Source organism: Borostomias antarcticus (genome assembly GCF_949987555.1).
Source record: "Borostomias antarcticus genome assembly, chromosome: 20".
Classification (NCBI taxonomy): Eukaryota; Metazoa; Chordata; class Actinopteri; order Stomiiformes; family Stomiidae; genus Borostomias; species Borostomias antarcticus.
The window spans coordinates 2,575,007-2,639,507 of NC_140253.1; the positions used below are offsets into that span (position 1 = coordinate 2,575,007).

At 47.0% G+C, this 64,501-nt stretch overlaps 2 protein-coding genes across 2 annotated transcripts in view; both read left to right on the forward strand.

Moving 5' to 3' along the window:
• The window catches only part of papss1 (3'-phosphoadenosine 5'-phosphosulfate synthase 1), a 22,056-nt gene extending 20,914 nt beyond the window's left edge, over window positions 1-1,142 (forward strand). Inside the window, exon 12 of the mRNA XM_084454295.1 lies at window positions 1-1,142. This exon is cut by the window's left edge and continues 362 nt beyond it. The gene's annotated coding sequence lies outside the window, so the exon portion shown is untranslated.
• Window positions 1,143-30,784: 29,642 nt separating this feature from the next.
• Window positions 30,785-47,476, forward strand: dkk2 (dickkopf WNT signaling pathway inhibitor 2; the record flags this gene model as incomplete). The annotated part of the gene is made up of 4 exons (XM_084454441.1): window positions 30,785-30,979; window positions 44,374-44,524; window positions 45,518-45,649; window positions 47,226-47,476. 4 exons carry the CDS (start codon window positions 30,785-30,787, stop codon window positions 47,474-47,476), a joined length of 729 nt encoding a protein of 242 aa, XP_084310567.1.
• Between the last annotated feature and the right edge of the window lie 17,025 nt (window positions 47,477-64,501).

Consider the following 64,501-nt stretch of genomic DNA (forward strand, 5'->3'; position numbering starts at 1 on the left):
AAACGCACACTTGTCTCTCCTACTGTAAGGCTACACACACTTGTTTTTTGTTTTGTTTTGTGACACTTAATTTGTGTCTTTTTACTGTGTCCTCTTTACCTCATTATGATAGATTGGATTGGATCAGATTAGATCAGATTATCTACTGTGAATGTGCAATTTGTGTCGTGTTTTAAAATGGAGATGGGGATGGAATTATGGTCGATGATGAGGTTGTTGGGGGCTTTTTTGGAAGGAAATGACATAAAAGGTTCCCTCTTGTAACAAGATAGAGTTTAAATCATGATCAAATTGTTAAGTCAGTGACTTTTGTATTGATATTTGAAAGAACCGCCCCTGTGTAAGGCTGTCATTTTCAAAGGCGAAAAGAAACCATGATTTTATGGATTTAGGGCAAATCAAATGTACTGTTGATCAGTACTGACAAGGGAACGACGTGTCTGACCTCTCCCTCTGTCACATACTGAGGAGAGAAAAAACAGAGAAAGGTCAATGAATTTATTGATCCCCAAACAAGCCATTACTGTGTAAACGTGTGGGGTAAACTGGCATTCTGCAGTATGCCCTCCTTGTTGTGGTTCAATATTTGAGGTTGAGTGCCTTGGTCTTTGTCATTCATTATATTCAGAGACTTTGCGTTCTTTTGTCCTCTTGCAGTCCTTTTATTTCAAGATATGTAACAGCTCTCTGTTACATGTAAACAGTACTATGGTTCGGATGATAAGATATACAATATACTGATGGTTGTTATGAGAAGAACTAATTAATTTTCTTGTTGTTTTTTACAGGGACATGCAACATTGACCATCCTAGGCTAAAATTTTAGGAATACCTTCTCACTGTTTTTAACATTACCTTCATTTTCTCCCCATTGATGTACACTGTACTGTTACACATTTCAAATCTATTTTATCTCTATTTTTAGCATCTCATGAACAGTGACTGTTTCTAGACGGTTTGTGTTTAATCGGTTTTAAGTTGGTGTCTGTGTTATATAGGATTTTAGCTTTGTTTGCAGTTGTTTGACTTTGTACTAAGTTAAGTTTACATTATTTTTGACTTGGTTATTCCTTTCATAATTGCTGGGTAAATATTGGTCTGTACTGTCAGTACGGTTGTCAGCAAGGATATTGACTGTAACATTATCATCCTTGTCCAATAAATCATTTTTAGCAAATGGATCCGTTTCAGATGCTTTTAGTCAGTTTTGTTTTACTAACAATTGACAGGTTTGCTGAACAGCTACACGTGAATGACTTGGTTCCAGATTCTCATATACATTATCAAAGAATTTTTGATTTTAACTCGAAATGACACAGCGGCAAATTCGATTAACTTTCAAAAGTGGCTTCAGAGGGCTAACGTTGATGAGCTTTCTGTGACTATAACCAGAGTTGTGGTGACCTCACTCCCATTCAGATATCCTGACACTCCTCATAAACCTCAACCACGTTGACGTCTGTGTACAGAACCGTAATGTGTTTCAACTGGGCCCGTCGTGCGTCTGAACGCTTCATATCCACATAGTTCTGCGTTTCCACGCGCTTTCATTCATTTATATCCGGCGCAGTGGAATTCTACTGTGACCGTCTGGTGTGTGGGGAGGTCAGCTGTATATTGGTTGGGACTGACCCCTTCCTGCCCCCGACCACATCACACCACACACACACACTCATACACACACAAACACACACACACCAATAATATACGCACTCACATCTCTCAAACACACACTCTCTCAAACATACACACACACCAACACTCTCACATAAACCAACCACACTCTCTCTCACACACACACACACATACACACACCTCCAGCTGGCTCCCAGATGCAGTGGCCTGGTGAAAGTGGGGGGAACACAGGGTTAAACCCGGGGGGCCCCTAACATGTCGCCCTCTCAGGGCGGAGTAACCCCGCCACGTTTCGTCTCACCCTGGCCAGAGACCTTTACCAAAAGCGGCCATCTCTCCCGACCTGTCGTCAGATATCGGTAACATCATGTCATTTTTGTGGTAATCAAGCTCGGACCTTGATATCCCTTCAAAAAGAGAGTTGGGAGGGGAGGGGGGGGGGGGGGGGGGGGGGTGAAGGAATGCTTTGGGGAAGGTTGTGTTACATATTTTTTGCATGTCTCGTTCCCTCCTCCACCACCACCACCACTCACTCTCTCTTTCTTCCCTTCTTTCTCCTCTCCTAAAGGGGTGATTCAGGTGTGCTTAGTTACGCTGCTTCCCAGAACCCCTTGCAGCCATCTTATCACACACAGATCACGCACACGCATTGTATTTGCGCCGACTTTCGCTATTGGCCTTTTCATCTGTGTGAAGTCGAGAGTTTTCTTTTCTGACGACTCACACCGTCGTCACACGCCACTTTGAACTCTTCATATCTCGTTTCGTTTATAAAGGTCGTCAAGGAGTATTGCGTTACCATGCGGCAGCCGGCCAGGAGAAAGGAGCATACCTTTTTTTTTATTCTTTTTTTTTTTACTATTGACTACTGTTCAAAGTACTTGTGTCTACTCAGCTCTATTGTCCTACTTATGTTAAATTACTAGAATTACTGTCTGATATTATTAAGATGATTCCCCGAGTCATTTTGTCGTTCACTTTTAAAGTGAGGGATAGTTTTGCTGATGCAGTATTTTAAGAAGTATATTACATTACAGTCATTTAGCAGACGCTTTTATCCAAAGCGACTTAAAATAATTGCATTCAAAAGTAGCCGTCTGTGTTTGTAATTGCTAGAGACTCATTGTATATGGGGTTAGCTGTTTTCTACTGTAGCACATCAAATGAGGGTGATCTGGACAGTACGACCACTTATGTGGTACTGTAGTTAGTCATGTGTGTCTGCTTCAGCAGAAGTGAATACAGGTGGAAACGATGCATAGGACGCATAGCGAATGCATTAATAGGTAAAGAAAATACACACACACACACACACACACACACACACACACACACACACACAAGCTATTAGAGAGAGATTCTCCATGCACATGCACTGTGACCCACGCATAGCACATACATTGATGACATCATCCGAGCCGTCCTGGACAGAGAGGTTGGGGCTCTTACATGGACTCCAGCTGCAGTTATCTCCAATTTCCCTCCATCTGGATCCTGTTCAATTCAAAGCCAGCCATGATAAAAACAGGCTTCTTCTTCTTCCCTCTCTCTCTCTCCCTCTTTCTCTCTCTCCCTCTCTTTCAACGTCTGTAGCTCCCCTCTCTCTCTCTCTCTAACTCTCTGTCTCTATCTCCTCTCTCTCAATGTCTCTCTCTGTCTCTATCTCCTCTCTCAATGTCTCTCTCTCTGTCTCTATCTCCTTTCTCTCAATCTCTCTCTCTCTCTCTCTCTCTCTCTCTCAAAACAGCCGTATCCACCAGAATGTCTGGACAGGCCGGGAACTCAGAGCAGAGGGGCAACACTGTGGCCCTAAAATAGTACTGAGTGGATTGTCATCCTCCTCCTCCTGTCCCTAAATAAAGTCCATATCGCCTCCCTGACTGGCTCACGAGTCACATGGGTCTGTCTGGAGAGTAGTTTATTAGCTTCAGGAGCCATGAGCACAGTAAGCATTTAAAATGGCAGACAGTGAAGCTGTGGCAGGCTGCTATAAAGCCCGCCAATGGCCATATGTCTTCATTCTTTAGCATATTATGCGGAACATTTTAGATGAAGTTTTTATAGTATATTCTTTACGTTTATCCTTTGTCAATAAGACAGCCTTGTCAGCAGGAGCCTACCTGTCTACCTGTCTGGTAAACAGACAGGTGAACAAATGCCAAGTCAGTAACCTAGGTGTTATGTTTGATTCTGATCTTAATTTTGAGGCCCATATTAAGAATGTGACATGGACATCTTTTTATCTATAGAGAAACATTTGCTAAGGTGAAACCCTTTCTCTCCCAGGCTGACACTGAAAGACTAATGCATACTTTTGTCAGTAGCAGGTTGGATAACTGTAACGCTCTCCTATCTGGTCTACCAAAGAAAGCTATTCGTCAACTTCAAGTGATACAAAATTCTGCAGCACGTGTTCTCACTAAGACCAGAAGGCGGGCACACATCACGCCAGTCTTACAATCGCTACACTGGTTACCTGTTTGTTTTAGAATAGATTTTACGATTCTTTTATTAGTTTACAAAGCACTCCATAGCCATGCACATGAATATATGTCAGGCATGCTTTTACGATATACTACAAGTAGGTCCCTGAGGTCATCTGGCACTGACTTTTTCCTGGAGTCAGGACCAAGAGACATGGGGAGGCAGCCTTAAGTTTTTATGCCCCCATCCTCTGGAATATCCTGTCAGAAAACCTAAGAATAACTGAAAATGTGGGAACTTTTAAGTGAGATCTCAATACATACCTTTTTAATCTTGCTTTTATCATGTAGTTTTACCTAAATTGAAGAGGGAAAAAAAAAGTTTTTTTGTGTGTGTTATTTTTACTGTTTCTTAGTTTCTATTCTCTTTGATCATTTTTGTTCCGTCCTGTTTTATTTTCGTATTTTTTTAATACCACCTCTTAATAAACTATGTTTTTCTTTATTCCATAAAGCACTGTGTGCTACATTTGCTTGCATGAATGAAATTGACTTTGACTTTGATTTTGAATTTGCACAGAACACTTTATCTGTGGTGGTCGCTATAGGGCGAATTGATGATGTCATTCGAAGGATGGCATGAATCTCCCATCTCTGGCCAGAGAGCAGCCGCCACCCCCTTTGGTCGTTGGGTGGTTAGCAACGGCAAATGATATTGCCCACCATCATGCCGACATACATCTTCACATAGACCCACCCAACCCCACCCACCTTCCTATATCCCTCCTTCTCTATTTGATATACGATACAGAAAACAGGCATTACTTCACGATGTCTACCTGGATCTTATCAGTGTGGGTTTTATTGTCCTCGAGCCTTCAACGTAGCGTAGCAGAATTAGACAGGACAGCCTGGGTAGTATTCCCTGAGCAGTGTGTGTGGGGGGGGGGGGGGCTCGATATGAAGAGATCACAGGGTGGGAGGGATATCATACATCAAATGGTGCGCTGCCCTGCCCCGCGCACATCAAACAGGGGTGTTGGTAGGCATCTGTTTCATGATAGACATGTGGAGGAGGTGCAGGACCCAGGGCACGTTTCCACAGATGATTTAGGCTACCCAGGGGCGCCCTAAGCTGGAAGGGAGGGTTGGGGGGGGGGGGGGGTTAGGACGATTCCAACATAAACCACCACTTAGCCTATTGTTATTAAATATTATTATCAAAAGGTCTAGGTTTTTTTTTGGGGGGGGGGGCAATATTATATTATTTCATAGGGCCCAACATTTCTTGAGGCGCCCATGAGGCTGCCACACAGCGAGTGAACCAGTAACTCACACAGGCGCTGAGGTGGGCCCTGTCTACCTATCACAATACACTACCCCACCCAGTCTGTGTGAATGTGTGTGTGAGAGTGTTTGTGAGAGAGAGAGAGTGTGTGTGTGTGTGTGTGTGAGAGAGAGAGAGAGTGAGTGTGTGGTGTGTGTGTGTGTGAGAGAGAGAGAGAGAGAGAGAGAGAGAGAGAGAGTATGTGTGTGTATGTGAGAGAGAGAGAGAGTGTGTGTGCGTGTGTGTATAAGAGAGTCCCACCTCCCAGAACAGTAGGCTAGGTAGGTTTGTCTGCCTACCTGACTGCCACCTGGAAGTCGAGACAAGGGAGCGTTGTAACATCAGCGACAGGTGCTCCCACAAGTTGTGAACCTTGGAAAACGTTCATTCATTATTTGTCATGGTTTATGGCATGGTGTTGAGAATTTGGATAAAATGACAAACATTTACTCAACACCTCACATCCTGGAATGGGCAAATGTTACACTACGAGCATAGCTAAGGACAGGGCTTAAAATAACGAGTCAAGAAGTTGTAGCTTTGCCTACCTCGTCTCGTTTGTTAGTTCGGACCAGTTGTTTTGTTAATGAACAATAATAATAATAAAAAATAATAAAATAATTACGGTTAGCAATTCATAACATTAAATGGATGTGTAGAAAGCATAGGCTAGTCTAGTTTAGTGGTAGCTAATTAATTATACTATGAATAGGCGGCCTAGTTAGAAAGTAGCTCCTATATCTTCACGTGAACGCGCGCTCGTGCGCTAGAGCTCCCGCGCATGCGTGCGCGCGCAGAGAAATGAAACCGAATGAACCCCAGAGGTCACTAACTGATTAAACTGTCATTTCGGTTTTGTAAGCTACAACAGGCTACAACGGTGAGCAGCTTAGTTAGCAAACTATCATATTTATATTTAACCAAATAGGCTATATCTATTTTCAGGATGAGAGGGTTAATGTAGTAGGGCCTAGGCTAAAATGGAAACAGGATTGTGATGGGTTAGGATGGGTAGCCTAGCTAGCCTTTCTGTCATTTCATTGGAATCTTTTAAACTGTTTCCCATTATCGTGGGGTGAAAAAAAAAACTCTCTCTTAAACTACACACGCCTCAGTCTTGGTGAAATAAAACAGCTAACCTTAGCACTTTTCTCATTTAACTTGCTAATATCAGTGTGTGTGTTCTCATGACAGGTGCATTTGAGTGGACAGCACCTATAGGCAGCTATAGGACACACGGTTTCCCTGCTGAGGAGGTCTACCTCTGCTGCATAGCCTCTGCTGTCACACCCCTTGCCAGGTAAAGTGAGCTAAAGAAATTGAACAGACAGGTGCGTGTGTGTGTGTGTGTGTGTGTGTGTGTGTGTGTGCGCGCCGCGTGCTCAGCATGCTCAGCTGGATGAGAGATTGAACAGACATACAGTATAGGCTATCATGCCTTTTATTTGCTAAGCCATTGCCAAAAAGAGGCCTCTGCTCTGCAAGAACGGATGCAGTGCAGAGAGAGTATGTCTGGCTATCCATCCCGTCTGCTGTGTCTCAAGTTGATGGAAGTTCAGGGGACACGTCTCGAGTGGATCGTTGTCACGAGTAGAACCCAGGGGGGAAAGACTGTTGAAATTGGTCACAGTCTAGCTCTGCATTTGCTTGCCACTATCACGTCAATCCAATTGCTTATAGTCGACTTGGGAGTAGAGCGGACAGACAGCCGTGCGTATTCAGCATGTCATGATATAGGCTAAACATTTGGCTTTGGATAATCCCCGCGATCTCCTCGCCCTGTGCAGTAAATCAACCCAAACAGCAGAGTGGCTCCTCGGGCTGTACAGTAATTCACGGGCACTTGCCAGTAGTCGGCAGACCAATGTGCTGTAGAACATGTGCGTGTTGAACCTTCATCATATTCAGCTCATCGTACATCACAGTTCACCGCAAGTTCACAAGGTATTGTTTACCCACACTGTAGAGATATAATGAGTACCTTGGTGTGTGTGTCCGTGTGTTTGTGTGTGTGCGTGTGTGTGCGTGTGTGACTTCAAACCAAGTTGTTGATCCTAATAAAGTGTGTGTGATGTGGCTTGCAGTCTCTCTCCTTGGCAGAGAAACCGCTGGCAATCTCATGTTCCTGAGGAATCATCAAATGTGATGCTATCTGATGCCTCGGTTCTGTTTGTCTTGGACATTGTTCTAGCTTTGATCCTAAATCGCGGTAATTATTCCAGGGGCCTATATTCTTTCTCTTAGGAAACAGTACCTGGAACAGGAGATGCCGGCGTGCATACTGCGAGCGTTTAATGGGAGGATATGGGGCTATACACTCCTGAGTGGATAAATGGCTCAATTAAAGGCAGCTTGTATGTTTTTTTTGTCAACAATGCACGGTACACCTCCGGCTTCTGCCATTGTGCAAAGTTTGAGTCGGCCGGGTCTCAGAGAGTCCGGATGTGTAACGAAGACGGGATGAAATCGAACCAGGTCTTTTTTTTCTTTTTTTTACCTCTTCCTCCAACTCCGAAGCTCCTTTCCCCCTTCCCCTTTCATCCTGACGTTTCTAAACACAAATAAATAAATGAGAGTAGCCTGAGAAGTGAATAGGGGGGTGGGATTGTTCATTTATGGATTCCGGGAAGGCAGGAGCAGCAATCAGGAGCTGTGTTTGTGTGTGTGTGTGTGTGTATGTGTGTGTGTGTGTGTGTGTGACTTATTTGGTTTCTAAATACAGAGAGAGGGCCCTGCAGTGTCCACCTCGTGGACTCATTACTGGTCATGGTGGTGGTCTTTTATAGTTTTCTTTTTGCACTCGCCAACAATCTTTTTCTGCCTCCTCGAGTCGAAGAAAATGGAAAACAAATATGTTAAAAGTTCACAACACGCAACATTTTAATTACTCAAACATTTTTGGTAAACACTTTCCCATTTATAATGCCTGTCAGAAAAAAAGAGGAAAAAACATGTTTAACCATTCAGTGCAGCCACATTAACTGGCATATTCCTGTCATCGTTTGCGGACAGTTACAGTGCTCAGCCTTAGTGTGGTTGTCCAAAAGTATTAGGAGAGAAATTCAAACGATTCTTACCGGCTTTTTTGTTATTGTTTTATTGCTGTGAGAATTCATATTTCACTGGTCCTCAGAGATATAGTCAAACCCACCAGGACAATGTAGCTTGCTGTGTAGGTTGAGTGAGCTTGATGGAGCATAACCTTCCCCTGAGGCCCTTTCTGGCTCAGCTCACTGCTGATCATCAACAGTCACGTCTGAATCCTATTCCCTCCTTGTAGCTGGTGTCACTTGTTCTCATACAACGCTTTACTAACAATGACTGGAATATCATCAGTACTGACAATGACTGTTCTGACTTGATTTGGTTAAAAACATCTGCTAAATTACTGACAATGTAAACGTCAACTACTCTTTAACGACACACAGGCCGATATACACATCATTAATCAATGCCAAGACATTCCTCCAAGAAGAAGAAACTTAATACGATGTCCCGCTCCAATACAGGCCTCTCCTGTGCGTTCCAATAGGTTGTGCATGTTTTCATCCCTATTGTCCAGAAATTCCCTCATCAGCGGATCACTTGTAATCACTCCCTGGCCCCTGGCGAGGCCTGGAACCTGGGATCCTGCAGTTCGACCCAGCCGATGTTTCGGAAACCCAATCATCGCAATGCCCTCCGTCAAACGTAAGCCAATTTTCAGGGTTAAGTGTAAAAGCAAATTCAATTTTTGTCGGCGGGGTTTTCACAGGCGATGACTATCTGAGAACTGCTAGACGTGCAAGGCCATGAGAAATAATCACAGTCTGGAAACTACCGTCACGGTGCCCTGCGCAGCAAGAGAACAGACTGGAAACTACCGTCACGGTGCCCTGCGCAGCAAGAGAACATTCTGGAAACTACCGTCACGGTGCCCTGCGCAGCAAGAGAATACAATTTAGTTCCAACTTTTTTTTTCTTTCCCTTTTTCAATCACAGAGGAGTGCTTACCATAAAGCCAATATGAGACAAGCTGGCTGATCTAGTCCTGAAAATATGACCGGGACTGAGCCCACAATTTCCTCTGAAATGGAAATTATTTTAGCCCAACAATAGAACGTGGTCATCTGGGGAAGAACCGTAGGCCCTCAAAAAGGCTGTTGCTGTTGTTTGAATGACATCACCTGATGCTTTTGTGGACAAACACACACAACTACTAAAAGATGCTGGAGGCCGAGAGGAAAGCCAAGGGAGTTTCCTCGACATTTATTTCACTGAGAATACCTCTATTCCTCTGTTGACTGTCAGCAGATGTAGTGTATGGAGAGTCTCCACTGCCTTACCATGAAGTCATTAGCAGATTAGGATGATCACTCATCATAAGCACCAACAGAAGGCAAGGCTCCGAGAAGATGGATTTTGGTAGCAGTCAGCCAGGGGGGAAAACTCTTAAAGTACTTCCAAGCTGAGCTGACTAATAAGAAAACGAGACTCTTGTCCTTTCAACAAAGGAGGGGTCCTCCCAACCCTCTCAGCCTAGAGTACTCGTGATAGGCTACAGCTGTGGCTCCTGGAGAGAGATTTCCCAGCCTTCGAATGATGATGCTCTGTTGTTTTGCATATTGCTAAATAATAACATGGTTCCAGTTTAGATTAGTGTGACATTTCATTTTTCGGAGGGGGAACGTCCTCGCGTGGGGAGCCGACAGCAGTATCGGATGCACATCCTCAGGGAGGTCATTAGTGTATGGTGTGGTGTGTCTTCGCATGCCAGCGTGGGATGATCATTCCCTGCCTGTCTTGGGCGTCTTTTCATGTCACTGACTGTACTGAACTCCCTTTACCATCTGCCCAAATCAAGTCCTTTGGTTCTTGATTTGATATTTTTGCAAAACATGTCAAGAGAATATTATGATTTATTGTATGGTTCCTGTTGAATCCATTTCAGCTTTTTTTTTTGCTTTAACTTAATATATGTTGGTGACTGAGGTATACTATACAGTGCTTGTCATGTTTGATTATCTGTACCATACAGGACAAGATCTCTTATGCCACTGGGGTCAGCATGAAGCCACAACGAATTCTCAGGCAGGTGAGTAGGCTAATAGCCAGCTTGCACCCAGGAGCGAAATGCCATGTCACACCACTGCACTCTTACGTAAGTACTCCGCGCACGAAGCAGGGGTTGTTTTTAAGACAGATTTTCATTAGATGTTCATCTTGATTTTCCTCTTAAAACTCGTGACCAAAACTTCAACTTCTCCAAATGTCCTAAAATATGCATTCTAGATATTACACCAAACTGCTGCTATGTATACTATACTTACTACATATACAACAATATACTGTGACCAGTCGTCTACCGTAGCCACTGGGCATGCCTGCATTATGGCATCATTTTTTGCTAACATACAGTACATTACTGTGGTGTGAATCCATTTTTTTCCCCACTGTGACAAATTGCAGTGTTGAGAGCACCAGAGTGAGAAATGCAAGTGCAAACAGCTTTTCTCTCACTGCTGAAGTACACCAGACTAACTGCCAAGGGGCTGGGTATAATTCAGGCCACAGCTCCCTGTACTATTAAACTGTCAAATATAAAATCCTGTTTAATAGAACTACTGTTGTTCTGCCTTAATGTGAAAACTTTGAAGCAATTCATAAAGTATAAAGAATCTCGTATTTGTAAACTGTAATCATTTTGGAATTACATTTTTGGTATTAGAGTAGCAAAACAAGATGAAAACTGCACAATTTTTTAATTCCTCATGAGAACAGTTGGCATCGTAACATTTTAATTCACAACACAGATGCAAATATTTAAAGCACAAAATATATACGGCAAGGATCCATCATAGAGTTCATATTTTAAAGAAATATGCACTGGAGCTGAAATCTAATTTTTTGAATGGTCTCTGAAAATATAACTACATTTAATTTTTCAAAAGCCTGTTTGGCAATTGAAGAAACACTAGGCCTATACTCAGAGTCCATAAGAAAGGGGTATTTAAACCTGAAGGTTTATTTTAATGACTACAAAACATATATTTAAAGTTTTTTTTCCCATCTCTGACGTATTTATTAAGACCTGAATATTTTGTCGGTACAGTGTAAGCTTGTTTATCAAGTTAAGTGTATTCTAGCTAGCTCTCCTGGCTGACTGATCCGGTTTCCCCTCATCATAACTGTTTATTTGTTAGTTTGATGGTCTAGCTGAGCTCTTGTGGCATGTTTTTCTCTACCGTACTTTAATGGCCCAGCAGACTGACAGACTGACTGAACCTCTGTCTGGCCACTCAAACCCAGTGACTCCGAGAGACATTCACGAAGGATTTTTACACTTCAATTACTGTAGGCCCTGGATCAAATAGGTGACATCCATCAAATACTTGGTGAAGTATTTAGATTATCCCCACAGCACATAGTATAATTGTACCATGCTGTGAGCTCTGAAGCTTCTCAGAATACCCCTCCAAAGATCCTCAAGACACACTGACATAACAGGCTGTCATCTGAGGTCCTCTCCAGGTAATTTTCCCATTGGCATCATAAAACGGATGATGTTTCCCTGTGAAGCCCTCGAATCCTGTGCCACTGGTGAGCACTGGTGAGCTCAGGTAACATAGAGCTCGGTTTTTACAAGTTTCCCAGACCACACCAGATAACGCCAGTGGAACAGGGTTCACCCCCCAAATTACAGGTTTCAGTCTGAACCTCCGTGTTATCTGCAGGTTTGATCGGACATGGTAGGTTGAAGTTGGTATCAAGTGATTTCCGTCATCTCGTTAAGGGCGTCCTTTAAACTTAATACGCCCTCAGTGTACTCACTGACTGCGTACTGCATGTTCTGTTCAGTGGCTTTTTGTGTGTGTGGTTATTTTGGTATGATTCAACTCATACTAGGTCATACTAGGTATCCAGATTCTATTTCAACATGGCTTCCGGTCCATTATGTCCATAAAGAACCGTAAATCTGGGAAGTATATTGAGTGGGAGCTTCCATGCGAAGGAGGGGAGGGTGTGTTTGTTCCTCCAGCGTCGCCTGGGGATTCGCCCCCCACACCCACCCTCTCTCTTTGTGGCACTTGCCACTGCTGCCCCCCCCCCCCACCCCCAGTTCACCACACACACTTTGTTCACTTTCTCCAGGGAGGAATTCCAGTCCGTAGCCAAAGCCTCCGCTTCGCACAGTGACGGAGCTCCAATGTGCTTCACATCTGCCCCCAACTATTCTCCTGGGAAAGCTTGCGGAGGTGGGCGGGGTGAGGGGGGGGTGGGTTGACATTCAGACGCTCTCAAGACCCTGCCCCCCCCTCACCCGTTGCACCATGTGAGTGTAGCCGAAACCGCCATAACAAATGCGGTTCCGTACCACAATTAGGCCCCAAAACTGCACCACCACCACCCCCCTCCCACCACTTAACATGGCGGACAAGCAGAGACACTTGAGAAGCACGTTTTGGAAACAAGGGGGAAGGTAATGAGCGTGACACACTCTGACTAATGAGAATTTAAATTTCCGCCGATGCGGTCTCTGCTGCAGCATCTCTAAATGATTCCTGTCCAGTTTTTGCCACTCTTATTTGGTTCAACCTACCGGCTCTGTAAGCCTTCCTGTGTTTTTGAGGAGGGAGTGTGGTGGTGGTGGTGGTGCTGGAGGGGGGGGGGCACTCGGCTCAATTAAATGGTCTTTTCCAGCCACAGACCTCCGTGAAGTGGAGCATCTGTTATGCAAATACAATTGTCCCGGGGAGACCCACTTTTTTCATCACACATCATTCAACTGTGCCATCCTATCCAGCGATATAAACCGATCTCTCCGCACTCAATGAAGCCAGCACGGTGCCGTGAGAGACTATATACACTCTAATTTGTAGATCTGTCCATCTTTCACCACCAAGTCAATCTGCATTGGGAAATTGCCCAGGGGGAAGCTGGCACACTGGTGAAACTGCATCTCCGCGTGCAGTACACACATGTATTGTACCATGTAGTACTGTATACACATATATGTGTATACAATATATATGTGTATACTGTTTATATGCATGTGCTGTACACACTCACACACACAAACATGCATACACGTACAGATAGCCATGCATGTGAATGGGCATTTATGTGGACACACACACACACACACACACACACACACACACACACACACACACACACACACGCTGTGTCTGTGTGGTTAAACAATCCTGTCAGATTGACAGTGGGTTGCCTGCTTGCATATGGATCATATTTGTAAAGCTGCAGTCAGCAGCCATCTCTCTCCCCTTTCATCCGCTTTTTTTTTCCATTTTTAATTTTTCCGTTCCGTTCTTGTTGTCAGTTGACGCATCATTCTAAAACCAGTGGCGCACTCCGAGGCGCTAAACGCTTTGTCCGTGTCTCTCATGGCAAGTGAAAACAGACACATCACTGTGTGAGCATGCAGGGATTCACTGTAGGCCTAGTCTCGCATGGCAGACCTTTCTCCACACTTCGTTTACGCTGTGCCAGCGCTGGAGAAAGGTCTGGCTGCACTCATTACCTTTCGGAGTTGTGGGCAGGCGGGGGGGGGGGGGGGGAGGGAGTTACTGTATTTCTTTAACCAATCAAAATAATAGTCTTGGGCGGAGTGGAGGCCATGCTTGGAATATGAAACTTTTTCCATCACCGGTGGGCAAACATGCAAGGACGTCACTATTAGACAGCAAATGTTGCAAACGTATTCTTTGTATATCTTTACAATCATCCACCAAAAGAACCATGCAGGCCTGGCTTATTGCAAGATCCAAATCTTCGTCAAAACTTGCCATTTTCAGCGTGTAGGTTGCATGCCCGGAAACTTGTCATTTCACATAGTGAAGGGGACTTTGAAAAGAAACACAGTAACACGAGAGAGGGCAGATAGGGGAGGAGTCTGGATTGAATCTGACTGGCCAGCAATAAATTAATGACAAGGCTTATCCCCAAAACGTACATCTGGTGAGTCAGGCTACTGTAGGCTCAGTTCTAGTTCATTGTGAATGATGGGAAGCCGCTGTGCTGGGGACTGGGGTCAGATACATTTCTGAGGTATTACCTAATACTCCACCGTAGGTGAGCTTGATTTTGTTTACCCTCAACAGTGAAACCAAACGGAAAATCTTCCAAAACTTGAAACCTCTGAGGTTCTGCCTTGGAGCGTTTGACCCAGGTCTTGAGTGCGTGTCTTCCCTACTCTCGGGTCTGTCGATGACGGGAGCCATCTGGGGACAATAGCAGAGAAAACGAAAAGGAGAACTAAAATAAACAAACAAAGCGGAGCATAAAACCAATACAAGATAAACATCAACAAAATATGTGCACATAATTGATGAACTTGATTGGCCTTTTACTTCACCTACGGCAAGGTGGGTTCATCGAGATGCGTCAAAGTTAGGGGTGGGAATCTCTAGGCTCCTCACGATTCGATTACGATTCAGAGAGCAATTATGCAATTATAAAACGATTATTGATTATAAAACGATTATCGATGCATCTTGATGCGTCAACATTTGTTATTCGTGTCTCATGTTGGTTCTGTTCCCAACGTATTTAATTTTAGTTCGACACAACTTGCGTACTGTGTGGCTCTTGTCCAGGTATTTTTCCCTTCAACTTCACAGAAGCCAAAGTGCTTCCATACTGTCCATTCGCTTTTAAAGCAGCGGGTGCCGGTCCGATTTCTTTCTCATGCTTAGCCATCTTCACCAAAACTCAAATGTAAACACGATGCACATGACTGTTTTATGTCCGTTACGTAACTTACGATTCACAAAGCTTTCTTACGTATCACCATCAAGCCACAAGGAATTTACACTTACACTTTTTTTTTTCTTTTTTTAAATTTCCAATTATGAGTTTTCCGCATTGAGCGATGCATCGTTCAAGAGAGAATCGCAATGCATCTAAGCATCAATTTTTCCCCCACTCTTAGTTGAAATCAATCACTTCTTGATATTGACAAACGACAGTCCCTAGTGTTGTCGGGTATCTCGACAATTTTCACCTCCAAGGCGTTCAAAACCCAGCTTGTTTTCATAGGTTTCATCTGAATCTTAATCCTCTTTGAAGAGTCATAATTTCTGGAGCTTCGTCCGACAGCCAAGACCTTCTTCACTGTGTCTGTTAACATCTCCTGACTGCATCTCGTCTCCTCCCTGGATGTCATGGCGGAATGGCGAGTGGTGGTTTGGTCTGGTGGTCAAATGACTCTCAAAGCGGAGGTGATGTTTGCCATCGAAACGGCCTGGTTGGTCAACGGAGCCACAAAGGAGCCAGTTATTGGATTGTGTGTGTGTGTGTGTGTGTTTGTGTGAGAGAGCGGCGAATGGACATGGATACCTCGCCATACCATTGTAAAGATCCACATTTCTGCGCCATGAGATCATTTGAGGCTGTGGTCATTCAGCTAATTGAATGGATGGCTCAGGAATGAAAGACTGCTGGTTCCTTAAGCCTCCCCCCCCCCCCCACACACACACACACACCCCCGCCTCAGCCCGTTTGTTCCGGAATCTTCTTTGAGCTCTACAGTATCTCTCTCTCTTTGTACAGTCATCGACCGACCAGAGAGAAAAAAGGGACACATGAAAGGAGGTCTCCCTTGAAGGATGGACCCTCAAAGACATTCGCTCAGCCCTGCGTTATCCACCGTTATCACTGTTGGGGTATACAAATTGCTTTGGGTTTCAGACTTCGGCTGCGTTCAAATTGGAAACATGCTCTGCACAGCATGCCCCCCCTCACACTCGCTCACCTCCGTCTTCCTTTTTAAGTTCCTTTTTTGAGTGCGGGCTTCTGAGGGAGGGGGGGGGGTGGATGGATGGGGGGGGGGGGGCACAGAATAGGCTTTCCAGGTCAAAGTTAACACCTAGAACCATCTGGGCCAATCAGAACCGACCAAAGGGACTTCAAGGCGCCTTGCCCTGGATGGATGAGCGTAATAAGGAACACACTTCTCTTTTCATCTGTTCTCTTTTTTTATATTTCATCTTTTTTTTCTTTCCAACACTCCTCACGAGTACATCCATTCTCCTCAGGTCTCTGGATTCTTTCACGTTTTCAATGTCACACGCTCATCCTCAATTCTTTTCAAAATGAGTTTCATTTAAAAAGTGAGGAGCCCCAGCATCAATCTGTTATCAACGTTGAACTTGGAAAATCCCTCCTCATAGCATTATGGTAGCTTGTTTTTGTGGCACGCACACACACACACACACACACACGCACACACACACACGCACGCACGCACACACACACACACACACACACACACACACACACACACACACACACACACACACACACACACACACACACACTGTAGCTGTATCATGCTGTACACTGTTCATGTTGTTTAGTCACAGGTGGCTGTAAGATGTTGTTAACCGCTACTGCTGGCGACTGTATGACCCCTTACGTTGGTGACACCGATGACCCCTTACGTTGGTGACACCGATGACCCCTTACGTTGGTGACACCGATGACCCCTTACGTTGGTGACACCGATGACCCCTTACGTTGGTGACACCGATGACCCCTTACGTTGGTGACACCGATGACCCCTTACGTTGGTGACACCGATGACCCCTTACGTTGGTGACACTGAGGGAGTCAATCCTAGCCCATGGCCTGTATGACTTCCCGCATCCCAGTGTGTGTGTGTGTGTGTGTGTGTGTGTGTGACCTCAGATTGTAACGGTTAGCAGTGTCTGGTCAATATCTGGTCTGACCATAGCGTGCATGGCACCAGTGTGCGTGTCCCAAGATCATAGCAGGACCTCAACACACACATACACACACATACACACACTGTGGACACAAAGCCTTTTAAATGGGCATGAAATACCGTACTTCTGCACTTACACAGTAATGGCGGTCGTGTTGATTGCACGCTTGCTTATGGTGGCCACACCCTTTAGCAGCATCAGCCTTGTGTGTTGTCCAACGCATGAGTGATGACCCCGGGATAAGATGGTTTCTGGATGTTTTTTTTTTTTTTGAAACAGAACGCCGGAATGTCTCACATCACACTTGTCCAAAACCCGAAAATATTCATAAATTCCTGAATCTGCATTCTCGTGTGACCCGTGAATGAACTGAACACAAGTGAGATGGATCAGTGGGTTATTCACAGATGCTTGTGGTGCTGTTGTGAGCTGTGGGGGACTATTGATTCGATATGCTGTCTGCATTTCTTCTTCCAAACAGCCCTGAAGGTACCTCTGGAATCGATTGTCGCCTCAGCCGACTGTCAGCACCCTCTGGGAAGAGACTGTCACACACAGACACCTCTCCTCCCAAACACACTCTTGCTTCTGCCTGCTGAACCGCCCTGGTCGGAGATGAGAAGCGCCGGGGCGTTCATGTAATAACGACGCTACATTTTTACTTCAGCGTCTTTTTGATCAGCGTCTTTTACAAAAAAGACCCCCCGGTTACCCTTCATGGCAGATGGATGAAATGAAGGATAAAAAAAGGATGAAAAGATGCAGAGAAAGACATGTCACATGTGAATACAGGGCTCAATTACAGTTAATTGAGGTACACTACGATTTAGTCTACCCAGTACAATGAAACCGATGGGAACGGCACCAGAAGGGGCGAACTCTTGAGTTAAACCAAGTGCACCGAGGACACTTTGAAGGCTTGGAGCCATGTACTGTATTTTCAAGTGTGCAAAGGACCCTCTATACCACACTTTGTGATTAAAGTTCCTAAAGTGGGGCTGCCATAAGATACTCAAACATGGGCTAATCCCTCTTTAAGCCTACCTTTTTTGAACGCCAGTCATAGAACACCGTGGATTCCGTACACACACACACAACCCTAAATAGAACGTTAAGTGGTCACAAATGTGTAAGGATCAAAGGATCTAAAGTAGAGACGGAATTACACTGATCGAAACCGACACTTGAAATCAGAAGAGGGCTTCTCGGTACTGTGTGACTTCCCTGTCTGCCAACATCACAGGTTTGGGGACAATGGCTCATTGTGTGGCAGTCATTCAATCCCCCGGAGCCCGAGCGGTAACGTTGACAGTGAGTGATCACGTTTAAAAATGATGTCACCGAGGGGGCCTGTCGCTTGTTGCCGGGTAGAACAAAGGCCCCCCTACCTAAAGACCTAAAGATGGTCCGATCGGGGGGTCAGATTTAAAGGCAGGGATCACTGGGAATGACAAGGGCTCAGATTAATAACACACACAGCAGACTCATTGATTACTTGGCATTAAGGGACTTCTCCTTTCAGAGTGACGAAGTGGCGAAGATATGTCTCTGTCTGGTCTTGATTGACCCTTTGGGTTCTCCTCTCTCTCGCTCTCTCCCTCTCCCTCTCCCTCTCTCTCTCTCTCTCTCTCTCTCCATCTTTACACTGTATCTAGGCTTTGATATTCATGTGATTGTGGAAAGATGTCTGTTTGCATCGATGATGGCTGTTACATGGGACTGACATTTTCACCCTAACAATTGAGTTCTTTGTTTAATCCTTTCAATATGACCGTCTCGCCGGCAAAATTTAAAAACTATAGAAAAAATCTCAAAAATCTTTTAAATATAGAAAAAAAAAATCCAACATTCCAACACTTCCTAAAAGCTGAGAAACTGCGCTTTCTAGTAATATACTGTAGGAAAAATCCAATTAATATTCGGAATGTAGGCACTGAACTCACTGTACTAAAAGGGTTAAGGCTCTAAATTGCACATACTAGCAGAATCCTGTGATTAAAAAAACACTTCGTTTTCTCAACTCTTCACAAAAAAAGAGTGGGTTTTAAGCACAAGGACTATGCAGGCTACTCCAGGGGTAATTGTTGTGGACAGTTTAAAGCAGCACTTTAGCAGTATAGTGTGGCGAGGGCGTGTTGGGTCTGACACAGAATCTTATATCACTGGTCCTATAACACACCATGTGCCTGGCTCCAATTAAAATGCCATTACTGTCAAACATAATCAACACTCCGTATTGGGTAGCACCGCAACGATAATTAACACTGCGTTCATCTGCCCTTGTCAACACACCGCCGGGCCCTAAGTACGTCACGCCGTTTAAAAAATCCCACAGGAGCGTATTATCTCATTTAAAAATTTCATACCGTATTTGATTCGGTGGGTGGCATTTTTTTGGGGGGGGGGATCACAGTTTTTATCACGAGAACGACGGTATTCACAGGCTAGATCTGTCAGGCTCGTCGTTAAATCTTGGTCGATTTTGGTCGGGCGTGACCCGCAAAGCCTGCCAGCGCTCAGGCCCCAAAAACCAAATGCATGCTAGGGTCTCTTGGAATGTGGCACGCTCACTACCTGACTCCCTTTGCTCCTTCTTCACGAGAGGCCAAAAGCACGGAGAGCAATAAATCCTCCTCTCAGAAATGCCGGCTGTGGACTTGGCTAGACGTCCACATTCGACTCCCTCCTTTCTCACACTCTTAACAATGCACTGGCTTTGGCTGTCGGGGCCAACAAAAGACCACTATCTCTCTCTCTCTCTCTCTCTCTCTCTCTCTGTTTCACTGGAAAGTTATGCCCACCATTGTTCTCTCTCTCTCTCTCTCTCTCTTTTCTCCCTTCCACCTGTAGACGGTGTCGGTGTTGAGGTGCGTGTCCTTGTAAGGCTTTACATTCAGCCGCGAGGCACGCTAAAAGAATGCTGCGCTACCGTGGCTGTGTCTGTTCTCCGTGGATCGATCGCCCCCCTCCGGAGTGACACGTCAGAAACGGGAGACCGGTTACCTATTAAAAGAGCTGCGAATTAAGAAGCGACACGGGCAGTGACACGGGCAGTGACACGGGCAGTGACACGGGCAGTGACACGGGCAGTGACACGGGCAGTGACACGGGCAGTGACACGGGCAGTGACACAACGGTTGATGGCAGGTCGTCCCACGTGGCCGAGTGATTTCCCATCAATCAGTTGCCTACCCATTGTGCCCTTGAGCAAGGCACTTAACTTCAATACTAGCTCATAATTGTACTGTAAGTAGCTTGGGATAAACCGCACCTCTCTCTTTCTCTCTCTCTCCGTCTCTCTCTCTTCTTTTTTTCCATCTCTCCATGTCTCTCTCTTTTTTTCTATCTCTCTTTTGAAATAACTTTGAAAGTCAAGTTAAGTCAAGCGTCTTATTTATGTCCATAATCAATGGTGGAGAACCATCTGACCCTCTGGCTCCTCTCCAGACACGATAGTGTTCTGCGTCAGGGAAAACATTGCACACAGATATACAGATGTCTGTGTGGCCACACCCTAGAGGCTGAGAGAGAGAGAGATCGGGAGAGAGAGATGGAGAGTGGGGGAGAGAGAGAGATAGAGGGCGATCGGGGGAGAGAAAGAGGGAGAGAGAGGAAGAGAGAGGGATCTATAGAGTGAAAGAAGAGAGAAATAAAGAGACGGAGAGTGAGAGAGGAGAAGAGCAAGAGAGAAACAGAGAAAGACGGAGGAGAGAGAGAGAGAGAGAGAGAGAGAGAGAGACAGAGGAGAGGAGGGCATCGGGGTGGGGTGATATAGAGAACCAGAGAAGGATGGCCCTCCGGGCCCCTCCCCCTTGACTGGCGAAACCCCTGTGCTCCCAGGCTTTCATGTGGCCAGCGCTGGGCTGTGGAGGGGTCACTGCTATCGATTAAATAATCGGAGCCATTTGGAGCGGGGTAAACAGGGGCCATTCATGTCCCAGAGCTGATGGGCCTGGCCCAGAGGAAACCGGGTAATCCATCTTCAGAGGGAGTCGGAGGGATGAGAGGAGGATAGCGGCAATTATCCCATATAGGCAGCAGTAGGCAGCATCTCCTCTTTAAGCAGAGCAGCAGAGCAGACCCCCGTCCTCCTCCTCCTCCTCCTCTTCCTCCTCCTCTTCCTTTCTCCCAATTCCTTTTTACTGTAGAAACGCCTCCGGCTGACCTTCCCGGAATGCGCCGATGTCGTAAGAAGTCGGAACTTGTCTTGCGAAAGCGGCGGCAGAGGTTCTGATTAAAGCGCCGTTGCTAACGAGGCAGATCAGAGTACAGAGGGAGTGTGTGTGTGTGTGTGTGTGTGTGTGTGTCTGTCAGTATTCTGGCCATAGCCATGTAGAGACGCACCAGAACAATGGACCGTTTGATTTAGTCAGAGGGAATTCAATGAATGTAGAATCCAGTTACATTCAGTTAAAGTGTGGCTTCAGCCAAATCCATGCTACTGTAAGCAAGTAACAGACCTGGGTCCAAATCCTATTTGAAATAATTAATGTTTCCGTGGATGATTGCTCTTGCCTGGCGCAATGGAACCCAAGAAAAACACCACACACATCTGAGGCTCCATTTTAATTAGTATTTATATCCAGGTCTAAATCACGCCTGAACATTATATCAGAATATGCATTTTCGTGAAACATTTAACCGCTCTCGAGTTTGCAAGAGTATACAAGCTCCGCTCCGTTTACCGTTCAGCAATCAGTTGCTTTGGTTTCTTTGGAGATTCACTGAGAAGCCATGCTACCCATCACACAGCAGGCAGGCAGGTGTCTCTTGAACTGAGAAAGACCTGAAGAGCGCGGAAGAGAGCAGCGGTCGAAAAGGCATGGGCCCGGCCCCAACAGGCCGAAGCCAATTGGGAGAGATAGATGGCAGACGCTGAAGGAAGTGATGTTGTAGTTCTCACATACACAATGTACCGCTGTGTCTTATCCTGCGTGATGAGAGTCAAGTTCTGACAAGAGGCTTTGATCCTCTATCTCGTCTTGTCTTCCTCTGGCTGCCTCTGCCCACTCCCTGTCTCCCGCCTGCCAGAACCTGGAGCCCGTCTCCCTTCCCCTCTCACCAACTTGCCAATATTATTGTTATTTGAATACTTCTGTTGTGTGGAGATTGAATATTCACACTTCTTAGTGTTTCCCATTTGGCAGGGGTTGGGACAAAACCGCCAAAAAATCATATCCCCACCCGTTTCTGGCGAGGCGTTTCTTATCGGCGTTTCTGGGTGAAAAGGGAGCTGCTGAATGAAACCACAAGGCTGTTTTTTAAGTCACTCGTAAAGGAAATGCAACTATGCTTTCAGACAGGTCATCAACATCACAACAACAACAACAACAGTATTATTCCAGTCGCAGAAACAAGAAAAACAAGCATCACATCATCTGTGATTTGAACTAATTCTCTACCCGGTGCTTTTTGGTGGGGAGGGGGTGGGGGGGGATCTCCGATGTGGTGCGTTTTCGGGAACTCTCCTCTGATCTTGGCCTGCCCAAATGGTTAGCCACCTGCTGAAAAACACACGTCATCAGAAACTGACTTGTGCGTGTGTGTGTATGCGTGTGTGTGTGTGTGTGTGTGTGTGTGTGTGTGTGTGTGTGTGCATGCGTGCGTCTTTCTGTCTGTGTAATGTTTCTGGCCATCTATCTTTGTGTATATGTGTGTGTGTGTGTGTGTGTGCGTATGCGTATGTGTGTGTGTGTGTGTGTGTGTGTGTGTGTGTGTGTGTGTGTGTGTGTATGTATGAGAGAGACAGAAACCACAAGCTCCCAGCTGCTTGGCCCGGCCACAGGGGTTCAAGTTCATGTTCAAAGTTTTATAGGAGTGGTGGATGGACTCTACAGGAGAGAGAGACAGAGCGCTGTTGGATCATTTGTTTATCATCTACGACGTGGGTGTAGTCCATCTGCATACTCCATATGACTCACATCAAAGCAGCAGGGAGAGAGAGAGAGAGAGAAGGAGGGAGAGAGAGAGAGAAAGAATTCCAATGCCAATAGCCCTTTGAATTGAACTGAATTGAATGAAGAATGAGAGCGAGAAGGAGAAAGCAGCAGGCTATGGCTATAAAGCTAAAACTGTGACGCTTTCACTGCTCAGGAGATAAATGATTTAGAGACCTGATTGACAGAATGTTGGTCTGTGCGAGGAGACCTCGCCCGCACATACAGTACACACAAGCACACATGCACACACACACACACACACACACACACAGACACACACACACACACACACACACACACACATCCCATCAAATGCAAACACATAACCCCTCGATTGCCCCTCTGGTTCCAGGCAACCCTCCCCACCGCCGCCCCCGGAATCAAAGCACCAGAGAACCAGGGTGGGCTCCCAGTGAGGCCCAGACGGCCAGGCCCACTGATGTGAGGGGGTTTTTGGGATCGCTGGGTGATGTGTGATGGGGTGTTCAGTCTCGGGGGGGGTTCAACTCAAACCCAGGGCGGGCTGAGTGATCCATTAATAAGAACCAGTTTTCCGATAGTCCCCGGAGGGTGAGAAGGTTTACAGCAACATGGGTTACATCAAAGACCCAAACCACAGTCACTTGACCCGGTTCTCTGCGTTTGAATCAAGTCAGCCGTCGTTGAAACGTGCACTCTTTATGCCTCCGTCCGTACGACCGTCCGTCCGTCCATCCGATGTTCCTTAATGCAATATCTCGGGAACGCATTGACAGAATTTCTTCCCCTTTGGTACAAATGTTCACTGGCAGTCAAGGATGAACTGCTTAGATCGTGGGGGTCAAAGGCCAAAGTTCAAGGTCACTGTGACCTCACAAAATGTGTTTTTGGCCTGATGAACACAATATCTGAAAGGCTTAACGGAATTTGTTCATATTTGGGTAAAATGTCCAGTTGGACTCAAGGATGAACTGATTACATTGTGGGGGTCAAAGGTCAATGGTCACTGACCTCACAAAAGGTGTTTTTGGCTGCTGAACACAAGATCTCAAGAATGGCTTGACAGAATTTGTACATATTTGGCCAAATGTCCAGTTGAATTTAATTAGATTAATTGGATTCGATTTTGGTAGTCAAATGTCAAAGGTCAAGGTCACTGTGACATCACAAAAGGCACTTTTGAACACTAATGCTAGCTAGCTAACGCTAATCCTAATGATAATGCAAGCTAGCTAACGCTAATTCTAACATTCTAAGCTAGCATTAGAGTAAGCATTAGCGCTAGCTAGCATTAGCGTTAGGGTTAAGTTAGCAGTTAGTCAGGGTTAGGGTTAGGGTTAGTTCGGTTAACTGCAACTAGCATTGTTGGGCGGAGGCATTTAGCCGCTACGCGGTTTTTCTATTTTATAAAAGTGCACGTTATAAAAGCGTTCATGTTTGTTCTCCCTCCCTCACAATTGCACTAAAATCCACTCATACACACACACACACGCTCACACACACACATACAGTACATACACGCACACACACACACCCATACTGTATGTTATAACTGCTCTTTGGATGTGCTAGTGATAATATTAGTCTGAGATTCATTGTTTGCGTAGACCCACAGTTTCACCACCAACACACTGTGAAACAGAGGGAGAGAGCCTGCAATAAATTCTGTGTCAACATCAGCATGTGGCAGCTTTGGATTCCCTACCCCCATGTTGGCATATTGGCATATGGATATTTTATTGTGAAGTGTGTGTGTGTGCGTGCGCGTGTGTGTTCAGCAGACATACCAAGTCATGTGGATATGAAGAGTATGCCGTGTACCAACTTTATTTTTGACAGCCTTCGCAGGGAATTTGGCATGCGCCTGGGGGTTTGCAGGTACGGCTACCCCAGGTCACGTCGTTGGCAGCGGTGCGCGTATCTCACGTTGCCCCAACAGCTCCGACTAGGCTTGGAGCTCTTCCAGGTCGTGACTCACAGACATATGTTGCTGCCGGCCAAGGTTATCCAAGAAGGCTTGAAGAGAGCCTACCAGCTATTCCATACAGCTTTAATCTCTAATCTCTTTTAACATCCAAGAACTGAATCTCTTTCTCTTTTTCTCTCACTGTTTTTATATTCCGCTCTCTCTCTCTCTCTCTCTCTCTCCCTCCCTCTCTCTCCCTCTCCCTCTCTCTCTCTCTCTCTCTCTGTTGTCAATGTGTGCTCAGAGATCGCCTTACAGATGGTTTGGATAGATAAATCTCTCAAAACAATTGTGTTTGCCGGCCCATAAACATGGCCGGATGCTGGGTAAAACTCAATTACGTTATGAGATGCTGGGGTGATGATAGAATCACGGAGTGCCACCATTGTTCCGAAACTTCCAAATGTTCCAAGCTTTCAATTGTTCCAGAACCTCTCTCAGTCTCTGGGTAGACAAAGCACAGGGCCAAGAAAACAATCACACGCTTTATAGAGCTGAGGTCAAGCTGCCTCACGCTCTACTCTACTGTCTGTACCCATTCCAGGACGAGCAATGCTGTAATCACATGGCTGCTAATCACATTCTCCGGGGCCCTCTGGTTCTCGATGGCGCGGTCCAAAGCAACTTCCACTTAAACTTCACCTTTTCGGGATCCCACCGGATCATCTGCTAACTGAAACTGTCACCCCTCATCAGACCTAGTGGCTTTTGACGTCTCTCCAGCCGTCATCTTCTTAGAGAAATGTCACGCTGGATTGTGCCCGCCAGTGAGAGCCCTAATCCCACGCTTGTAATTCGAACCCTTCTTTGCTCTCCTCTTCATCTGCCCAGTAAGTGTCACGGATATGTTTGTGATTGAGCCAGACCCGCCCCTTCCTGTCTGCTCCTCTCCTGCCCTCTTCCTCTCCTGCCCCTCCTTCTCTCTCCTCTTCCTCTCTCCCCCCCCCCCCCTCCTCTCCTCCACCTCCGTCTCTTCTCTCGTACCCCTCCCTCTCTCCACTCTTCTGCTCTCCTCTTTTCCTCCTCTCCTCTCTGCCCCTCCTTTCCTCTCCTCCCTGCCCTCTCCCTGCTCCTCTCTTCCCCCTCCTCTTCTCTGCCTCTCCCTGCTCCTCTCCTCTGCGCTCCCCTCCTCTCTGCCCCTCCCTGCTCCTCCCTCCTCTCTGCCTCTCCCTGCTCCTCTCCTCCTCCTCCTCCTCCTCCTCCTCTCCTCTCCCGGCTCCTCTCTCCCCCTCCTCCTCTCCTCATCTCTTATCTCCAGTGTGCTGTTGGACACTTGCTTTTTTATCACTGAAAGCCTGTGTGAAATATTGAGATCTATAACATTGCCCACATTTAACCAAAAACAGAGATCTCAGAAACGGACAAATTCCATCTGGTCAGTGTCTGGATTGTGGATCTTCTAACTGGGTGTGTGTTGTGCGATATAAATGGGTTTGTGTTGTGTGTTATAACTGGGTTTGTGTTGTGTGTTGGACTGTTGCGTGTTTTCTCACACACTGCCTTTCATCTAAACTGAAAAAAGAAAATGAGATGCAAGGGTAGTGTTACCCCAGTAATAAAGTACTGTTTTCTCTTTTCATTTCTCTGTACTTTCTCCCTTTCCTAAATCCTAAAAAACGATGATATTGATGATTGTCAGAAGCCTTTTTTTATTTTTTTTATTTTATATTTTTTACAAACACTTGCAGTGATTTTAGCCAGTGTTGTTATTATTAGTAACAAAACAATGCTCAACAAGTACAAAACACATTTTCAACAATTTCCCCTTGGAGATAAATAAAATGTCTGTCTGTCTATCTATCGATCTATCTAAAATGAAAAACCACCTCAATGTCACCTTTATAATATGTACTGTAGAGTGCACTCAATTGGTTCATGCGGTCTTATGAGTCTGCAAAAAAAAGAAAAAAAAGTCACTTCACAGTATATCTTCACAGTAAAGAAACTGCCGTAACTCCAGACAGGTTCGATACAACAACCCAAGACTTCCTCTCACTCCGCCTCTGCTTTAAGCTGGGGTTGCTGTGCCATTGTCTCCGACAAAAGAACTTGACTCCCCGGCTTTGTGGACAGTGATGCATAGCCTTTGAGGTCAAAAGCCCTTGCGTTGGTTTCCTCACGGCCCTGCCCATCCTCCATTAAGGATGAATGAGGCATTACAAACACTGGGAGTCATAGAGCCTTTGTGGGAAAGGAAGCGCTGGTCTCGTGGCTGGCTGACTGGGTGACTGACTGGGTTCTAGGGAAGCGCTGGTCTCAGCTGGCTGACTGGGTGACTGACTGGGTTCTAGGGAGGCGCTGGTCTCAGCTGGCTGACTGAGTGACTGACTGGGTTCTAGGGAAGCGCTGGTCTCAGCTGGCTGACTGAGTGACTGACTGGGTTCTAGGGAGGCGCTGGTCTCAGCTGGCCGACTGAGTGACTGACTGGGTTCTAGGGAAGCGCTGGTCTCAGCTGGCTGACTGGGTGACTGACTGGGTTCTAGGGAAGCGCTGGTCTCAGCTGGCCGACTGGGTGACTGACTGGGTTCTAGGGAAGCGCTGGTCTCAGCTGGCCGACTGAGTGACTGACTGGGTTCTAGGGAAGCGCTGGTCTCAGCTGGCTGACTGGGTGACTGACTGGGTTCTAGGGAAGCGCTGGTCTCGGTGGCCGACTGGGTGACTGACTGGGTTCTAGGGAGGCGCTGGTCTCAGCTGGCTGACTGGGTGACTGACTGGGTTCTAGGGAGGCGCTGGTCTCGGTGGCTGACTGGGTGACTGACTGGGTTCTAGGGAAGCGCTGGTCTCGGTGGCTGACTGAGTGACTGACTGGGTTCTAGGGAAGCGCTGGTCTCAGCTGGCTGACTGGGTGACTGACTGGGTTCTAGGGAAGCGCTGGTCTCAGCTGGCTGACTGGGTGACTGACTGGGTTCTAGGGAGGCGCTGGTCTCGGTGGCTGACTGGGTGACTGACTGGGTTCTAGGGAAGCGCTGGTCTCAGCTGGCTGACTGGGTGACTGACTGGGTTCTAGGGAGGCGCTGGTCTCGGTGGCTGACTGAGTGACTGACTGGGTTCTAGGGCTGCTGCTCTGGTGATAACGAGGCTTTGGCTCATAGTTGTCGCGCACTGTGGTTTCGGTCTGGTCTGGCCCATCATATTTTTTGTGTTACAGTATCGCGACGTAGAAAGTCTGTCTCGCTCACTCACACACTTGTCACACACGCACGCATGCGCACGCACACAGACACACACACACACACTGTCTCTGTCTCTATCTCTCTCTGTCACACACACACACACTGTCTCTCTCTGTCTCCATCCCTGTCTTTCTCTCTCTCTCTGTCACACGCACACGCTGTGGAACACAACCACCTCACTGTACTTGATGTCTTGATGGAGAGGAAGAAGATGATAGGTTGCGATCAATACCCATTTCCTTATTCAGGAACAGGAAGTAATTTTCATAAATCCATACCCCGTTTTAGCTATAGGCCTAATCATCATATCATTTTTGTGCATATTGCATGTTTATGTTCTCACACTCCCAAGATATCACATAGACTACATTTAAAGGAGTAGTAAAGGGAAAATGCATGTTTAGCCCTGTTTTAAGGTTACTTATGATCATATACAATGGTTCAGATCAAAACGTTGACAAAACTAGCACTTTTGAGAAAGTCTGATAATTGCTCTACCACTGTTTTGGTCATACAATGGATGTGGGTGGGCACCGTGAAAAATCATTCAGAAGTTGGGGTGGATTGATGTTTAACACTCAATTTCAAAGACAAGAAACTCACGAGGTGTTAGTTGGCGTTCTGACATATAATTCGCCATAAAGTAAGATTCTAGTTCACCGGGAAAGGCTTTTTTAAATATTTAGCATAAAACTATTTAGTCGCAGCACATACGTGTGTAAACTTCCGCAAACTAGGTAGCCTAGCAACATAAACAATAACAATAGCTACCGTAAGTAGTTCCGCTTCCTGAATCCCCTCTGCGGATTGATCTACACATCTACAACGGTCGCTTCAATACAAGTCAATGGATTTCATAAAATGATCGATAAAACCCTACAGGATTCATACTTTGCGCAAATTTGATGTCAGAACACCAACGGACACCAATTACCCCCTCAGTGAGCTTCTTGTCTTTGAAATCGAGAGTTTAACATGTTTTTGAATGATTTTTCAAGGTGCCCACCCACATCCATTGTATGACCAAAATGGTGGTAGAGCAATTATCAGACTTTCTCAAAAGTGCTAGTTTTGTCAACTTTTTGATCTGAACCATTGTATATGATCATAAGTAACCTTAAAACAGGGCTAAACATGCATTTTCCCTTTACTACTCCTTTAAGAAAATAGTGATATATATAGAACCATTTGTAACAGAAGAACCCTCTGAGAACCTTTCAGGTCAGGGGGTTCCTTTGCTGTTACAAGTTGTTCTAGCATCTTTATTTTTCATGTACACAGACCTGGTACTGAAAGAGGGCATTGTGTTCTTTAGATGTGTTATCTAACCAACATGACCATAGAGGAAGAGCCATAATATGAAGGGAGGCCCAGGTATCAAACAATGGTCTCTCTAATTCTAATTCTTATATCGCTAACGTTATCACATGGTCCTTAATCCCCCTATCATGTGGGGATTATTTCCCAGGAAGGTACATCAATGGTTATCTGATTGTGCTTTGTATTTTTAAGTTGTTTAAAAAAAAAAAAACTGTCCAAATGTGGCACCCCAGATGTTTGATGGTTGTTTGTATCAACCCTTATCATTGAGATCAATAGAGATACCATCTCTATGGTAGCCTGAACCACATTAGAGTAGAAATCACAACAGGGTCTGTCTCTCACAGTGGTCAGTCATAGGCTATATATTTAAAGTGAAAATTAGATCTCATTCATTGGAACATAAATCTAAAATTAAACAACCCGAAAATTAAGCAGTAAACCACGATGATGATGATGGCAAACTTTCTGAAACTGCCCCCCGATTTATTCCTTTAATTTCCTTTGCGCCTGACCGTCTCCTAGTAAAAAGGGTCAAGCAGCACAGTTAAAGTATACAGTGTATAATTTTATAGGTTTTTCCCAACGGGGCTTCTGGTGCCGGTGTCTGGACTGACTGGCGGGGGCGGAGGGGGGGGGCTGGGGGGGGGGGGGGGGGGGGGGGGGTCGAGGCGAGACGACAGTGCGCACGCCGCGCTGGCCGGCTGGCTGACTGCGCGTCTCCGCGCCGCTGCGCTGTCGCCGCCGCCGCCTTGCCGCACACACATATCGGTTTCATTCCCTGTCAGTTCGGGATGGGGGCGGAGGAAGCCAAGCCATTAGAATCCTATAAAAAGGAAGTATCCGAGATCATAAAATAGCCAAGCTGCAGCAATAAGCACTCACTCACAGCCAGGGACAGACAGCCTGGAAGTCTCTTGTCAAGTTTCACTCTCCGACCTTGAGCTGGAGAGCATCAGCAATTTGTCATCCCTCTTCTGCTCATCATTCATTCTCATTCATCCAAGAACATTGAGCTGTTGGTGGGTTTTGTTTCTTTTTCATCAGAAAAGTGTCATTTTGTCGATGGCATTTTCTCATCCATATCTCTGATAAGGGTAGAACTGTGCGCGCTCTCTCGTGCTTTCATCCGTAAGGGGCCAAACTTCACGCATGGACTGAGTTGCAGAGAACCCGTGTCTTCGAGAACCCTTTTACGCGTAATTGGCTTCGGGTTTTCTGCTCTATTAATTAATTCTAGAACTCCCAGGCGGTTTCCTTTTTTTGAGGAGCATTTCAGCAAACTGTTTTCCGAGGATGCTCATCTTTCCTGGGATTGTCGCGCTTCTCGTCACCGCGGTGAGGATGGGTGCGTCCCAGCGGGTGGAGGCAGCGCGGTCCAAGGCCAACTCTATCAAGGCGACTCTTATGGGAGAGGCACCGACACCGGCAACGAACCGGACAGCCACGCTCCAAACCGGGATCCCCAAGAAACACAACCTGCTCGCACAGGTAGGCTACCGTTTTAATCTTTCTGTTTTCATTTTACTATAGCCTGTGGAATTGCACACCACATCTCAGAATTACGCACACTTAAAAGTTGTATTTTAGCAAGAAGAAGTTGAACAGTTAGTATAGAGGTATCCGAATAATAGTTGGCTAATAATAGTTTTGACGTCATAACATTTTTGCCACAGTTTATAATCCCATACAGTATGATATATGTTGCGTGTTTGTTGCGTAGGCTATATTTCCCACCATTGCGCACGGTGAATGGTTGATAATATAATACCATTCTTAATTCCAGCTCTAAAACAACGGTATACTTCCTTAAGAAAAAAAAACTCTCACGTGTGAATCGTTATTGGAAATTACAGGGATCGGACCCGCTCATAAACGTTAATTGCGTTTCAGACCTTGACGCCACTAGTCGCTCCGGCTAACAGCGGCACCGCGCAGACTTCCACCGCGGACCATTAACGCCGGGCAGAAATGTGAGAGAAAGTTAACACTCGCGGATCATTTTCTGTCTGGGTCTGGATGTAGCCTAATTAAAGCGGTCCAGACGCTCGCTGGGATTATTAGACGCTTGCTGCGGGGCCACGGAGGGATACTCTTACCAACTACTTAATACCTACTCAAAGTCTTATCAACTCCTGCTGTTTCAACACGGAGGGGAAGTAGCTTGCCTTGGGCGAGTACATTAGGCTCCGACGTGGACGACGGTGTTTAAAGAAGGATCTATTTGATTTTGATGGTGTTTATGTAAAGTCAAATGTCAAGCAATTGTGAATGACTATACCAGTGCCAAATGTCGATAGCATTAGATCTCTATGCTATTTCTAGATGTGCAAATACAGTATAGGCTAGATTAATCATCCATCTCGCAAGACGGTCATTGAAAACCGATAAAGAATGCAGGTACAGCCTAATAAAAGTCCAACCCCGAGAGTGTGTCTGAAGACAGGTTGTGTAAACCATTAGGTGGGCTGCTGCAGTATATATTGTACAGTAGACTGACTGAATATTTTTCTCGCTGATCTCTGATCAGTAGATGGCACCACATTGCTGTTTTTATCCCTTTAAAAAATTTCCCCAGGAGCAGAAAACAGCTGATTTCCTTTCCTCTTCGATAATCAAGTGTGGTTGGATCCGTGTAACTCCTAGTTGAATTCAGATCAGCTCTGGCTCTGACTGCTGTCTGTCGGGAGCTTATGCGGCTGTCTAGAGGTAGCGCTTGTCACCAGTGATGCCGCTGGGAGATATCTCTCTCTGGTGGGGAGAGATGAGAACGCTGCTCAGATCACAGCTACACCCTGACAGGGGAGATTAGGGAAAAGTATCTCTTTCTCTCTCTCTCTCTCTCTCTCTCTCTCTCTCTCTCTCTCTCTCTCTCTCTCTCTTTCTCTCTTTCCATTTCTCTTGGTATGTTTGTCATACACACACATACACACAGACACACACACACTTTCTCTGTTAGATACACACACACACCCATACGTTATCTTCCTCCCCATTCTTTTCTGTCTCCCATCTCTCCCTCTCCCATCTCTCTCTCGTTCTCTCTCTCCCATCACTCTCTCTCTCTCTCTCTTCCCCCTTCTGTGGGCATGAGAAAACCAGTCAAGCCGTGCCAGACCTCGCTTTAAATGTCAGCTGACAGCCGCGCCGTTCCAATAAAACTAGAGTGGTCTGGACGACCGAGACCACAGCCGCGTGTGAGTGTGGAGCCGGCGGAGACCACCGTCGTATGAGCAAAATATCATGGCACATTTACCAGCACATACACATGAGGATGGCTACAGCGGCTCAGACGGGAGTGGGTGTGTGTGTGTGTGTGTGTGTGTGTGTGTGTGTGTGTGTGTGCGTGGCCTGCGTCTCCATCTGCCTATCCCCGAGTGCCAGAATGGTTCCCAGCCTCGTAGCCAGACAGAACACAATCTGGGGCCAGATATGCGTTGTTGTGTTTTTTTTTTTACCATCGACCCCTCTCTCCGCATCTCCTCTAAAGTGTCTGTTTATGGGTTGAATAAATCAAAAGGTATAACAACGAGCCCTGGGTCTCCTTGTGGACAGTTGATTGGCAGAGTGTGGCGGCCATCAGCGAAAGCTCTGAGGCTCTGCTTTAACTGTATGGGAGAATAATGAGCCATCAATCAATCACACAAGGGATGTGTGGTTGTGATGGCTTTAAGATGTGTGGTGGTAGAGCCGTGTTGTCTGATTGAGAAGGATGTCAGTCTCTGTGTGTCGGAAGAAGCAACCCTGGTCTGCATGTAGCGTAGCGAGGCTCTGCGAACGGGGAATTAACTACTGTCTACGCTTTAATAAACATAAACGTAGGCCTTTTTTTCATTTCAGAAATAAACTTTTGCACTTGAAAAACAGCACCGCACGGAGCTGAAAAGGGTTCTGTTTGGAGCCGTAGGTTTTATTTAGAGTGCAGCGTTTGACCCGCATCAGTTTAACTGTAGTGTTAACATACTTGGAGTAACAGTGTGGATCAGACTCGTGATGAAGAACAGACACTCAGAACGCTGGTGTGAAAATGAGGTGCGTTTGATTTACACTCGGGGGTTGGCACTTTCTGGGACGGCTCCTATTGCCCCCCACTGCAGTTTAAATCAAGTGCACCTCCAGTATTTGACAGTATATAGGCCTGTAGATGTAGGCCGGATTAGCAATAAAGCACTTTTGGTGGAGAAGACGTGGGTCATACATCACCTCAGGCACACACAGTCTCCTCCGTCTGAGCGGAGCGCTGGCTATCTCTCACAGGTACTCCAGATTTATGGGGTGTGTGTTTTATTGAAGTTGCCACCCTGTTGAGTTTGTTACAGTTGGTGATGTATGGCTGGCAGCGCATCACACCTGATAGGGCATGCCCTCTGCCAGCCCGGGTGATTTAATACCTCTAACCCCTTTTTTGTGTGCGTTGTCTCAAGTATCTCTATGTTGTGTGTGTGTGTGTGTGTGTGTGTGTCGAGTATCTCGATGGTTCACCATTACACCCGTTTAGTGGGTCGATCATTTTTTCCGACACTCGTGGATCGCACACACACACACACACACACACACACACACACACACACACACACACACACACACACACACACGCACACACATTCTCTCTCTGATACACACATACACATTCTCTCTCTCTGACTCACATACACACACACACACACACACACACACACACACACACACACACACACACACATACATTCTCTCTCTGATACACACATACACATTCTCTCTCTCTGACTCACATACACACACACACACACACACACACACACACACACACATTCTACGGTGTACATATTTTATATGTCATTAGGCAGCTGTTGAAATGTATCCCTTCAGGGCCATAACGTCCCTGACATTAAAAGATATATGAAAGATTACAACATAAGCCCCCACGGGCTCCCTTTCAAATATAGAAAATTCAAGCGGGCGGCTAGCTGTGTGTGTGTGTGTGTGTGCGTGTGTGTGTGTGTGTGTGTGCGCGCCCGCGCTCGTAGGCCACCCAGAGACATCACTACAGCAGGAAACGGAGGATGTAATTTGCTGTTTAAACTGTCAGATCATAAAAGCATAGGGGACCGTATCCTGCGTGTCAAAAGCCGTTGGGTATAACTAGGAAGTGATGCGACGGCCTCACGTGTTTGTGCTTTTCCGCGTCATGTTGTGTCGATAAAGTTCACGTGACGGCGACTCTTCGCCTCTCGTCGCAGCCGCTTCCCGCTAATGTTAGAAGTCACATTAATCACAGCTTCAAACCCAGGGTCAGGTTATGACTGTCCCGAGTGATTCAATCATCACAATTAAGTCAAGCTGCTTTTGGGTGTGTGTGTGTGTGACTCTCTCTCCATCCTCCCTCCGCTGACTCAAATCACATTGACTTGAGGGAAACCAAATGTATCCTGAGGCTTTGGGAGCCAGTGCTCGTGGGTGGGCCACTGGTTCCCAATACGCGAACCAGTACAGGCGTTTTGAGGGTAACGGGCGGCATGGGAGTGAGTGAGGGTGGGAGTGAAGCGCCAACCGCCGCCCGCGACCTCCAACCCCACTAGAGGCGGACGCCGCCGCGGCGTTGCGTGCCGTTCGGATCCTGCCGACCGACCAACGGGAGCTGTTTCGCATCAGCGAGTGGCAGTGGCAGCACTTCTTAAACCGGGCCGCTTGATTTATGAATTTTTCCGGCACCTTCCAACAATGTAGAGAGAGAGGTCTGTTTTTACGAGCAGGAAACCCAGTCGCTTTAGACTCCCCTCGTTAAAACGTAGAGCCACGTCCTTTCTCTTTATTCCCCCCAGGTTCCTACCCCTACCAACCCCCCCCCCCTCCCCCCCAGCCCATCCCTCTCAGCCCCTTACCTGCTACCCAGCACCCCCCAACCCCCCTCCCAGACTCCTACTTCAACTCCCCCCCAATATCGCCCATCAACTCTTTCCAACCTCCCTCCCAGCCTCTCACCCATTCCACCTCCCCCAGCCTCACACACACCCCCTCCTCCCTCCCTCTCAACCCCCCCTCTGGGGGTCAGTAAAGTGTTTAGTGATCCTAATGAGCTGAGAGGGAGAGAGAGGAGGCAGGCGGAGGTGCGACCGCTCGTTAGCGCCATCCACGCTAGCCGACCAGGCTAGCTCCGGTCCACACCACCAGGCCCAGACCCCAGACAAAGCCAGGCCAGACTCCCGTCTCCTCCAGGCTGCACAGCCCGGGGGTCTTCCGGTCTCGCAGCCCCGCCACCAGTCAGCCGGTCCCCAGGGTGCCGTGAGGCGAGTCCCCAAGTGGGACGCATTAAGGGGGGCCTGAGGAGCAGCGTCCCCCGGGGAACACATTCCCAGTGTTATGGGATTGTTAATGGGAAGAAGAGGACCTCCATGGACCCCCCTCTCCCTTCCCAACTACCAAGACCCCTCAGAACCCCCTGTTCCCCTCTGGTTCCCATCCTCAAACCAGTTAACACCTCGCATGACCACCATACAGGCTCTCGACTGAGGAGGAGGAGGAGGAGGGGTTCTATCTCTCGATCTCACTCTCTCTCACCCCTTCACTCCCTCGCTCACATGCTGTTGCTTTAGTCGCCAGTGCAGGTCAGACAAGGCCTCTCTCTCCGCGTGGCAATGTGTTTTTTTTTTACGATTCAGACTTCATCAGAATCACAATCAGAAACAGCTTTATTGCCAAGTAGCTTTTCACATAGAAGGAATTTTCTTTGGTCTGATGGTGCATAACAATAAACAGTGTGAGGACAATACAGGCCAGTGCAAAATACAATAACCTAAGTGACAAATACAATATAATCTTCAATAATGTAGAAAATAATCCTGTGTCAGTGGAGCTTGTTGATGAGGCCAGCTACAGTCGGAAAGAAACTGTTTTGGTTGCCACAAGTCTTTGGTCCTCATGGACCACAGTCTCCTGCCAGAGGGGAGTGGTTCAAAGAGTTGGTGTCCACGGCGGGATGCGTCGACCACGATCTTTCCTGCCTGCTTCAGGGCCCTGGAGGCGTGCAGATGCTGGAGGGATGGCAGGTTGCAGCCAATCACCCTCTCAGCAGAGCAGATGACACGCTCTGGACTTGTCCTCAGCAGTGGCATCAGCGTACCGGATTATGATGGAGGAGGTGAGGATGGACTTGATAATGGCGGTGTAGAAGTGTCGGTTGAACCTCTTCAGTTTCCTCAGGAAGTACCTCCTCTGCTGTGCCTTCCTTGACATCCTGGGAGATGATCGTGCCTCCGACTCAACTGGGGAGTCACCCAGGGGGTGGGGGGTGTGGCTGGGTTCTTTCTGAAGTCCACAGCCATCTCCACTGTCTTTAGAGCATTGGGCTCCAGGTTGCTTTGGCCACACCAAGACACCAGATGGTCAATCTCCCACCTGCAAGCGGACTCATCCCCACAAGAGATGAGCCCAATGAGGGTGGTGTTGCAGGCAAAACTTGACAGACATCACTGACTGATGACGGGAGGTGCAGCTGAAGACAAAACAATGCGCACCAACACACTGAGGCGGCCATCTTGGATTGACAAGTGGCCTGTAGGGTCAGACATGGCTCTGTCATTGGCTAAAGGCTCCTCCACCACTGGCATGGACGAGAAAGGCTTAGTGAATGAGGAGGCCTGGAGTCACTGAGCTAAGTCCTCAGAGGGACTTACCTCCAAGTTACACATAACGTTTTATTAGCTATTAGGGTCACATGGAAATGCTATTGCAACACCATTCGCAACACTGGGCATGCGCGTACCTGTTATAAACAGACCCTGACCGTTATCTATGAAAATAATTTCTTTCAAATGCATTTATTTAGGGCTGCCTGTCTTCAACCAAAGGAAATCATGGTCAGCATCTCCAAATAAGTAGTATTGTTGTTGTTTCTTTTGATGTAGGCCTGCTTTTTCTCTTGAATCAAACATGTTTAATATTTTCTGAAGTTTTTAGTCTCAATGCAAATGATCTGCTTTGCAAAATCGTAAAGTCTGTGACTAAACACTCCACGTCTAGATATATGAGTGTCAGACTTTAAATCTTTTAATCTAAAATCTTTTCGAAGTCTGGACATTGCGATTTGACTATTATAATGCATAAACGAATGACATAGATAGAACAGCAGAGCATAATCTAATTGATAGGCCTACATTTCCCAGTGCTGCGCAGCCATGCATTTTAGAGAAAGTCCATTTAGACCCTTCCTCGGCATCCTGCTCAAAATACACTCCCGCGGCTATGTACGTAAGCAAATGAGTCATAAATGATATAATTAGGAAACTTGTAGTGTATTATATTATAGCCTATAGCCTTTTTTTGTCTAACAAACTTAATTGCTCGGCAAATAGAATCTTGGTCGGACAAAAGTAGAGCATTAAATCCTACAATCACATCTGATGTAGACAATAGCCAAACTTGCTTCATCATTATCAAGATGATATCGCATTTGCCTGTATACATGAGTAGGGAATCCAGGAAAATGATGACGAAGAACACCCCTCGTGGCATTCTCAAAACTTCATAGGTTTTCACAACGCCTGACGGCCTGTTACTGTAACCGCGAGGTGCAAACGGGAACCGAAAGTCTCGTAAACGGGGGTGAAACAACGCCGTGTAACCCAGGCCTCATACTTACACATAAACACGGTGTTTCCAGTGATGAAAGCAACCAAGGTTGTCTGCCTAGATCTGTGTGTATGTGTGTGTGTGTGTATGTGTGTGTGTGTGTGTGTGTGTGTGGGTCCTATGTCATCCGATACCAGGAAGCTTTGTGTGTGTGTGTGTGTGTGTGTGCGCATGTGTGCTTGTGTGTGTGCCTGTGTGTTTGCGGGTTTGTACTGTGTGTGTGTGTGTGTGCGTGTGTGTGCGTGTTCAGTGAGGTGTGTTTACTCAGTGACATAGTTTATTTGGCTCTCTGGGGCCACAGGCGTTCATTAACACCATTCACAGTCTCAGGTTTCCTGCTCCATCACCCAAGGTCAAGTTCAGTCACCCCGCCTGCTCTCAAAGCAGTGTGTGTGTGTGTGTGTGTGTGTGTGTGTGTGTGTGTGTGTGTGTGTGTGTGTGTGTGATGAAACGCCTGTATCCTTTAACTTCACCTCAGACAAAGCTTTTAGATGTCGGTGGGAATATAATATATCATGACATTAAGTTATATATATTACATGACACAGACTGCCTGGTCTAAATTGTTAGACCAAAACTAACTCAACTTTGAGGCCCTGCAAACCCACATGCCGTACCTCCTGTTATGCGCTGCTCCACTATCACATAGTGATATCAGACAGTAGTCAGTCCTTAGGAACGCCTGAGCCAGGTAAATATGGGATAAATACAGTCTCACGCCCAAGGTTCAAAGCCTTGCGTATCCCTGTCCCATAGTAAAGCACTCTGGAAGATTACCACTCCCGCACACACTAGACTCACCCTTCAAAGCCAGCGCCAGTTCCCCGGCACGAGAGTCACACGAGGCAGGACTGGGCTGAGCCCGGGGGGGTGGGGGGGGCTCCATCCTCCCCCCCCCCCCCCTCCTACTCTTCATCTGTTATGGCCTTTATCTTCTCACCCAGCCAGAGCCAGCATGCGTAGCGAGGCTGGCCCCAGACTGGTACAGCACAGCCAGCATACCCACAGAGGCACCACAGGGCTGTGCACCACCCCCTCTTCCCAGACACACACACCCGTACAGAGAGAGGGGGAACAGGGCCTTTTATGTGCCAGAGATCGTCCAGGGAGACAAACACAGGGGAGCAGCGACAGACAGGGTTTTTTTTTGGGGGGGGGGGCATTCTCCAAAAAGATTCTCCAAAAGATCACATCAGAACAAAACCGCATATTATATACTCTCAGAAGTTGCGAACGTGGCGTTAAAAAAACACAAAAAAAACACTGACAGATACAGAGAGATTATTGACCGAGATTATCAAGAGTTTTTAAAGGGGCTTTGCCCCTGGAGGAACGAGTGGAGCAGCGATGGAGGAAGTGGAGGAGGGAGGGAGGAAGTGGAGGAGGGAGGGAGGAAGGCCGGCTGTCTGGCTGGCTGTCTGGCCAGGTAGACCCCTCTCCTCTACCTCATACTGTCATCAATCCTGGGCTGTTATCCTGCTGAGTCCAGACATAAATGAATCAGTCGGCGGGAGACGGCATGGAGCACCACGGGGAACAGATGAGGAGCTGGTGAAGAGTGCTGTGGGAACCGGAGGAAGAGGAATGATCTGTGGTATTTACAGCGCACCACGGGAGGAAGAAGTAGCCTATCTCGCGTTAGATAACAGGCTATTTTTCACATCGGAAATTGGCCATCGGCTGACCGACTGTCTCTCCTTTGCTCCGTTTTGGCTCCTCTTCAGAGCGTTTGGGCTAGTTGATGGAGCCTCTTCTTCTGAAGTCCTTTTATCGTCATGTTTTACATGGACAATAATGTGTTTTTAGTGCTAGGCACGTTGCCAACGCTGGCCTCAAATGAGCCTAAACTGGCACGGTGACAGAAACCTGTGAATTGTAATGATTAGTGAGGACGTCTTGCTGGACACGATGTATGTAACCTTACTCATGTATCACACATCTACTTTCAAAGGAGGCTACTAGGAAACAGAGGCAACACAATGCACTTTACAGAGAGCAAAGACGGGAGGGTCATAGATCCTACCTCGGCATTTTCCGGAGGGAAGTGAAACAGTTCACCAGATCAGCAAGTCTAATCTAATCGAATCACAATAGCAATCCAGAAGTTCCTCAATTTCAATATTATTATATTGTAATACTGTGTTGTCATCAGGGGACATAATCCAGATTGTCTTCTTTCTCGTTCTGGCGGAGTCACTGCAACGCTGTATCTCTCCATGTGTTTCCAATATGACTAAGTCAGTGCGGCTCACACTGGAGCCAGAAGACATCTAATGTCTTTCAGCCTCTTGTAAACACAAAGATATTAAATAACGTATTTTTGAACTTCCAAAGAGTCATCGAGATACCGTCTGTTTTGGAGAGAGCATGTGGCGTATATTTGATTTCTGTGATGGTTTCTGTTTGTGGGGTGATATGATTTAACTATCCGCTGAACCCCAAACCTTATAAGGAGCTTCACTGCAGAGCGGAGAACTGGAATGATTTTAGACTGGCACTGCTCCGTCGTTTATCACTCATCGTACAGCGCGTGTGCACTGCCCCGGCCAATCAAACAATCACTCAGTCAACCAGTGACGGTCAGTTCCGTTGCAGATTTATCAGAGCATAATTATCCCAACGATAGCCTAACAACATGGCCCAGTGTGAAGGTACATACATATACAAGAGTTCCCGCAGCCGTTTAGCTCTGCGGACATCATGCGAGCTGTCATCGATTTGATTTGTATATTTGGGGTTCGTTCTCCCCACTGGCTGTGGTTAAATATCGTACTGAATGACACCAGAGCAGGTCGCTGATTGTAACGTACAATATGGCCAAACCATGGAGGATGACACCCAGCCGTAAGGTTGGGTTGAGAGCTGAGGAAAGACACAGACACCGCTATGACATTACAGTCATTTAGCAGACGCTATGGACTCATGCGCGGGAGACTGGGCTCCAGGCTTGCTGGAGAGCCTTGACCCCACTGTGTGTGGAGCTTCTCCCAGACGCTGCAGCTTGATAGTGTGGCTCAGTCCCGGTGTCGCCCTGTCACTCAGCACACTCAGAACACATTCTCTCCCGTGGCGACATTATTTTATTTGACTCGAAACGGGAATGTCCGATTTTTTTCCCCTCTGGTTTGGTGATAGTTTCATTTGAACCCGTTTGCTCTCCCTCCGATGCCGAAGGCAGGAGGACGCCATGTGTAATAAATTAGTGCTACGACAACCTTTTCCAGTAACGTCTCCATTGATTGTGCTGTACATGCATACGCAGCTTGTTGTGGAAAAAGTGAGCAGGCCATAGATTAGGTTGCTTTGGCTGCCGTGAACTGTGGTCACTTTATTTTTGTACACAGTTGTGATTATTTTACCTCCGTGGTCGTCTCATGTCATGGAACAACACGTTTAGCAACTGTGGGATCTCTGTGGCACTGTTGTCCTGCTGCTTCTCCTGCGTCTTCTCTCCACGTGTCCGGCGGCCCGATGAGGCGAGCGAAGAGAACGGAACGAGCTGGAAACTAACCGCAAATGTCAAATATCGCTTGGGGTGGAATTCGTCAAAAGTCAAAAAATCTGCTGGTCACAAAAAAACCAAACTCTCCACTCTCTAAGGGTGCAATCAAACCGTTAAATCTCTAATGGCTAATTAGGCCTCCACAGGTTATAGCTGAGTGGAGACGACCTTGGCAGGGGAGCTGAGTGGAGACTACCTTGGCTTCCAGTTTCCAGTGTTTTCCTTGGTCCAAATGGCCGCATTGTTTGGAGAAATGGTAGACACGTTCCTGCCCGCTGGGGACAGGCATACCAACTGTAAGCTTGGCCGCGTTCGGCTGCGTTCGGCCGTGTTTGTCCCTCGACCGCATGTCGACCGCATGTCGAACGCCTGGAAAGAGCAATGTGAAAGCTGTCTGGCGGGACGCACAAGCAAAACACAGAACGCTCTGTAGACCTGGATACTGTCTCGAGCGGATTTAGCTCAAGTTTGTAGTCGCCTTCATCAAAATACAGGCAGAGAAATAAGTGATGGTTAAGAGCCGAGTCGAAGAGTGGGTATTTATTCTCTAATAAGTATTCTTTAGACTCCAATAAGTGCAACCCAAATATTTTCCACAATGTCTGCTAGCCAGTACGCCAAGACCCTGGATTTTTATGATGTAATTCTGAAAATTGCTAATGTATTTTTTGGTGACAGATTGACTGCAGGTTAACATAAACACAACCGCATTGTCAACTGAACTATATTGAAAAAAGTAAAAATAAATTATATATATTGAAACAAGACCCGATTAAAACCTAGTACAGTATAATATGCAGATCAATATGATTGCTATCTTAGCCTAGCTAACAATTACGGTCGCTTGCAACCTATCTTATATGTACACCTAAAGTGACTAAACACTAGCCTTGTGTGACCATCCTGATTTTGCGAGCTCACATTTTGTTTCTCTCACAAATCAGTCTGGATACTCTCCATAGAGAACCGTTTGTGCCAGATCAGAAACAATCTCGCCAATCTATGTTGGATGTGAGGAATTGAATGACAGATGGTTCATCCAATCACCTGCCAAGCATTTGTGAAAGTCCCTGTCCTTTTCCAAACAGTTTACAATGGAGTTTCAGGACGGTTATGCGAAGCAAACCATGCGTCGAGTTACTTAAACACCATGTTACTGGGAAATGTATATTTTTTTAATTCAATGGTATCATTACTGCACAAAGTACAAACTACTGGGACATTGGGAAAACACTTTTTTTTTCCTGAGTAGTGACCCGCAGTCGCTGTTCATCCATTTTGTTCACCAGAGACCATACATTGGCAAGGAGAGATAGCTGATGAGGAGTTAGCGTCAGCTTAGCCCTTAGCCTCCTTAAGGCTCATTTAGGCATAAAGAACTCAGACGGATACGGACGAAGCTTTCTCGCTACCATTTCATCCGTATTTTGTCTGTCTTCTGAGAGCTTACGGATACGGGCGTAGCGGAGCAGTACCAGGGCCTACCACCAGAAGTTGTGGGGGCAGTGTAGCCACAGCAAGAAGCGAGACACGCCCAAGCACGACGAACAGTAGAAGAAGAAGCTTTCACTTTTGAAAGGGGTGGATTTAAATGGAGGACGTTTTTGAGGAGAGGCTGTGCGAGTTGGCGAGGAACCTCATCACAGTCAGTCACAGACATTTGCGTTTATAGGGCTGTTGCGGTCCAACCAAAAAATAAGTTAAATAAAAGCAATGTTAATTTCCCAAGTGTGACACTGCACTGCCCTGTAGTGGATGCATTTAACGTATACTTAACCAACGTAAAGGCATGCAAGTATGTGGGCAGTGACTGTTATAATGTTTGAAAAGGAAGGATAGATTTTCGTACGAAAAGGGAGCTTAAATAAGCCTTGAGCCATCCTCGCTTCCCCGGCCGTTATTTTTACATTCTTCCCGCCACTCGCCCGGCAGAGCGGAGCTGGGTGATGGCGTCCGGTGTCTTAGGGATCTCAGTGTTCAGCCGGAGATCACCCATAAATCACCCTTAAAGTTTTGTAAAACAATATCCGCAATTTCTTGATGGGTAGGTATGCAAACAAAACTGTTCTGAGTGAACAGACTTGAAACAAGTCGGTAGATAAGCGCTGACCTTGCAGAATCTGGAGACGCTGAGTCGCGTGTTGTGCACGTGCCGCCATCTTGGTCCTATCAAGTTACACTAGTAGACGCGTTCCGGCCGACCAATGACGTAACTTCATCACGTGTGTGAAATTTGACCAATGGTGTAACCTCGTCAGTCAAGTCAGTCAGTCAGTCAGTCAGTCAGTCATTTAACCAGTCAGTCGGTCAGTCACTCACTTAACCAGTCAGTCGGTCACTTAACCAGTCAGTCAGTCACTTAACCAGTCAGTCAGTCAGTCAGTCAGTCAGCCAGTCAGTCAGTCAGTCAGTCAGCCAGTCAGTCAGTCAGTCAGTCAGTCAGTCAGTCAGTCAGTCAGTCAGCCAGTCAGTCAGTCCACAGACATTCACGTTTGTATGGCTAGGCCCTACTGTTGCGGTCTAGCCAAAAAGGAAAAAAACAACTATGCAAACAGGGCAGAACCATCTTATCTGCACAGCCCTACAATGATAACAGAATGACGATCAAATCTACTCTACTTTTTTTTTACTGTAAAGCACTTTGTGATTGTGTACTATCTTGAAAGGTGCTATATAAATAAAGTTTACTTACTTACTTACTTACTTACTTACTTACTTACTTACTTACTTACTCGTGGCTCACAAACCAATACATTGCTCTGGTTCCCCCCCGCAGGTGTATCCGTGCAGCAGTGATAAGGAGTGCAGCGTGGGCAGCTACTGCCACACCCCCCAGCACGCCCCGCCCCGCTGCCTCACCTGCCGACGCAGGAAGAAGCGCTGCCATAGAGACGCCATGTGCTGCCCCGGCAACCGCTGCAGCAACTGTAAGTTGGTCTGAGGCCCTTTATTTAAAATGTAGTATATCTCTCCCTCGCTCTCGTTCTCTCGCTTTCTTTTCTTTCATTTTTTTATCAGTGTTTTATTTGTCAAAGCACGAGAGGTAGGAAGAGAGTTGAGTGCTGGTTACATGTTGGTGTGTAGCACAGGCCTGAACACGGTCTATGTGAACCGATGTATTTTACGTGTTCAGGTCAGCAGCCTGAAACACCCAGTCCGGCCTCCTCCCACGTCAGCTGGCACATCACGCTCTGTCTGCTTCTTTTCTCTTCTGTTCTTCTGTCATACGGAGACATCTCTGGAACACCTGTCACGTTCGATGTCCCGCTCGACGCAGAACACGGTTTCTATCCCAGAGGTCTACATTTGCAATCTGTTTTCACATCCAAACTGGATTAAAACACGTTGCGCTCAGAGCGGAGCGGTTTAACCTCGAGCCCTTCGCTCTCATTCGGTGTTCCCAGTCCAACCTGAACCCCCGCAGGTCAGGACTGCCTGACTCTGGCGGGATGCTGCTTGAGGAATGATCTGGAGAGAGAGACAGCAGTAATGATAACAGCATGTGTAGCCTTAAGCCCCCGTGGTGTAGAGCCCATCTAAAAACACAATCCAACATCTTCTTGGCTTACACTTTGAATTACTAGACTGTACCTCGGGTAAGCCCTAGTGAATGGTTGCTCAGATTGTTGAATACGATCTTTTAAACCTAGCGTGGTCTTTTTCTATTCCACTGTGCCTCTGGCTAAATGTTGTAATGTCATAAAAAGTAGCATCATGTCTTCCCAGCATTGTGGTCGATGGCTATTGGCTAACATCCAATTCTGCTCTCTCTCTCTCTCTCTCTCTCTCTCTCTCTCTCCCTCTTTCTCTCTCTCTCTCCCTCTCTCTTTCTCTATCTCTCTCTCCCTCTTTCTCTCTCTCTCTCCCTCTCTCTTTCTCTCTGTCCCTCTCTCTCTCTCTCTCTCTCTCTCTCTCTCCAGATAACTGCGTGCCAATCTCGGATAGCGTTCTCTCGCCTCACATCTCGGCCTTAGACGAACACAACAAGCTGTCCACCAAGGACCACGGGTGGAAGAAGAGTGGGAAGGCCCACTCCAAGCACTCCCTCAAAGGTACGCACAGCGCAGTGTTCACATTTCACCTTCCTTACACATCGCCCCCCTGGTGTCAGGTCAGTGCCTCAGTTTGGAGCACACCCAGCTCAAATCCATACAGCAGATTAGGGATACTTGAAGTATTTGAGGTGCGTTTGATTTATCTCAGAGTTTGCGCCTTTGGGAAGTGCTCTATTGCTTGCGTTGTAGTGAGTGAACTACTTTAAGTGCACCTTCGGTAATGATGGCAATGCTCGTAATTAGACAACCGACTGACCCTGAAACGTGTGCCAGGCAATGCAAACCGCAGCTAAGATAACATAAGGTCACTTTGGGGAAAGGCTATTTATTTGCTTTTATTTGCGTTTTGACTGATTGCGTTTTTGCGTCACTCACCGCAGAATACAACTCAATTGCAGTGACCTTTCGTAGGTGAACCCTAAATGTTTATTTGCAGAGAGAGAGAGAGAGAGAGAGAGAGGGGGGGGGGGGCAGAGAGAGAGAGAGAGAGAGGATGGGGGAGTTCTGGAGAGCACAACAGCGAATGCAGCAAACCGTTAAGGCAACGGAACTCGGCGCCGGTGATTGGAACTCCATTTTGAAACGCTACAGGAAGTGGGGGTCGTGTCGGGCAGACGGGATCGCTGGCTTGCGTGTCGAGAAAGCCCCGCGGGAGAGGAGAGCTCAGTCGTTTCACAGCAAACTCGCGTGACTAAATAACATGTCTAATAAATATTTGTTGTACTAATTACGCCTTTGAACAGGGTAATACGAACCTCCTGACAGGAATATCAGGTTCTACAGTACATAAAATAGGTTAATTTGGTTAATAAATCAGGAAATGGCTGTGCTCGAGCTTTTGCAGGGGTCTGAAGACATTTCCAGTACTGTAACACACCGTGGCCCTGTAATGGGATTTGAACTGAGGAGAACCAAGGATCCGGTTCTTTGGGATGAAGCCATAACAATGCATTCTGACTCAGCATTTCCTTTGCTTAAGTCATTGGGACTTTTTTTTATATAGTCCGATTCCATTTTACATACAGTACACTTGACTTGTGCCATAACGACATTGTACAGTGTGTGACCGGGCTGGGGCTAGGTGAGAGCATTAAATTGAATTGAATTGAATTGAATCGAATCGAAACGAAACGAAACGAAACGAAACCTTTATTGCCCCAGAGGGGAATTTGTTTAGCACACGTCACGCATACACAAAACATTAAATCTACGCCCATCACCAACACCACAATGTCACCAACCACCATCATACGACCAGAGCTCAGCCGCTGAGCAGCGCCACTTCCCCCCTCACAGTGGCTACGATCGTATCAGTTCTTAAAAACGTTATAAAGACATGCCGCAGGCTCTCCAACCATTTCAACCATACTCTATAGTTTGCTCATCCCAGTTGCTGTGAGAAGTTGGGCTGTGCGTAAAAATAACACAACAAAACCCCTTTTTCTATCTCTGACCCCTCCTCTCCTCTCCTCTCCTCTCCTCTCCTCTCCTCTCCTCTCCTCTCCTCTCCTCTCCTCTCCTCTCCTCTCCTCTCCTCTCCTCTCCTCTCCTCTCCTCTCCTCTCTGTCGCCAGGTCACGAGGGGGACCCGTGCCTGCGCTCGTCCGACTGCTCCGAGGGCTATTGCTGCGCCCGCCACTTCTGGACCAAGATCTGCAAGCCGGTTCTGAGGCAGGGAGAGGTGTGCACCAAGCAGAGGAAGAAGGGCTCGCACGGCCTGGAGATCTTCCAGAGGTGCGACTGCGCCAAGGGCCTCTCCTGCAAGGTGTGGAAGGACGCCACGCCGTCCTCCCGGTCCCGCCTCCACATGTGCCAGAAGATCTGAGGGAGGGAGAGAGGGAGGGAGGGATGGAGGGAGGGAGGGTGGATGCAGAGGGGAGGAGGAGGAAGAGAGGACTGGGGGGGGGGGGGGCAGAGGAGGGCAGCGAGAGCCTGACTGTATGTCTGTCTGCACAGGGGGGGGGTCCTCTCTCTGCGCCTCACCTGGAGGGGGGTTAGGACTTGGGGGATGGGATGAGATGAGGGGGGATGGATGGAGTGGGAGAGAGGGGTAGAGACTGAGAGAGACGGAATGGACAATGCTTGAAGGCCTCCGCCCAGCGAATGAAGAGGGTTCTGAGAATGTTTGAATGGTTCCTGTTTCTTTGTTTGTTTGTTTGTCAGGACATTCAGAAAACATTGCATGAATAGTGTCATAGTTAAAATATGTTTTTTTTAACTTCCAATGATGTTTCATGAAAAGCAATTTCCAAGCGTTAATTCAGTAATAATGTTCATACTTCGGTTCCCCGGACTATGAGAAAACACCCCACAAATGTCATCAGCATTCTCAGAACCTTCAGGGATCCACATTCTATGAGCCGGGTACCGTAGTAGGTTCTGTGTTGAAGAAAAGCCATGAGAACATTCTTCAAGCCTCGTCTTATGAACATCTACAGAAACTAAATTAGATGCACTTGTGAAAACGAAAAGCCATACAGATCACCTATATGTAACCGAGTTGAACTCCTCAGCTGTAATATACTGTTGCTAGTTTTCCTGTGGCGTAGCTTTTGCTAAAGCGTTCTTTTTAAGAGGACGGGACCCAGCATATGTACTGCAACCATTTTCATTTGAGGGCAGAGAAACCAATATTATCTCGTCTTCCAGAAGATTCTTCTCATTAAAGCAAATGTTGATGTTTTGTAACATTTGTTTACTCGTTTTGTCCGTATTTCGTTTATTTTTGTTTTGTTTCGGCACATACGGTATACTTCACATTCTCACAAATCTCAATTCTGGACCCAGATGACCAAAGCTATTGTATCTCACTACTCTCTCAACTATTTTAGAAAAATAACTGTCCAAAAGCTCCACGCCAAGAGCAGTTTTGATTTCACAGACGTGTTGCTGAGGTAGAAGTGTGTGTTTCAAGCTGTCTGCACCAGATCTGGGTCAAACGCATTTGTCAGGTAACTGTCAGAACACCAGAGGTGCACTTGATTGAGCAAAACCAATGTAGCATTCTTAAAAGGGTAACCTCTGAGGTAAATCAAACACACATTAAAAAATCAAAACAACTATGTGATCTATGTGTTTGACCCAGGTTTCTGGTAGTGAGAGTCTGTTTTGTACCACATCACAGCAGGGTCGATAGTGCAGAACTTGATACCATACACACGGAGTTAGCTCCACTTCCCTGTGATTATATACAGTATAATCACCTCCATATGACCCGAGACTGGGAATGCTGGTAGGATCCAAGGGTTATATTGAACACATGGGTTTATCTATTTGTACAGTGCTCACAAATGACAATTTGTGGGAAAAAAATGGCTGCAGTTAGAAAATATGATGCCCAATCATTGCTTGGCTGTTCCTCTACATTTTTAATCTGTGTCCAATAGAAGATGCGATTTCAGTACATGAATCAAGACATTCATTTTCTTTTCTTTTTCCGTCTCTACTGGGAACCTGCTTATCGTTAATATTTGTCAATATTTGTCCCGTCTTTTTTCTTTTCACCTCTCGTGTAACATAGTCGATTGTTCACCACGTAGTCAATGCGATAATGTGTACCACCATTTTGCTTTTGTTGTGTTCTCGGAGCACCATGTACACCATTTTGTTTTTGTAATCATTTAACATCATCAATAAGCTCTTATTATTGTAAATAACTTGGAAACAATTGAAATTGTATTTAAGAATCAATGTATATCATGTACATATAAAATAAACATCAGAATGCTTTAAATGTAACAGCAGAATGACTAGGCGAGACGATTGAGACGGTGACATGATAGAGAAAGGTCAACTCACTACATAGCTCATTTACAGGTAAATACCATCACACAAGGCATGGGGGGAAAGTCAATAGTCAGATTTGACCAACACTAATAGTCCAGTATATTGTAGGATAGTTCATATTTGGAAGTTATAGGCTGATAAACATCTAGATATCAACCGCTGATATAGTTCAGCTGCAGTGATGGAATATGGAATTATACATATATCCGAAAATTTCAACAATGCTGTTTGTGAATACTTTGTTGACGCTGGTATTTTGTGTGTGTATTTACAAGGATGAATGAATAAAGAGAATGTATTTTGTATCACCGGCGACTCAAGACTGTGTTATTACCTGTTCTTCATCGTTTGGGTCAGTTGGTGCGGTCCTCTCCCCCCAGAGGCTGAGGGGCTATCCTTTTACCAACCCGAGCCTGGGTGAGGGGTCACCCGGGCTATATATCCAGGAGCTTGCTCAATCGCCTTGTTGAGAGGGGTCAGGGAAGAATTTTTACAGCTCACTTATCTGGCCCCCGGGTGATTACTGTTTTTTTTGCTTCCCTCTGGAATATGTAGGGGTGGGTCGTATACCCACCTCCCTTGTTCTCTGTAAAGCGCATTGGGTTGCCTCTGGGTATGAAATGCGCTATACAAATAAAGCTTTGATTGATTGATATCCAGGCACACCTCCAGGAGCCACTCCACTGTTTCGGCATCCACGACCGTCAGGTCATGCATTCCGTTGGGTGTCCGTTATGCCTGCGAGGATGGGAAGGTTGTCCACAGGAGTGGAACGCAGGCATCCTGTCACGATGCGCAAGGCTTCATTGATAGACGGGTCGATGAGGCGGGTGTGAGCGCTGCGACACCAGACCAGTGCACGATACTCACTGGTCGAGTAGACCAGAGCTAGGCCTGCCATAGGCAATGTTTTTGCACCGGCGCCCCAGCCTGATCGAACCAGTTGTCTCATCAATGCCACATGAGCTGTTAACTTCTTGCGCAGTGACTCAAGGTGTCGGCAGAACGTGAGCGACCTGTCCAATGTCACGCCGAGATAGGTTAGCTTGGCGCTGCATGGCAGGAGTGTTCCATCGATGTGCACTCTGAGCTCACGTTTGGCTTCCTTGTTGTTAAGGTGGAAGGCCGCCGACACCGTCTTTGCCTCACTGAGCTTCAATCTCCATTTCCGGAGGTATGCTGCTAGTGTCTGCATGTCCTGGCTCAGGGTCTCCTCCACGGCCTGCCAGTCTCCAGCTGAGTACACCAGCGCGAGGTCGTCTGCGTAGGCATACTTCCTGGAGACTGTGATCAGGAGATCGTAGGTGTAGATGTTATAAAGGAGGGGGGCCAGGACAGATCCCTGGGGGACGCCGTTCTTAAGGCATCGCAACCTGCTTTGCTGTCCGCTACCGGTGGTGAGGGTGAAGCTGCGGTTTCAGACAAGCTCCATGATCATGCTGACCATGTGCCTGTCTGGCAGCAGGCGGAGCTGCTTGCAGGTGAGGCCGCGGTGCCATACGGTGTGTTATTACCGACCGGCGGCCATGGATGGAAGTCAGCTGAGAACATCTCTCTCAACGGTCATTATCTAACATGTACTGTATTGGTATTGGATGTCTAAAGTCAAGACTTTGCTGGATTATTGCGCGTTTGGCAAATTCCAAAGGGCTTAAACCCACAAATATGACTGTTTCATGCAAAGACCATAAACAGCCACAAGATGAATCCATAGTCACCCACCCGTGAACCTGCGGGCTCAATCTGCCTCGTTGGGGGAGTGAATCTCTCAGCTGTCAGACCCTCGGTTGTTCTTTGAAACGAAGCAAAACAAACACTGAAATACAAAAGGAAGAAATGTCTGGATCGGGTCGTTTCCCCCCGACCACTTCAGAGAGGCTGGAAAAGACTGACTAATCCCTTATAGCCGGACTAAAAGCTCCATAAAAGATCCACAGAATAAACCTCAACCTCAAGTGTTTGGAGCTCTAGTCTGTTCTATTCCATCCTGCAAGTTTATAGAGCTCTGTTTGTGTCTGAGGACAATTCCGATATCAATCATTGGTTTACAGTAGATTGAATACTTGACGTGGCCCATGCTGTGTCCATCGTGTCCTACTAGGGATGAAAACTCAACCTGCTATCAACCTTTAAATATGTGCTACCTGTACATTGTGTATCTATAGAGATACATACAGTATACGTTCTATAGCTAGTCTTTCTTTTAGTTACATGTATGTCTTTATTTTAGATATGACATATTCACTAATGGCAACAAGTAGGCCTGTGATGTGTCCATCAAGTCCCACTAGAGATGAATATTAAACAGACACGGAGGAAGTAAACCTTCTCTTGTTGATGTTCTAGCCTAAATGTGTCCTATGCTGGACATTTATACATGCAGTATTACAGCCAATTGTTGGTGTTTGGGTTTTTAGACGTGGTATTGAACGGAAGCTGGGTACTAGTAGTGGCTTCCTATGGTGGCTTCATACTCACCAGAATCCCACTTGCGGAAATTCTTTGATATTCTAGTCTTCCATTTTTCCATGCAGTTATTTAACATTTTACAGACTAAAGGGACATTTCTGAGAGCGACCTTTTTTGGGGGGTAAATGTGCTCGCCAGATGCTCGATAATCTTGAAAACCCATCAATGCAGGAAGGTTTTGAACATTTTCGAATGAGCAAGCTCGTTTTTCAGTGTTTCTGCGCCAAAGGGAAGTCTGCTCACTTTCAAAGGTGCGGCCCAGTGTGTAATATTATAGGCTGTATGACCGTGGTTTATGATACGTCTGTATATGATCGATATTATCAGATTCATCATGTCGAGTGTCTCCAAAGTAAATATGACCTTGGGTGAAGCCCGCATAAAGTGAGTTCACTGTTGGTTAGACCAGATTGGTTGGTGGGGGTTTTCATGATGTCATGGACCACATAATCATAAACGCCTCACTTTGTAAAAAAAAAAAAAGGTGGTATCGGCTACTTTCCATGGAAAATATTTTATGGAGAATATTTCATTTCTCAGCCCAGGTGCAAGGAATTCAAGGTCCATTTCAGTCCTAAGCGGATAAGCATAGTTACTGTGAAGGAGCAATTAGTAAACCATACTAAGACCTACTGTATTCTACATCATTTGCACATAAGTTTTTTTATGGATATTTTACAGCCCTCTCATTTCAGGTGCTGAGAGACGCAATAAATCATTTTCGCACTTCCCTTGACAGTACAAAGGGGGGGAATGGGTACAATTATTGGATACCAACCCCCTTTTCACTCTGCAGTTAATGAAGTTATGCTCCCAATTCAGGGAGTGTCCAGACATCATTTCGATATTCCACATGTGTTTCTGATCAGACATAATGACTAACCTATGTTTGGGTCAGATTACTGTAATCTGAATTATGGCTGTTCTCTTGTTATCTGCTCACTTAGTAACTAAAGTTGACTCAGATAGACACCAGGAAGGGCACTGAGGGAAAGGTAGAATAGAGAGGGTAGGGGGGAGAGAGGGAGGGAGAGAGAGAGGGAGGGAGAGGGGCAGCGAGAGAGACGGGTTGAGAGAGAGAGAGAGAATGAGAGAGGAAGAGGGGAGAGTATAGGGGAGACCGAGAGAAAGGGGGAAAGGAGAGCGAGGCGACGACAGAGAGCCAGGGGAGGGAGACGTAGCCGGAGAGACTCCAGGATCTCCATGGAAAGAGAGAAGCAGCAGCTGGAAGAGCCAGAAGATAGTTGGGTAGTTTTCCTTCTTCCTCCGGGCCCACCCACAGCCCCAGGGCATCGGCAGCCGGCACTAATGAGGCAGCGACAAAACCTCCCGATGACTCCACACTTTCCACAACCTGTCAGCAGAAAAGACGCGTGGAGCACTGCCCACGGGCAGGTTGAGCGCCCACATCGGTGCCAGCTAGGCCGGCGGACCGAAAACGCTTGATGATTTAATGGAGGACTTTTATTCTGTGCTGGCGCGAAGGGGGGCATAGCTGGGGATTTCGGTAATGGTGTTGCCTTACATGCAGCCGATGAGGGGAATGGGGGTTTGGTATTGGCTAGAGGCGGGATAACGGCCTTTTTAACGGCCGTCGCCGTCGCTTTTGAAGTTGTTTCGCTTGTCAGAGATGACCACAGTGAGGGAAATGACAGCGTAACATGTGTGTTCGTGCTTGTGGATGTGATCGAGACTCGAGTGGTGAAAGAGCCACAAATATTCATAATGTTGAAATCAGAAAATGATAGAATATACTTGTTTTTTTGTTTTCAGTCGAGAGACTCGCTAAACAAAGCCCTGGATACGGAAAATCCCAGGGAAAGCCAAGACATGGTGTGTTGAGGGCTACGCTGTCAACAGGGTGATTTCTCACCCCTTCTTACCGCAGAGGACTGGGAGTTGACACAGTCACCTCTGGGCTCACCTGCGAAGAAAAGCACATTGTTACCCTCAGACAAAGGCCTGTCAGTGACTCGCTGCTCTACTTCATTACCAGTCAGCTCTCCTCCTAATCACAGCTTTGCCAGAAGTAGAAACCACAGGGAACATGTGTGGTTGGCCACTCACAAACACCAGGGCCTTCACTATTGTCTCTGTCTCAGTAGGGCTTTGTTGTTGAACACATACAGTACAGTGCCACCTGTGTGTACGATACTGGGACCTATAGGACACTATAGAGGAAGACAGGGGTGATTTCACAACATGGTTTAGGGCTGTGTGATGGAGTCACTGCTGTAACAACCTGGGGCTGACCTGACACACACACACACACACACACACACACACACACACACACACACACACACACACACACACACACACTTACTTTACTTTGCTATCCGATGATGACTTCTACTTCTTTTGATGAGTTTTGAGGTGACTGTGAAGTCCAATGTGAGAGCCACATGGTCTATTGCATTGAGGGCATGTGAAGTACTGCCGTTTTCGGAGAGGATACTCCCAAGATATTTGAAGTCTGGGACTACTGGGAAGTCTGGGACTACTGGGAAGTCTGGGACTACTGCTAAAGACTTGTTGTCCATGTTGAAGACAGGTGATGGTGGTGGAGTTGAGTTCCACTGGCAGAGTACCTCCATCTTTGCAGTGTTCACAGTGAGACCTAGTCTGCTATAAGCTTTCACAGCAGCTGTTAATGTTGCTTGCAGAGCCTCTGATGTATGTGCCACACAGGCACAGTCATCTGCATACTGTAACTCCACTATGTTTACACTTTTGACCTTAGTAGCAGCCTGGAGTCTCCTGATGTTAAATAACCTGTAATCCACCGACACGCCACTGCTTCCTTCAACCTCTTTGTGCAGTAGCCAGGTGACGCTCATGAGAAAGATGTTGATGAGTACAGGCAGGGGGGAAAAATAACTTTCTGGCTCACGGTGAGTCACCTGCCAAGGGGACTGTAGATGAAAAAATCTACCGGCCAAGTATATATTTTTTTCAGATAGCTTTCTGAAATCTAGTCGCCAATTGGAAATTTTACCTGCATTTGGCCGGTGGCAGGTGTTCATTTTCAGCCCTGAGTACAGGTGCAAGTACACAGCCCTGCCTGACACCTGTGCATACTTTGACAGGTCTGGACTCCTGCCCTCCTGAGCCATAATCCCCTCGTGAAAACTTCGCAGAATGTTTACGAACTTCTGCGGGCAGCCCACCCTGAACACACACACACACACACGCACACACACACACACACACACACGCACACACACACACACACACACACACACAGATATTAGCCAAATACAGAGGTCAAATACTTGAAGGCAATTGAAAGTAGGCCTACTAAATCAGGCGCGTTTGTGCTCAGAGAGCAAATGTTGGGACACGTTCCATTGGTTTCCATGCAATCTGCAGACCACATCAAGCTCACCTGACGTATCTCACAGAAGCATCTGACCGAGGGTCCAGCAGGCAATCGTTGTTATTCAGTTAGCGAGCCGCTAACGCTAATGCGTTATTCCAGTACAAGAGAAGGAGGCTAACCTCTGACAATGGCAGACGTTACTGTGCACTCATGCATCCCTCTCCCCTTAGCTCACATTTTCCACTCGCCTCAATCTGCCACGGGTATTCTTTTGACATAATCTGCTTTTCTCAGAAATCAATGAGCTCCAAATGACATGGCGTACCTTGACTCCAAGAGAAAATAGGGGTGGTTTTTATTTGAGTTAAAAAAAAAAAAATCCAAACAGACAGGCAGTTTGTTTTGCCAGTGCCAAGACTGGGTCTTGACTCTCTCTCTCTCTCTCTCTCTCTCTCTGCTCTCTGTCCTCACGCGGCCATCTTGAGCTCAGAATTAATGAACCATTCCTATTGGTGGCCTGGCGATGCATCGTGACTCGTTAACCGGAGAATATTGATTAGTCGGTGGAACGGCTTAATGAAGGGTTGCCATGCCAGTGTTTTTTTTTATTTTATTTTTTTACAATACTAGCTTCTTTTTTGCTCTAAAAGCACGTATGTGCACTGTATATAATGATCTCCCCTGCAACCATTTTTCGTTCCACACAAACGGCAACAAGAATAGATTACTGACGCACTATTCTTCTCTTGTATAGACGGAACGCCAGTGAATCTAGCCATTTAACGTCACCTGTAGAGCCGGTACAGTCTACATTATAACTCTACTGTATATATACCTCAGGCCCGGTGTAAAGTGCAGTACAGAACCACGTTGGGAGGTCTTGTACTGTATGAAATCTCGCCACCCACGTATGTAGTTAAGGGATATTCATTCCTTTTACTTTGATGATCTTCTCTGGCCTTTCAACTGTGCAGAAAGAAACTCCATATACTCCCCGTCTTCCTGTCCGGCCAGCACATTTCCTGACAAAGTACAAAATGGCAGTTATTTTGCTCAGCGGATTTCCACCAGGTCCAGCTGCATGATTTGCAAGCAACTTTATCTCTTTGGACTTTTTTACTGTAAAGGACTTTGGAACACATAAAAATAAGAATTTGGCTACAAGATGAGACAGACGCGGAGTCCAGACAGGGGCCGAACGGCCGCTGATGGATGCATTGTAAACGGCCAAGTGACGTGAGGCGCATCAAAGTGATCGTTTGATTTCCTGGCGCTTCGGAGGTACCAAAACATTTCTTTTTGGCCGGAGTTTGACTTCGTTTGCTCTGACGTGGGTCGGGAATAAGTTATTTATCGCCGCAGTGGGGAGAGGACTCCTGGCTCCGGCGATCTACGTCGACGATCTCATTGTATTTCACCCACGGCCCCCCCCCCCCACACACACACACCAGGAACGCAACAACCCCCCCCCCCTCCCCGAGCTGCCACACAGCTGCCGCTTGGTTACAGAGAAGAGAGAGAATACGCTGCTGGAACACACTATAGATCCATCGCAGGTTGTTACATGGAGGCCTTTGATACTTTGATCATCCCAAATCCCTTTTGTTTCATTTTTCTCAGGCCGGGGCTGATTGTAAATCATTCAGTGTATGCAACAGGGAACAGCAAAGTTTGAGCGGCGATAAAATTGCGATTGAGAGAGAGAGAGAGAGAGAGAGAGAGAGAAGGATTAAAAAAAGAGGGTTTCCCGTTGTTGATTGGTTGAGATGGAGTGAAAATTGAATTGGGCTTGACTTGCCAAAGCCCCCAGAGTTTTTCCGTTCTTTCAGTGGCCTGTCCATCTTTGTTTATCATCTCCCCACATCTGTGCAATAGTGGAACCATCTAGAACATGTCAGTGGGAAGCTTGACAGGAGTGCACGGTAGGAACACGCATCCCTCTCTCCGTGGAACAATCCCCGCTGGTTGGACTCTGCCAAGCGGGCTCAATCAAGCTCAGCTAGCGTACGGTAAATCAGAATGATTTCACGTAGGCCCGTATTTCGCCCAGGTGAGACGCCCGCTTTTCCATCTTAATTTCTCTTCCTCCGTACCTCCTGGTAGCAGGTCATCGATCCTGCTGTGTAACAAGGTATGGATGATGGGAACCTACTGGCCTTGGCCACTCAAACTGAACCCAGGTCTCCAGTCCTCTCACCTTCAGATCACCCGACAAAGACGTAAGGGTGACCCTTTCTTTCTTTCTTTCTTTCTTTCTTTCTTTCTTTCTTTCTTTCTTTCTTTCTTTCTTTCTTTCTTTCTTTCTTTCTTTCTTTCTTTCTTTCTTTCTTTCTTTCTTTCTTTCCCTCTTGCTCTCTCTCTCTCTCTCCCCCTCTCCCTTTCTTTCTCCGTCTCTCCATATTTCTCTCTCTCCCTGTACCTCTCTAGTTTTCTCTCCTTTTCTCTCTCTCCCTCTCTCCCTTCAACTTTCTCTGTACCTTTCTTCCTCTCTCTCTCTCTCTCTCTCTCCCTCCATCCTTTTCTCTCTTTCATCTCTTTGGTCTCGGCAACACTCACCCAGCCTGATTTACGTTTCCCCTCTCACACTCAGTAGGAGTCATAACGGTCGTTCGGTGCGTTCACACGTTCGATGGCTCTAACAACACCTCTGGTTCAGAGATCCATGGCTGCCGCCGCGCTATCTCGTTTCATGGCCGTCGAGGCCAGAGCAGAGCCAGATCCAGATGGATGTCCAGTTAACACCTGTGTAAATACGGGCCGGGCTTGGGTTTCTGTTCGTTGACATTGTCCTTCATGTTGGCAGCATCTTCATCATCCCAATCCCATTTACACCTGCTAGAGTTGATCCCCCCTCGCTCATAAACACACACACACACACACACACACACACACACACACACACACACACACACACGTGCAGGCATACACACACACACACACACACACGCACACACACACACACACACGCGCGCGCAGGCATACACACACACACACACACACACACACGCGCAGGCATACACACACACACACACACACACACACACACACACACACACACACACACACACACACACACACACACACACACGGTGATCATGACTCTCTTCTAACTTTTCTCAAACACATACCATCTGGTTTGGCAAGCTGTCCGTTCCCTCGCGCCAACACACACATACACACGCACACACAAATGTACACACACACACACACACACTCACACGTTTTGCGTCAAGCTGCAATGTTTTAAAATGTATGAGCACATCTGAGGAGGTTCAGCATGTTTAATTTACACAATGATCTGCTTTTAAGGAAAGAGAGAGAGAAAGAGTACAGGGAGTTCAGCCAATCGAACGAGGGCGTAATCACATGAGAGGAATCACCACACTCATTTTGTCTACATCTCATTTGCAGGACTACGGTCTTAGTGAAAGAAATTAGAATGAGAGAGTACCAACTTCTGTTTCTTAAACTGGCTCTGTTAACTCTGTTTCTCAAACTAAACTATCTCATTTGTACGATTATGATCTCAGTGAAATAAATTAGAACGAGAGAGTATTAACTTCTGTTTCTTAAACTGAACCATCTCGTTTGTACGACCTTGACGAATGAAGAATGAGGGAGCAACAACGTTGGTTTCGTACGTAGACCTGGTTCTGTTGATCTGTTGCATTCGCCTCGGAATCGATCTGTGATTGGTTTGAATTACATTCTTGGGGTTATGCATCATGGTCCGTCGAGGAGAGAATGGTTTGCAGACCTACCAGATCTGGGTCCAAATACTATCTGAAATCATTTCAATTACTATTACATGCACTTGATCGTTCTTGTCTGGCGCAGTGGAATCAATGAGCTGTCTCCCAAAAAATGCCAACGCAAACCCGCTTGACCCTCCAGGCAGACGTAAGCAGATGATAAAGTAATTGAAAGGATTTCAAGTAGTATTTTGAACCAGGTCTGATCATTCCCCTCCAACCTGACTAACATTCCAGGGTGAGAAGTTTAGGGGGTCTGAAGTGGGCAAGAGGTCGACCAAGCACCAGTACACTCCCTCTCTCTCCCTCTCTCTCTCTCTGCCTCTTTCTCTGCCTCTCTCTCTCTCTGTCTCCCTCACTCTGCCTCTCTATCTGCCTCTCTCTGCCCCCCCCCTCTCTCTCACTCTCTCTGCCTCTCTCTCTGTGTCCCTCTCTCTCTCTCTCTCACTCTCTCTGCCTCTCTGTCTCCCTCCCTCTCTTTCTCTCACTCTGTCCCTCACTCTTTCTCTCCCTCCCTCTGCCTCTCTCTCGGTCTCTCACTCTTTCACCCTCTCTCTCTTCACTCTCTCTCCTTTCTCACTCTTTCTCTCTTCACTCTATCTCTCCCTCACTCTCTCTGTATATCTCTCTCTCGCTCGCTCTCTCTCTCACGGGCGTCGTCTCTGCATGTGAATGTGTTTAGGTCAGGAATGCAGGATATGCCATCTAAGATTCACAGCGTCTCTTTGATCAGCCCTCGGCCTGATTTACAGGGCTGGATGGAAGATTTGTGGCTGGTTTTATTGGCCACTGTAGGCGGAGGGCAGCAGACATGCACAGTTCAAAGGGGTCTTTTTTGTGTCTTTACGTAGGTACACACATGAGCTATACCATTTTCATGCCCAGGTATGTCAGGATTGGATAGGCTCTGATGATGGAGTGTGTGTGTGTGTGTGTGTGTGTGTGTGTGTGTGTGTGTGTGTGTGTGTGTGTGATATATACAGTATAATACAGCATTTATCATAGCCACTGTCGTATGTACACGCACGGATGTGATGGCGAACCCGATGACAGGCGGAAAAACAAACAGACCTGACCTTGTTTTAGTTCTGGTCAGCCATCTGTGTCGAGTTGTGGTTGACATCGTCGTCGTGCTTAGTGCCTCCTCGCGTGTAAGGCGTGGCAGCCGGCGAACAAACAAACAAACATACAAACAAACACTGCCCTTTGTTTACTCTGCCACAGACCCTTACGAGCCGAGTGGAGTGACAGTTGTGTAAGTCCAGGGCGGCGTGCGGTCGGCAGAGTTTTCCCTCAGTCAACACTCAGCCGAGGGTGCGCTTGGTTTGTGTGACGGGACACTCATGTCCGTCTCACTCCCCCACGTTCTCTCTGACGCTTTCCAGGTAAAAGCTTTGTCGTCCACATGTCTGAATCCTGAGTCAAATTCATGGTTTCTTTATTAGGACAGGAGGACTGCAGGCCGTTACATTTCCCCCTAAAAATAAACAACAAAAACTGAAATGTTGCTCAACAGAAAGGCAACAAGCAAATGTGTCACCACGCTAAACATGCCAAAAGTTAAAAGAAGCCAAGCATTGAAGTGACTCCCAATCTAAATTAAGACCTATCCAAAAGAATATCAGTTACAGATAGATAGATTATTATTATTATATATATTATTATATAGATATATTACTATGTAAGCCACTGTCTTTTATTGTTCAGGTGTTTGTTTTGAAAAACCTATTTTCTAGTCGTACCTGAGGAGGATCTTGACTGACCGTCCATTAAAGTTCTATTGTGCCAAAGCTACTACAGCGTGCGCGACCTTTTCCATTCTCAGTCCTTTTTTCTCTCTCTAGTCGTACCAATAAAAGCAGTGAAATGGAATGGAACTGATAGCTCAACCGACTTCCGACGAGACTTCCTGTTTCTTTTATGTTCTGTTATTTGAACTTCTAAACTGTCATTGTTGTCGGCGGGGGCCTGTAGCCCTGGACGCGCAGACGGGAATCGCCCGCCACAGCCGCCATTGCAGCAGGAGATTCATTTGTCAAACAGGCCAACTTGATACCCTCCGCCATTGTTCCCCTTTCACCACTTCCGAACGATGACACTGCCCCTCCTACTCCCCAGGGAGGAGAGGGGGGTGTGTGATTTACACCCCTCCCCCCTCACCCTAAACCCCCCCATCATCCTTCATGTGTAAAAGGAAGCTTTGTCACAATGTCTCACTTTGGACAGTTTAACTTGATAGGCACCATTGAGTGTTAGTTGGTGGGTGGCGGAGGGGAGGGGCTACGGTTTCCTAGGAAGAAAAAACAAAAATAAAAAAAGGGCAGAAGGAAAACTCACGAGGACCAATCACCATGGAGCAACCTTCTCCCTGCGCTTATCTATCTATCTATCTATCTATCTATCTATCTATCTATCTATCTATCTATCTATCTATCTATCTATCTATCTATCTATCTATCTATCTATCTATCTATCTATCTATCTATCTATCTATCTATCTATCTATCTATCTATCTAACTACCTACTGTATCTATCTATCTATCTATCTATCTATCTATCTATCTATCTATCTATCTATCTATCTATCTATCTATCTATCTACTGTACCTATCTATCTATCTATCTATCTATCTATCTATCTATCTATCTATCTATCTATCTATCTATCTATCTATCTATCTATCTATCTATCTATCTATCTATCTACCTCTCTATCTATCCCTCTGTTTCTCCATCAACATGGCTAGGATCAGGCCTGTCCACGTCGTCACTATTCCGATGATCAGCCGAGGCTGAACTGACCCCAGCGTGGCCCTCCTCTGTCCCAGACAGAGAGAGATGAACTGACCCCAGCGTGGCCCTGCTCTGTCCCAGACAGAGAGAGATGAACTGACCCCAGCGTGGCCCTGCTCTGTCCCAGACAGAGAGAGATGAACTGACCCCAGCGTGGCCCTGCTCTGTCCCAGACAGAGAGAGATGAACTGACCCCAGCGTGGCCCTGCTCTGTCCCAGACAGAGAGAGATGAACTGACCCCAGCGTGGCCCTGCTCTGTCCCAGACAGAGAGAGATGAACTGACCCCAGCGTGGCCCTGCTCTGTCCCAGACATAGAGAGATGAACTGACCCCAGCGTGGCCCTCCTCTGTCCCAGACAGAGAGAGATGAACTGACCCCAGCGTGGCCCTGCTCTGTCCCAGACAGAGAGAGATGAACTGACCCCAGCGTGGCCCTGCTCTGTCCCAGACAGAGAGAGATGAACTGACCCCAGCGTGGCCCTCCTCTGTCCCAGACATAGAGATGAACTGACCCCAGCGTGGCCCTCCTCTGTCCCAGACAGAGAGAGCAGCCGTGTGTGTGTCCGGGGGCTGGAGTCGGATCTCCAGGAGCTTGGCCCGGCGGAAAACGTCCAGGACTCTCAGGTCCGGGGGTCCACGCGGCCTGGACAGAGCCCATCACATCCCTTCATCCCACTCCAGTTCCATCCTGTCTCCACGCTCCGCTCCAGTGACCCTCGCCGGGCAGAATCAGGGTCTGTTGTTGCCGCCATGTGAAATCTTGATTCGTCTGACGAACCGGGGGGAGGGGTGGGGTTAGCTCCAGCGTGTCGGACCCAGACCCCTCGAGCAGAGGACTGTGGGATACCAGCAGCACTACTGGACCCCGTCTCTCTCTCTCTCTCTCTCTCTCTCTCTCTCTCTCTCTCTCTTTCTCTCTCTCCGCCGCCACAGGCCCGAGCCAGCTGTTTCTGCGAGCGATCAGCAGGAGCAGCCCAGAAACACGTGCGCCACCCCGGGGAGAAGGCATGCGAGCTCACACTTGTTTTCACATCCATATCCCCCGATCGCCCAGGCCCTGCCGAGATGACACTTGCCTGTGCGGACGGCTAATTGGGCCACGGGACCGTGGCTTTCACGTTTGAGGGGGGGAGGAGGAGGGTGTTCTTGTGGGTAGCCTACATGATGTCATCCGTGGCCGACAGCAGTACGGGGCTATCACAACCTCATAAATGTATCATTTGTGACTCATATCATATAACTCTGTGTAGTGTGAAACGGCAATCACAACTGGCTCAACCAGTAGGCTACTTTATCCATCTTGAAGTCTTTTGGGGGCACTGGTAACTAAGTTAGGGACGGTACACATGTAATTCTCCTCGTCCTGATTTGTCAGCTGTCAGAAAGGCGCTTGACATCACACAGCGCTTTTCGGAAAAGTTAAACAAAATTCAACTCAAAAGGCGTTGGCAGCTGCGCTTTTTAAAAAGGCGGGGCCGCCTTTTCCCATTTCCCATCGGGCTGCATGTAAAAAAGGCTCTGGCCGTTAAAACGCGTAGTGTGAACACGGCCTAATGGGACAGGGCAGGTTGGAATGCAGCCGGAGTGTTCCGGAGTTCTGGAGCTCAGTGTTCCGGAGTGGTGCGTGAGGTTCTCTCCCGGAGAGAGATTGTCCAGCCTCCGGCGCCGTGGCGACCGGGAGGTCAGCTGGCTGGGTGCGCCGTTCACCAGAGGTTGCTCCATGGGTGGTTCTGAGGTTAACAGGTTCTTCTCTCTCTCCCTCTCTCTCTCCCTCTCTCTCTGTCTCTCTCTATCAATGTCAATGTGATTTTATTTTTTATAGCACCATTCATACAAATTAATGTAGCACATAGTGCTTTACATAAAAGGAGAAAAGAGCAGATGGCTCTCTCTCTCTCCCTCTCTCTCTCACACTCTCTCTATCACTCTCTCTCTGTCTCTCTCTCTCTATCTATCTGCTCTCCCCCCGCTCTGCTCTCTCCCTCTCCCCCCTCTCTCTCTCTTCTCTTTCTCTCCATCCCGTCTCTCTCCCCCTCTCTCTTTCTGTCTTTCTGCTCTCTCTCTCTCCATCCTCTCTCTCCCTGTCCTCTCCCACTCTGCTCTCCCCCTCTCCCTCTCACCCCCGTCAGTCTCCCCCTCCTCTCTCTCTCTCTCTCTTTTCTCTCCATCCCGTCTCTCTCCCTCCACCCTCTCGCTCTTTTTCCCCTCGGCGGAGCCACCCAGAAACACCCGAGGGGGGAGAGCAGCTCACGTCCATGCTGCTGGTGTGTGTGTGATCACGTATTACAGCGAGGCCAGTGTATTAATAGACAGCCAACCCCCCCCCCGCCCTCCCCCTCACGTTGAACGGCCACCCAGGTATCGCACTCTGGCTCCGCGCACTCCAGCCCCCCCCCCCCCAAAAAGCCATGTGTTAACCAAGGCCGCAATTACCCAGAACATTATGCTGGGAGTATCGCACTTTCCAACTGTGAAATTCCCTCCAGTGTTTTTTTTTTCCTGCTTTTTTTCCGGCGAACCGGCGTCGCTCTCTCCGGGGGGGGGGGGGGGGGGGGGGGGGGCGCCGTGCGGACGTCATCGGACGGGCCGTCGTGCATCGCCCCCCGCCGGCTGTGTACCGTACCGTACCGGCCGTTAAATGGACGTGAAGTATCTCTCGCCAGCTCCGCCCTCAACTCACACCTGTTGATATACAGTGAGCATCTGGCGCTGGCGAGGGGAGGAGG